At 38.8% G+C, this 72,089-nt stretch overlaps 1 protein-coding gene across 2 annotated transcripts; it reads right to left on the bottom strand.

Moving 5' to 3' along the window:
* Positions 1-12,558: 12,558 nt before the first annotated feature.
* Positions 12,559-55,162, bottom strand: LOC118835648 (cytohesin 1 interacting protein). Of its 2 annotated transcripts, XM_036742859.1 has the most exons (9): positions 55,108-55,162; positions 54,501-54,577; positions 43,810-43,859; positions 43,515-43,569; positions 39,533-39,635; positions 38,987-39,080; positions 35,007-35,076; positions 19,782-19,848; positions 12,559-14,709 (listed from the first exon to the last, which is right to left on the bottom strand). In XM_036742859.1, exons 2-9 carry the CDS (start codon positions 54,543-54,545, stop codon positions 14,234-14,236), a joined length of 960 nt encoding a protein of 319 aa, XP_036598754.1. In that variant the 5' UTR covers positions 54,546-54,577; positions 55,108-55,162; the 3' UTR covers positions 12,559-14,233. The 2 variants fall into 2 exon arrangements, with proteins under 2 accessions (XP_036598754.1, XP_036598753.1); XM_036742858.1 differs by lacking the exon at positions 55,108-55,162 and having other exon boundaries at positions 54,501-54,695.
* Positions 55,163-72,089: the final 16,927 nt, after the last annotated feature.

Below are 72,089 nucleotides of genomic sequence, written 5' to 3' on the forward strand. Positions count from 1 at the left end.
TTGTGGAAATTGCTGGGTGACATATTTTGCATGTGCTGGCCACTATTTTAGACATATTTTAAGCTCCATGTTCTCCTATCTGTTGTATTGACAGAGGATAAGAAATGGATTTAATTAGAACGGGGAACACCCAAAGGGCAACTAGGTGACACTGTGGGTAGAGCACTGGGCTTGGAATCAGAAAGACTCATGTGGTGGATATCGATAATTCAAGGCGTCCATTCCTTATTTCACATCAAGTCTCAAGCTCTTTTCCTGGTCATATATTTCTTTGATCATATCTTTCATATCCCTTCTCAAATGCAAGTTATCTCTGATAATGTGCTAACATCAACCTGTATTCATTGTGCTCTTTAGGTCTGCTGAAATTTTGATTCTTCTATGGCCATTAGTTCCATGATTGACAATCATAAAGTGTCTCCAAAAGAATGTTTTTTTAAATATGGTCTCCTTATCAAATACAGAATGTCTGAATAAATTATAGTATATGATATTATTCCACCATAAGAAATGATGAATATATTGGATTCAGAGAAACCAAGGAGGACTTGTATGAACCTATACAGAATGAAGTAAGTAATGAATGAAGTACATTATGCAATGACTACAAAAATGTAAAGCAAAATGCCTTTGAAAAACTCAAGAACACTTATCAGTGACATGATTAACCACAACTTGAAAAGACTGATGATGAAGCGTGCTTCCTACCTCCTGGCAGAGAGGTGATAGGACAGAGATGCAGAATAAGACATACATGTTTTTGCTTTTATTGTTTCCATTTGTTAAATTCTAAACTCATAAAACATCAACTAAGATGAACATTTCCATATACAAAGTATAATAGAAGGGACTGTGAAACTGCAACTCTCTACTATGCTCAGCATACTTTTCTTAAAGTACATAATAAACTCAAAATGTAACTTTTTAAGCTATCTTGCTTGTCTGTGATGATGGACTTTCTTCTATTCTTTCCTGTGCATTTTACAAACATGTTTCAATGAACCTCTTTACATTTGTTTGTTTTTCTTTCTTTCCCCTCTTTTAGTCAATCCTATCCCCAGCTCTCTTCTCTCTCCCTAATAATCCCTTCCCCCTTTTGAGAAAAAAGAAAAACAAAATCTTTGTAACAAATACTCATGGTCAAGCAAAACAGGCTTTACACATTGACTATATCCAAAAATAAATAAGGTATATTTTTCAAGTGTATTGGTTTGTTTGCTTGGCTATACTTATATGTTTTATGAGAGGGCTTCTATTTGTAGGTTGGGAAGATAGTAGGTAGTAATGGTGATGACATCATAGATCCAAAATTGGACTATAGATTAGTGGACTTGGAGTAACAGGTAAAGAATTTATACTGGCAGCCAGTATCCCAAAAGTAGAAAGTATATAGTGTACTGTATATGTTACTATATGCAACTGCATAAACTGCATGGGACTTGCGTCTGGTCTACTATGTGTAACTATGATGTAAGAATACATATTATGCACTTGGATGAATCCTATGTGCTTGCTCTACTATACGGAATTCTAATTTGTGTATTATTATTTCATATGCACGTATGCCTGGAATAATTATCTGGGACAATTACATGTGAAAATTAGAGAATGTTTTTGATGTGTACCTACAGGTAACTGTGCCTGTATACCTGGTGTGATTTGCAGAGACTAAAAAATTTTTAACTGAGGGGAAAGTGAATAGAGAACTTTTTTACCCTCTGCAAAAAAAAAAAGTTGCTCCATAAACTACAAGAACCTTTTTTTAAAAAGTTTTTTTTTTTTTAATGAAAACTGCAAAGTCAACTAAGAGGTACAGTGGAGAGTGTCAGGCCTGGAGTCAGAAAGACTCATCTTTTTGAGTTCAAATGTGACCTCAGACACTTACTAGGTGTATAACCCCGGACAAGTCACTTAACCTTGTTTGCCTCCGTTTCCTCATCTGTAAAATGAGCCAGAGAAGGAAATAGCAAACCACTCCAGTGTCTTTAACAAGAAAATCCCAGATGGGGTCACGAAGTCAGACACAAAAGAGCAACAAAATGAAAATAGCAACATGACATTACCAAGTGCTGCATAAAATGCTCTTTCCTTTTGCCCTTGGGGAGGGGGTTTAAAACTAAACTAACTCCACTAGTTCTATAATTCAACTGAATTATCAACTGAAATTTCTGTCATTTTTAGCAAGAATTGGTTCACTTCCCCGTGTAGAGATGTTGTTGGACAAACATGTCAACAGTTAAGAAGATACTTGTAAATGACCTCAAAACTATGTGATCTTATCTTTGTCAGTCCCTTTTTCCACTACCACTTTGTGGAAGTAAAAGGGGGCCACATGGAGCTGAGTCGGTATGTACTTTTGTCTGCTTTTATCACTGTTCAATCATTTCAGTCATGTTCTACTCTTCGTGACCCCATTCGGGGGTTTTCTTGGCAAAGATACTGCAGTGGTTTGCCATTTCCTTCTTCAGCTCATTTTACAGATGAGGAAAAACAGGCATAAGTAACTTGTCCAGGGTCGCTGGACAGATTTGAACTCATGAAAATGAGTCTTTCTGATTCCAAACTCAGTGCTCTATCCACTGTGCCACCTACCAGCCCCTTATCTGCCTTATCTTTTCCATAAACAAAAAATAATTAATAACTAACCAACCTCATTATTCCTCTTGGTGATGAACTATATTGGTCCCCAGACAATAGATAAGGAAAGCCATTCCAATTTGATGCAACCTTGCACAGCTTGGGAACTGATAACAAAATCTTCCACATCCTACAGTCACCTCTAAGCCTGTAACATCAACCACACTGGCATAGCCAGGATGGCTGCTGGTAAAGGTTCTTTTATGTGCTTTACTAAGGAAATGGAGCTGCTTAAGGGGTCAACAATCCTTCTTTTTTAATCACATAAAATACAAACACAGGAAATACAGAAAAGAGAAATAAAGACCAACAGAGAAGGCTTTACATCCACCACTGAATCGAGAGAGCCCTTACCTCTGAGGAGTCGGGGAGCTCTGAACATACAGCCACTCAGAGTCTCGACCAGGGAATCACAACATCTTTCTCATAAGCAAGCAAAAGCTCACCTCTCAGAATATATATTCTTTCAGCTAATAGGTTCAGTGCCTATTTAGAAATTAACAAAAGGTGTGTAAATCTTCTTACAAGCAAGCAAGCTTCCCTTAATGTGCTCTACATGAGGCCTATTGATGGGTGGGGAAGATCTTATTCCACATTGAACTTACAAAGCCACAATGAAACATGGAAGTAGGTCACTTATAAAATCACTATTTGGTATTTTTTTTAATTTAATGAGGAATTTTTTTTTAAAACCACCTTTTTATACATGTAGGCCCATTTATCCAAGATAACTTTGAAATGGACAGAAGAAAAATAGAAGCTTTTTCTTTTCTTTTGAATTCCTTACACTACTGTAAAAATCAGGGGGTCTGCATTATTTCCTCTATGAAATTCATGGCTTGACAGTCTATGAGCACATTCACTTTCTGTTCTCCTGATCTGCCATCACATCTTGCTTCTTGCTTCTCACATTTCCCCCACCACATCAAAGACCTGTTCAAATACTTTACTTTCTACCTGCCTGAGGCAAACTGTAGAATTTTTTTAATGTTCAGTGCTTACCAGCAACCCTCACAAAGTTATTTGTTTTGTTGCTGTCTAGCTACTCTGTGCATATTTTCCTGTACATGTTCAAAATATACATTTTCCATTAAGTGGATCACCCTTTGTTCTGGGATTCTGCCCATGACAAACCTTGCATCCATGTCTGACTACTTCCTGAAATTACTAAAGGATTGTCACCTGTATCATTCTTAATAATGTGAAAAAAAGATTGTTTTTTTTTTAATTTTCTAGGTCACAAGATGACGGTAAGTAACTTTTGACCCTTTTATTGTCAAAGATAATGAGATGGCCAAGAAGGTATTATCAAAGTATTTTCACTGTAAATGTGGAATGTATGGTTAACTTGTCATTGTTAGGATTTGTAAAAATCAGGAGGAAGCAACAAATGTGCTCACATGCTAAAATCCAACAATTCCCTAAACTCCCCACTGGTCTGAGAGACTTAGCAATATAGTCTAAATTCTGAAATTCTGCCTTGATTATTAAGGGCTAGTTCCCACAGCATCAGAGCCAAGTGAAAAGAAGCTGAGGCCTCAGAAAAAAAATCAAAACAAAATAAATATTTACTAGCAGCTAAAGGAGTGGATTGCTTTTGTGCTGAACTGCCACAAGTCAAGGCTCCAGGATTGGGCAACTTAGAAGACACCCACCAAATATGACTATGCAGACAGAGAAATAAAAAGAAGCAGGATGGTGAAGAGAAAAATTAGAAATGTGGGAACTGAGTAGAATAGTGGATAGAGTTCTGGACTGGGAAAGAGGAAGTCAAGTCAAATCAAAAAGCATTAATTTGAAAAGTCAAGGTCTGGACATGTCAACATCCCCTTCTGCCCCTCAATAAACTGTGCTACGTGCTAAAGCTGTAAAGAAAAGTACATCCTCTGCTCTCAAGGATCTCACAGTCCAATGGGGGGAGACAATGTGCAAATGATGTTTGCTGTGATTGTTGTTAAGTCATTTCAGTCATGTCTGATTCTTCATGACCCTATTTCTAGTTTTCTTGGCAAACATACTGGACTGGTTTGCCATTTCCTTCTCCAGCTCATTTTACAGATGAAGAAATTAAGCAAACAGGATTAAGTGATTTTCCCAGGGTCACACAGCTAGTAAGTGTCTGAGGCCGGGTTTGAACTCATGAAGATGAGTCTTCCTGACTCCAGGCCCAGCACTCTATCCACTACGCCACTTAGCAGCCCAAATGAGATCTAGAACTATAAATTATGTTAATTTCAGAAGGTAGGCACTGGAGAATCAAGAAAGACTTCTTGCAGAGGATAGAATTTTAGCTTCGATTTAAAAGAAGCCAGGAAATGGAGAGGAAAAAGGAGAGCATTCTAGGCATGTGAGACAGCCTGCAAAAATGCACGGAAATGAAGTGACTTATGCAAGGAAGAGCAAGGAGCCCAGTGTCCATGGATTGGACAGTACATGTTGAAAAGTAAGAAGTGAGAAGATTCGAAAAGTTAGAAAGTTGTGAAGACCTCAGAAGCTACAGATGATCAATAGGGGGTTATTGGAGTTGATTAAAAAGGGAGAGTGATATGGAAAGACCTGAGCTTTAGCAAGATCAATTTGACAGCTGAGTAGAATATGGATTGGAATGTGTAGTGATGATACAGGGTGACCAACCAGAAGGCTATCGCAATAGTCCAGATGTGAAATGATGATGGCCTTTACCAAGATGGTGGTAGTGTCCGAGAAGAAAACAGGTTTATACAGAGATGTTAACAACGTAGAACTAAAGGAAATTTTGAGTTCACTTCTTGCCTTGTATACTTATTAGGTCTGTGACCCTAGACAAGTCACTTAACTTTTCTGAGCCCCCCAGTTTTTTCTGTAAAATGGGCATGATACCACCTACCTATGAAGACCCCTGGGTCAGCTGTTCCTCTGACTCACACCCCACAGAATACCAAATCACCAGGTGTAGGCTAAAATGCCCCAGACCAAGAAACCACACCACACCTGCTTCCCTTGAATCATTTTCAGTCTTTCTCAGAGCAATTCTAAGATAAAACAAAGTATACAGCAGGGGCTCTCAAGCAAATCAGTGTGCCAGTTCAACTCCATGATCTTTACCATGGAGTTCCTACAACTCCCCAAACTGTTAGTATTGTTAATAAACTCTGTTATTCCTTTATAGCCTGCTCCCCTTTCCAAGAGCCTCTCTTTCCCTCATGTTCCCCCAGTTATGCAAACCTAAAATCCTGACACTGTAACAGCAAACTTTGTCTTTGACCAGTGATTCTCAAACTCATTGGTCTCAGGATCTCTTTAAACTCTTAAAAAATCAAATACTCCAAAGAGCTTTTGTTTATCTGAGCTATATCTATTAATATTTACCATATTAGAAATTAAAATTGATCATTTTGAAATATTCATCAGTTCATTAAAATAATAATAAACCTGTGATATGTTAAATCACAAAATAATAAACCCATTACATGCTAACAATTTATTAAACATAGTTATATTTTTTTAAAAAAATTAGTGAGAAGAGTGGCATTGTTTTACATCTTTTTGCAAATCTCTTTAATGCCTGGCTTAATAGAAGACAGCTGGATGCTTGTGTCTGCTTCTGCATTCAATCTGTTGCTGTGTTGTTTTGGTTAAAGAATCTGAAGAAAATCCTGCCTCCCACAGATACATAATTGGAAAAAGGAGAAGTATTTTCTTAGCCTTTTCAGATAATTGTGGATATTCTTCTTTGATACTACACCAAAACTCAATAAGGGGTAGTTTCTTTAAGTTTAACTGCAGTGGAATCTGAAACCATACCAGTGAAGTTTTCTTAATGTGTTACATTAAAATCTATTATTCTGTGCCGCACTTTGAGTGGATCCATGCATGATCTTACATTGGTCATTTAGAAAGTATAGGTTTACTGAGTTATGCAGATTTCCCAAAGATTGACACATTTCACTGTGTAACAGCAAAAGGTCCCATTCTTTAGTCACATTGCCAATCTCACCAGAAAAGTCATTCAGTATTGGGAAGTTATCAAGTTCATAGAACTTGGAAACAACTTTTCCAAAATTCTAATTTTTTGCCTAGGGCTCAAATGTTAATCATTGGCAACAAGTATCATTGGTTTTTCTCAAAGTGACAGACTCCCTAGATTCATTTTCTGAGAAAATGTCTGCCAAATACCCGAATCTGAATAATTATTGTTTGTCTGTCAGTCGTTCTCTCAAGTAAAAACGGTGCTGCATGGAAAATAGCAGCCAGTTCAGCTCACAAGTCAAACAATTGCACGGAGGAGACAACCGTCAACCTTCAGTCGGCAGCAGAAATGCTTCATGCTTGCTTCCCGTTTCATCACCAGAAAACCAAAGTCAAGCACTCAAGGGCCAAGATTTAATAAAATTAAAAATTTTTATCGCTTCATTAAGGAAATTCTTAAATGAAACAGACATCAATTGATTGATTCGCCTTGAATATGTAGCATCAAAGAATACAATGGCTCCGGGTACAGTTTGGTGCTGCTGACTTATTTCACATTGTTGCTTAGTCATTTTTCCATCATGTCCAACTCTTTAAGACCCTTTTTGGGTTTTCTTGGCAAAGATACTCAAGTGGTTTGCCATTTTCTTCTCCTGTTCATTTTACAGAATTAAAGTAAATAGGTGACTTGCCCAGGGTCACACAGCTAATTAAGTGTCTGAGTCTTTTGATTCGAGGATTTGATTGGAGGATTTGAACTCAGGAAGATGAATCTTCCTAACTCCAGGCCCAACACTGTGCCACCTAGTTGTCCCATGTTTCACACTGAGGTGGCAACAATTTTACTTACCATTGCTTTTGTACCATCAATGCAAATGCCAACCCAGTTGTTCCAGGATAAACCGTGAGATTAAAAAAAATTATTCAACACTAAATATTTCAGCATCACTCGTGTTGCCAAACATTGACATAAAAGATTTTCTTCACTCATTATTTAGTGCTAATACCAGATGAACATATGTAAAACAGCAAGTCTGGCCACATCTGTAGATTCATCCATTTGTAAGGCAAAGATATAATTCTGCAGATGAGACATTAACTCAGTGTTCATGTTTGCAGCTTAATCTTTCATTCATAGGTCCTGTGATTTCTACAAAACTTTGCTATTCTCATGAGAAAATGAGAGTGAAAAAGACAAGTAAAATCTTAGAATTATTATAAAGATAGTTTTCACCTCTCAGACCACCTGAAAGGGACTCCCAGGGTCCAGGGACTTAACTTTGGGAATCGCTGTCTCAGACTATAAGCTATTGTCCAGAACCAGCTGATATTCCAAATTCTTTAACTGAGATAAGAAACCTATAAGGGATAAAGAAGCTTATAATACCCACTTAGCAACTGTAATTCCCAGATGACCCCCTTCTCTGTTTTTATTAATAAATCCCCAATTGGCTCTGACATGATTTCTCTTCTTCAGTTTTGGCATGCAAACCTCCTTCCTCTCAATAAGCTCCCTATAAACTTTCCAAGTCCATTTTTGAAATGTAAACCTCACAAGCCTGTCACTGAAATATAAATCTCATAATTGCATTTGAGTAAGGTAAGACTGTGGGCCAGGTGTACCCTGGGTGAGTATTCCTTTTGGTCTTTCCCCTGAGGGGCTATGCCAGGGGTGGGGAACTTGCAGCCTTGAGGCCATAGGTGTAGCCCTTTGACTGAATCCAACTAAATCCAACTAAAATTTGAATTCAGGCAAAGGTCCACCCTTGAGGGCCTAAAGGGCTACCTGTGGTTCCCCACCCCTGTTTTAGCCCTAACTACAATCTGGAGTCAAAAAGCCAAACTCAGTCATTGTGTGGGCAAAGACAAAGCACTGCACCTCTCAGCTCTCTTGTTCATTTGGTAATAAAATGAAGTTTTAGGCAAGAAAATCTCTCAGGTCCCTTCTAGCCAAGGGTATGCTGGTAAATATTTAAAAATCAACTCTCCAAAATTTAAGCAGCATCATTAATATTTTCTCTATCACTTTCTTAAACCTAGACAATTAACAAAACAATAAAGTTCCAATTATTGGTGTTTACCAATTTCCAAACTATGAATGCTCACTGAAAATTTATCAGATCTGCTACAGCTGGCTGTCACACACCCTTGCTTCCAGCTCTAAATCCTATAATTCCATGATTAGATTATCTCTTAAGATAGAAGGCTTCAAACATTCATGAATGGATATGCTGAAACACAGATATCTTTTAGGTTCCTTGTATGTTTCAAAATAATGTTTATAGCATTTTCCATATTACTCACAAAATCCTATCTGTATTACCCTCATTAATTTTGTCAGGGTAGAGAACTAAGATGCTACCAGGAGTGGGGAGCCTGTAGCCTCAAGACCATGTGTGGCCTTCTAGATCCTCGGATACAGCCTTTTGACTGAGTCCAAGTTTTACAGAACAAATTTTTTATTAAGGGGATTTGTCCTGTGAAATTTAGATTACGTCAAAGGGCTGTACTTGAGGACCTACAGGGCCACATGTGGCCGCAGGTTCCCCACCCCATCTAAACCTTTGCTAGCATTAACGATAAAGTTCAGAAACAGCCTTCCCTCTATAATAACTACCTTTACTGTACATTATAAGGTTTAGAATTACATATGCATTTTTCCAACTATAGTTTAGCCAACTTCAAGTCAAAAAAGTCATATGCTTAACAATCCCACCCACATCCTGTTTTTTAATCAGTGGCAGTCTCTGTGATTCTGAAACTCAAGATCAATGTCACAGACTGTGGTCAGGAAATGACAACAGTGTCTTCAAAGCCAGTTAGATCTAGCCAAAATTAGCTTCTATATATTTGGGCCCATATTCAGAGCATTAAAGAAATCACCTCTTCTCTCCGTCTCTCCCTCTCTCTTCTCTGCTCCTCTCTCTCTCTCTCTGTCTCTCTCTCTCTCTCTCTCCCTCTCTCTCTCTTTTCCCCTTCTCTCTGCCTCTCTCAGTGAAAGAAGGCTTTTAATTAACAACATGAAGTGCTGTGCAGCAATTACTTGCAAGTAGAACCATCCACCTATATCTGGAGCAGAAAGCATTAACTTCAGCATGTAATTCTTCACCATAAAAGAGAAACAAGAATGAAGCTTGAGTGTTTCCACTCACTTGTATTAGGGCTCCTAAGTGGAAGGCAAGGCAAGGCAAGGCATTGGGTTACCACTGGGAAACTTTCATCAACGTCAGCTTCACATTCTGTTGTTGCTAGGCTCTGGAGTTACCTTGTAAGGACAATTGACTAGGCATTCTTGGGGTATTTAGTGCTTTTAGTGCACTTATGAGCAGCTCTAATCTTTGTTATATACGATCAAAGTGAGTTTAAGCTAGCAAATGGAAACAAGTACCCATATTAACCAATGTAGTCACAGTGCAGTTATATAATCTCTATGTTAACCCAATCAGTCCCTAATAAGCCATAATTAATGTATCCACATTTCATCTCTCCTAGACTCTAATTCCATATCACCAACCTCCTGCTGTAGATTTATTCCAGGATGTGTAGAGGTATCTTGAAATCAACCTATCCAATATGAAATTCCATATCTTTCCCCAAAATTTGACCCATCTTCCTAAATTCCCTGTTTCTATTAAGGGCATCACCACCCTTCCAGTCACCCGAGTTTGCTACCTTAGAGTAATCTTCATTTCTGTATTCTCCTTCATACGCCATATCCAATTAGTTGCCAAGTCTGGCCAATTTTGTCTTTACATTTCTCACATCTGTCCCTTTCTCTGCAGTCACATGGCCACCATCCTAGTTCATATCCTCATGATTTTCATCTGGACTTTTCCAATAGCATCCTAATTGGTCTCCTTGCTTCTAGTCTCATCTGTTGCCATTCTCTCCTCCAAATGATGCCAAACTTCTATGGCTAAAGCACAACTCTGATCTGGTCACTCCCCTGTTCAAGAAGGTTCAGTGACTAGATATTACTTGGGGGAACAGACTAGATGGCTCCCAAGGGCCCTTCTAGCTTTACATATATGATCCTGTAGGTGACCCATAAAATAATACAAAAAAAGATGTTAGGCATAAGTTGGCTATAGTATGTTATCCACAATGCTGTGCATTTGAGAAGTGAATAAAAGATGTTATCAAGGACATATTTCCTCCCCTCTGACATTACCTTGTGACTCTGCATATGTCTTGTTTTTACCTATTTATATGTTGTAACCTCTGCTTGATGGCAAACTTCTTGAGGGCAGGGCCTATTTTTGTCTTTCTTGTATCCCCAGAACTAAGCTTAGTACCTGGTAAAAACTTATTAAATGCTTGTTGACTATTGACTGGTAGAACATATTTTGGAACTAGAAAATGATCTAATGTGTCATTTGAGTTAGAAAAGCTAGATCATGAGCAATTTTTCCCTCACTTCCCCAAACCAACAAGTTTCTTGGTGGCCTGTGTATGCATCAAATACAATAGCACCCTTGCTTTCTATGTTCTTGCTGACTGATGTTACAGATTGGTCTTTCTCAGTCTATTAACTTTTCTCCAATTTTTCTCCTCCTTCAATATTAAAAGGATCTGTGGTTTCATTAGCATGTATCACAATCCTTTCTTACTATATGACCTTGGACAACTTATGTAGCCTAAACCTGACATTCCAACTCTTGACTGTAAGTTTGTACGTCAGGTGCAGGCTTTGCCTTTCTGCCCCAAATTATTTTGTATATATTTTCTACTGGCATAGCTGTATATGTTATTTTTTATCCCCAACCAAGTAGAATGTCATTTCATTGGGAACAGGGACTGTTCTGCTTTGTAGCATAGTGCCTTGAACATAGTAGACATCTAATAAATGTTTACTATATGAGTTGAGTGAATGCCACTCAACTCTGGGCCACAGTTTCCTTACCTGTAATATGAAAGGGTTGAACCTGATGGCCTCCAAGGTCACTTCCAGGTCTAAACCCACAATCCTCAGTCACTTGACCTATAAGATGTGGAAACTGGAAGACAATTCTTAGATTCCTTTATAGTTCTTAATCTATGACTCTGTGACCTCACAAATAGCCATAACTATTGTTTATGGGTAGAAAAATTCATCACCTAGTCGCCACCCTCATCATTAGCCTCTCTAACCTCAGCTACTCAGTGCTTCGATAAAAGGCCCACAGTCCATCAATCAGCCTATGCACAAAGCTTTCTTAAATTTGGTAGGATTTGCTTATCATCTCTTTTCATAGCCCTCTATAACCCAAGGTCACCTCTGTACCACAATGGGCTGGGAGTCATAATAGCCTAAAATGACTATAGACTACATGGAAACTTGCCTATGTCGTGATTTCCATTCTCTTAGACGTGTTCCAGTAATTTAGAAGTATACTCAACATCCTAAGTGATAAGAGAATTCTTTTACTACTCTAGGGTGCTCTGAAATAGAAATTTTCTGAATATTGACCCAGGGACCTCAAAGATGGAGTACATCATCAAAAGGAGAGTAAATTGAGACCTGAGAGATATTGGTTAATTCAAGTCCACAGTCCTCCTTTACCACATATTAGCCCATATTCTCATAATGTCTCCTACTTACAACTTTTGGTTTCCTGTCTTGTGCAAAGTGATGAAATGTGTTTTTCGCTATGCCTTTAATTGCTGATATTCTGTATTTTCTAGAGGATATGTAAGATATGGTATAGAACTGCTGATTACTTGGGGGCTGATTTTCAGACTTCTTGTAAGTTGTTCATGAGGCAACTATCAAGATGCATGAGTTTTTAAATTAAGTTTTCCTGAAATAAATAAGGCTTATTTATTTCTATTGGCTCTTAGAGAGGTACGATTAACTTGAAATACTGCATTCATTTGCACCAGCATTTAGTGTGATTGGTCTATCACAAGCCTGAAGAGAAATAATTACATCTAGACAAAAGCAACAGACTCACTTCAGACTTATTTGGCATCATCTCTCAAAATATTGATACTGAGCATAATTTATTGGTAAGAGTGCTATCAATTGCCCTCAAAATGAACATGTCAGAAAACTTGCTTGTGGATAGTCAGAATAACAGAAACAATCAGAACTTTCTTTGCACATAAATTTTTTCCCCAAATAGCAAATGACCAAAGATATTGTGTCTATACAGTCCCCCAAACCTGCATATTTTAAATCCTTCCTTAAATGGTAGCCTAATAGTACAGGGGAGTGTCATAGGAAAATTTAGTAGCAGCAAAGCAATATCAAATAATATTTATTGGAAGCCCAATTATACATTTATTTCACCTAAATTCTATATTACTATGAATTTGGAAAAGATTTTTAATTATAAATGCTATCATTTTTTTTTACTCTACCTGCCTGCTCTCCTTTTAGAAAAATTATAAATTTTCAATGTTTCTCCCAAATTATAAAACTTTTGGATTATCTTAGAAGTTTACTGATGTGTAGCAGTAGACCCATTCGGACTGTGCAGTCTCCTCTTTCCCTTATCCAAGAAATATTTAGTATTTGAAAAACTAAAGGATTATTACTGGTAGCTCAGATGATTTACTCCAGGGCGAAAATGACAATCACATTCATCTCAGGAGCTATGAAGCCTTAATGATTGTGCACCCTGATGGATAGTAAATACAGAAGTGTTCAAAAAGGCACAACTAGACTATGAGAGGTGACAAGAGAAAATATCTTGGGATCCAATTTCTTAGGCCTTTGGACAATGGGGAGAAAATCATCACAAAACCTATGTATGTTGTGATGGGATCCAATCCCTATTCCATCTTCAGGAAGGAGCACATTTGAACCAGCCTTGAGAGATGAGAATTTCTCATGTTTTTAAAGGTTTCATGGGAAGGAAAATTAATAATTACCCTCAACAACCCATTTCAAAGTCTCTATAACCCCCTTTGTCAGGAAATGCATCCTGATTCCCAAGCTAAATTCGGCCTGATACATCTTTAATGATCTTCTCTTATTCTGTCCCTCAGCGGCATCGATAATTACTGGTCCCTAACATCTAGTATAAATTTATACATTCAAATGTATATATTTTGAAATTCTTTGATTTTAAAGCATCTCCAGACTGCACTTTGGTCTCAGGCAAACCCACTAAGGAGCCTGTGGATGAAAAAAAATATTCCAAGCAGTCATATTACTTGAATATGTATTCATTTTTTTCTGATTTGAGTCTAAACGTCTCAAGCTTATTTTTCACACAATCTAGATAATAAATATTCCCTCCCTTGCATAGGCAACATCAGATGTGGCATATACTTTCTCATGCATTAATAAACCAAGTCCATCCCCAACAATTTAAGTGGGATAATCAAAGCCATTGAGTCCAACGCGTTCATTTTATACATCCTCATCTGTAAAAGGCCCAGAGATGTTAAGCGAGTTGCCCAAAGTCACCCAGGTGGTAAGGAGCAGATCTGGGACTTATGCCCCTTCTGAATTTAGTTAGTTCAAAAACGATTTGAAACAAGAGCAACAAAATGTAGATAAATCATTTAAATAAAGGCCACTTCTGCCCGTGAGGTGCCATGTCAGTTTCATAAGTCCTCTCCTCACTTCCACTGAACTGGGTGGGGCCGAAGTTCAGATCATGCAGCGTGTTTTCACCATTGCAGTGGGATGAGGTCATTTGAAAAGGCTCCTCCCTGGTCAAAATCGGCTCTCTTCCTCTTCCACTGCCCGATGCAGGCCAGGAATGAATTTCAAAAATTGTTTCCTAACACTCCCCTTTCTGCTCTTTCGTGGCAGAGTCCCAAACACATTGACGAAATTGGTGCCACCACCTTCCCAGTAGGGGGACATGGAACCGCTGCTGGCAGTGCTGATGTTCCTGTTCCTCCTGGTGGAAGATTTTCTCAGCGCCTGGTCGCTGTCCCTGAGGAAAAAACACTCATCCTCCATGCTCGTCTGTCGGCTCAGGGCTTCCTGGCATGAATCCTCAGACATGCAAGTCTGGTAGCCATCCTCACTCTCCATGGTCATGGAGCTCAACCAGCTCTTACAGCTGCTTTCACTGGAAAGGCGGTTATTGCGGTTCTGGTAAGAGGCAGCCAGTCCTGATGAGCTTTCAGCCGAAGAGTCTTCGGACTGCAGACTTTCCAGTCCTGAGTTGTCGACTGCACCGCCTAAGAATGAGAAAATAAGCCAGTCATCATATGCAATGGCTATGAAATCCCTCTGCATACAGACTTGTTAAAAACCCCAGCTTCCCTCAAGAACAACTTCGATTTCTGCAGTGAGCAACAGTCCTCTGAAGGAGGGAGCCTGAGGGTGATCTGCAGGTGAAACTGAGGCTTAGAGAGATGAAGAGATTTGTTTAAGGTCATGGCTAGTAAGCATCAGAGACAGATCATCTTATTCCATATCCAAGACTTTCCTTTGTATGGGGTTATTATACATATATCCAAGACTTTCCTTTGTATGGGGTTATTATACCCTAAAGACAATGACCCGTTCCTGAACCTGCTGTTATTTCTCAAAGGCAAGAAAGAAGAAAAATACAGAATTTCAACATTTTTATTATAATATCTCTTGGGTGAGTGGTCCTTAAAAAGTCTACACAAAAGAATGAAAATATTCCAATTAGACTACCTCATTCATTCATTCAAGTGCCTACGATGAGGACATAACCATCCAGGAACAATAGGTAAATGTTAATTAGCATTTCCTAACTTTAGAAAGTTTGAATTCTCCATTCTTGGAAAACCCATTAAGGACTATACAGAACACCATCTGCATTATAATTTCCTAATAATTCTGAGGCTTTGCTAAAAAAAAATTGTGGATGTAAACAGTGGTGACATAAATAACCTGAGCTTTCTTATTTCCACCTAATCTTTGTTTAAGGTAGTCCTTTCTGAAATGCAACCCCTCTCCCCAACACACACACACACACACACACACACACACACACACACACTCATGTCGTAGCACTTTGAATTCTTTTTAAGTACTAAGATTTCATTTTGTTTTATATTACTCTTTAAACAACTAGGAGCTTTCTGATCATGGTCATGATAAGCTGTCAAGTAGAGATAACACTTCCCCTAACAGGGTGGTTGTGCAGAAAGCACATTGTGAACATTACAGCACTACAAGCCAAATTATTATTACTCTTTTCGTAACGTGTCTTATCATCTCCTTAGACTGTCAGTTCTCTGAGGATAGGGCCTGTGTCTTCTTTTTCCTGAATTTTCCCTTATTACCTAATGCAGTAGTGCTACATATAATAGTCACTGAATAAAGGTTTGATGAATGAATTGATGAATGAATGAAAGAATCTGAAAGAGAAACACAGTTCTAGGGTCTCTCCCAGCAGGCAAATCATATAGACAGTCATAATTTTTTTAAACATAAAGAATCACAAAATTAACTGTATCTTTGCACATATATAATTTATGTTTCAATATTATCACTTAATATTCACTGAGCATACACAGCATACATGCCACTTGGTTAGGTACTTTGGGGTAAAGATATTTAACCAAGAAATTACAACCATTTTAATAGAATTCATTTCATAAAAGGTGTAGCCAAGACAACAATATAGAGTCAGTTCTTAATTGTGCCCATACATACTATGTACAAATTTTTACTACCAAGATAAATTTCAGTTCATACCCAACATGTTTTTGGGCCAAGTCTATCCATGGGAAAATGGAAACTAATCGTAATAACCACTTAAACAAAACATAATTGCTTAGGGAAATTTGCTGCATAAAAATAATTCAGTACATTCTGAAGCTAAATATGTACGTGTATATATATACATATATGCATGTACATATGTATGTGTGTACACATATGTATACACATATATAAGTGTACGTGTGTGTGTGTGTGTGTGTGTGTGTGTGTGTAAGTGAGGCAGCTGGATAGCTCAGTGGAAAGAGCTAGAGCATTGAGCCTGGAGGCAGAAAGACTTGAGTTCAAATCTGGCCTCAGACACTCACTAGCAGTGTGACCCTGGGCAAGTCACTTAACCTCTGTTTGCCTTAATACACTGGAGAAGGAAATGGCAAATCATGCCAGTATCTTAGCCAAGAATACTCCATGGACATTATAGTCCATTGGGTCATGAAGGGTCAGATGTGACTGAATGATTAAACAACAAATTTTAGATATACTCACCAACATATACGTTTATCTGTATAAAGGTTTGCTATGTGAATAGTTGAATGAATTTAAAAGAGAAACCTAGTTCTGGAACTCTACTAACAAGCAAATTGTGCACAAAAAAGATATATACAAAATAAACTGGGGATGATCAACAGAGGGAAGGCTCTTGGGAAAACTTTTTTAGAAGGTGGGATTTTAGCTGAGACTTGAAGGAAGTCAAGGAAGCCACAAGGCCAAGGAGAGGAGGGAGAGAATTCCAGGCAAGGGAAACAAGCAGTGCAGGAGATGGAATGTTGTGTGAAAGGACTATCAAGGAATGTGAAGGAAGCCAGCATCCCTGGATCATAGGGTAGAGGAAGGGAGTAAATGTGAGAAAACTAGAAAGGTCAGAAAGGATCAGGTTATGAAAGGCTTTAAAAGCCAAACAGGAGGTTTTATATTTGATTCTGGAGGCAAGCAGGAACCACTGTAGTGAGGGGCACGACGTGATCAGACCTGTGCTTTTAGGAAGATCACTTTGGTAAAGCTGAGTGGAAAATGGAATGGGTAGAAGCTTGAGGTAGGGAGACCAACCAAAAAGGCTACTGCAATAGTCCAGGTGTGAGTCAGACCCCAGGTCCAACAGTCACTAGCTGTGTAACCATGGGCAAATCACCTGAGGTCTCTGAGGCTCACTTTGTTTTTGAATAGTTTTTTTCATTTAACTAGCATTTATGTTCTCTCCAACCTCTTCCCCTTCCCAGGTACACAACATACAGAAGTAAATAAACCTAGTTGCCTAGTTTTCAATGAGCCTCACTTTCCTAGCTATATGATAGAAGTAATAATTCCTCTACTATTTCCCAGAATTATTGTGAGGAATATGCTTTATAAACATTAAAGATCTCTAAAATATGAGGGATCAGAATTACTCCGTTTTCTATACTTGTATATTTGACAAGCTACCTATACCTAGCCCATTCTTGGCAGGAAGACTTGGAGGTTCAGTGAGCTCAGTGAATCAGAAAGCACTCCAGTGGGCTTTGGTCCATATCAAAATCATATTTGATTTGTGATTAGCAGTATTTATCATTCTTTGCTCTCAACTGTGGTGTTAGGAAACAGACCAAATTCACTTATTCAGGATCTCTTCCCTCACCTCCATTCCATGGGCTTATCAAATCATCCTTCTCGATTCTTAGAAGGATCCCATTCACTCACTTTATGGGAACTCTAGACTAGACTTCCAAGTCAGGACGATAGATTAGCAGATCCTATAGATCCCCCAAGACCACAGAAGTTAATCAGGGCAGCTCAGTGGTCCAGAACTGGACAGATGTCCTTAGGTGCCAAGGTCATCGGTACAGAAGGGAGTTCTTGTGCTCACAGATAACCAGTGAGTCATTTATGCACTTCTGGGCAAAGAGAGGGTGGGAGGAGGGTAATGTTCATTTTTTGTCAGTTCATCTTTAATTCTTTAGCAAATGAGGAAATACTGAGGCTGCAAAATAATTCTCATATTCCAATCACCTTTAGCAATCTTCACACGTAAATAAAATATCTCATGGAATTTAAGAGATATTCAAAATAGAAAAACATTATATTATCAAAACTATTTTTAAACAGAACTTCAATCTAGGAAGCTAAAGCAGAAGGTAGTATTCATTTCATTAAAGGTTAACTTGTTCTAACTCTGGCAATAGGGTAGGGATCAGTTTCTAAGGATAGTCTAATGATTAGACTATCAATAGACCCTAGTCTATTGAGTTTGGCCTTTATCAAATGTTACTTGGGGAAGATACTACCTGAAATTCACACACTCCCACAGGGAGTGGTTTGAGTCAACCAGCTCCTTGGATGAGTTTTTTCCTCAAGCTACACCAGCCCCAAGAGACGTCAAATTCACAAGTTGTTCTTAAACTCAGTCTTTCCCACTCTGAAAGTACAAAATGGCAGGAAATGAAAGAGTTGTGTTCCAACATTGTTGGTTATCCTCTCCCTCTGTTTTTGTCTTGACTGCAACAGCAAGGTCTAATGAAGTAAGCAACTGACTTAGAGTAACCACAATCAGAATCAGAAACCTTAAGAGTTAGAAGGGTCCTAAGAGGCCATCTGGTCCAACACATTTGAATAAGAATCCTCTTGACAATATAACCAACCAACTGATCAGTCATTAGCTTGAAAACTCTCTGAAGACCTGGATTTACCTAGCTCTACTCCTTCTTACATAACGATAGGCAAGTAACTTATATATCTTGGCCTCTGTTTTCTTCTTTGTAAAATGGAAGTTAGAATTGGTCATCGGATTTAAAAATGGAAAGGACTTTCAAATGAGTGACTTGTCCCAAGGAAAGGGAATAAGTATTTGTATAGCACCAGGCAGTGTGCTAAGCCCTTTACAAATTATTACCTCACTTAATCCTCACAAAAAAAACTTTCAAGGAAGTTACTATTATTATCCATATTTCACAGTTGAGGAAAACTGAGGTAAACAGAGGTTAAGTGACTTGTCCTGGGTCACAGAGCTACTAAGCATCTACAGCTAGTCAGGTCTTCCTGACTCCAGGCTCAGCTCACTGTTCCCTGAGTCAACTAGCTTTGATAGAGCAAAAGTAGCAAATAACAAAACTATAATTTTAACCCAAGTTTTCTACTTCGAAATATGTTGCTCTTTCTAATGCAACATGGTATTTCTAATGTCCTTTCTAAATCTAGCTTTCTATGAATCTATGATTCTTCCATCGTTTCCCTGGATGGAAACCATGAAGAACAATCACTCTAGATAAAATATAAAAAAGGTAAATCCCTCAAGTCTAAGTGTCATGTATGACCTATAGAAACACTTTCCCCAAATTTTCCCAGGTGCACAACTGAACAAACAAAGAGTCAGGAATGGAAGACAATTTTCCAAGTTGCTATCCAGCTGCCTCTACTATAAAAATGTATGTGCATGTTAGGGAAGGGTAAATGATATCAGTGCTAATGTAAGCCTTCTTTAAATGACAGCGACCTCAAAACACCTTAGCATCCATTCCTGCTGAAAGCCTTGTGCAAATAATAAGATGAGAATGTGGTTTCTGAACAGGAAACCAGCATTTACCATGAAGCAGTTGCTGTTCCTGTAACTGCAAAGCTCGGAACTCCACCCATTTTTCCCTCAAGGTTTGCTACAAGAAAAGAGAAAAAAGAAGTTACTAGTCAGTGAAGAACTCTGAAGGATCACATGATAAAGAACTTAGACATTATAGGTCATATCATCAACATATTACAGATCAAGAAACTGGAGACCAGAGAGGTTAACTTGCCTAATGACTCGCCCAGGGTCAACTATGTATTAAGTGACAAAGCTGGGCCTTCAGTTAATCAACAAGCATTTAATAACAACTGCTATAAGACAAGTCTTGTGCTAGTCACTGAGGACACAAAGACTAATGTCAAACAGGTCCTGCCCTCAAGGAACTTCCATTCTAGAGAGGCTTGCCAACATACACATATGTAAGTATATAGCAAACTCTTACAAAACAGTTATAAGGTAATCTTTGGTGGAGGTGAGGGGAGAGCGGAGGACAAAGGCTTGAGTTTAATACTGATGGGAACCAGGCATTCCAAGTGGTGGAAGCAGATACATTATAGGCAAGGGAAACAACCAGTGCAAAGACAAAGGGAGTTTCTCACGTGGGAAACAACAGGAAGGATCAAGTATAAATTCCAGTACATGGGAGGAGTAATATGTAATAAGAAAGAAAATTAGGATGAGGCCAGGTCCTGAAGACCTTTAAATGTCATTGTGGGAATTTATTTGATCTGCAGAATTAGGGAGTAGGTGGGTAACATGATCACACCCAAACTTTAGAAAGATCACTTTGGTGACCTGAACCAAGATTCTCTCATTCTAAGGCCAATGCTTTTTCCATTGGAACATGACACTGCAGTAGTTTACTGAGAGGAAGTAGGATTTTGTAATTAGCTTCTCCCCCGCCCCATGACCTCTTTTTTTGTGTTGTATGCACATATGTGTAACTAATCTTTAAGTAAGTAACTTTCTTGCACTAAAACCACCCCATTTATGTGCAAAGATTCTTGTTAAAAAAAAAAGGAAGAGATAGGGCTTTCGGGTGTCATATTTTGCCCGATGAAAATATGTGCCAATGAGATAAAGGCCATGATGGTACCAAGAGGTCTTTTATGCAAAATATGAATAGGGGAAGGTATAGACTAAAAAGCAGAAAGCGAAAAGGGGGGACAAAAGATGAGTTCACAAGGAAGCTGTTAAAATTTGCCAAAAGCAACTAAGCTTATTTCTGAATTCTATAGTTTCTGCACACTGATCAACCTTAATTTCTCAGTATCAGATAACTCAACAATGACATTTTACCGCGGTACTTGTATCTGCCAATACACTATGTAGCTACTTAGCTCTTATTAATCAGAGCAATAAAAGGCCTGGCTTGGTTCATTTCTAGTTCTTTCTGGACTAAGACGGTGGTGGCTACGAGCCGGCCTCACTGCTTGAATCATAATCTTGCTGCCAGTCCAGCACCAGCTTTACTTTGAGGTCATGCTCGTGGTCCTAGGGCATGTGAGGCCCACGGGGAGATTTGGCACATGTTCCTCTGCCCCATTCCCACAGAGAGAGAGAGATAGAGAGTCCACCACCACCACAACCCTATACCCCTTCACTCCTGACACAGAGTAGAGCACAACAAATGGAAGAAGCAAGCTATGAAAGGGAAGAGGGGAAAGCTGTTGTTTGCTTTTTGGCCTTGAGCCTGTGATTTCATTGATATAAGGAACTTCTGGTGTGGAAACTGCCTCCATTAATGCAGACTGGCAATTAATTTATAACTTAAGAGTCTCTTATAATCTTAAAGGGTTGCCTGTGGTACCAAGAGTTTCAAGGATTTGCCCATGATCACACAGCTAGTGTGCGTCAGAGGAGGCAAAACTTGAAGCCAGATCTCTCTGAATCCACAGCTGGGGTCCACCATACACTATGCCATACTGCCTCTCACTATCACAACCAGATATAGCAGATCAGAGTTTGACAATTAGCTTAATGAGTTTTTTTTTAAATTTACAGTCACTAGGATTCAACAGTTTCTGTAGGTCAAGCAATAAAATACAAGTCATCACTTAAACTGAAAGAAAAAATAATAAAAGCATTTTTAAAAAGTTGCAGAGATTTTTCTAGTTAAATCCAGGTTTCTGGTTAATTTGTCTCTAAATTCTCCTTTTCTCTATAGACTCTGAACCTGCCTTACTATAATATCTGTATACAGGGGTCTGATTTAAACACCCATATCATCACAGAAATGAAAAGCATCTTTCTGACTCTGACTTGCATACACATAGTCCATTCCATCAACTCCCAGACTTCCTGTAAAATAATCCCATATGGACATATTCCTCCAGTTTTAAGGAAAGGGTCTTCAGCTCAGAAACACAGTTACATGATAATGATGACATTGTTAATAATAATCACGCCACCACATCCTTTGATAGCACTGATAAGTGCTTTTCAAAGAGCTTTCTATGTGCATGACCTTAACTGATCATCTCCCCCAATGATGTGAGATGGGCCAAAAAGATGCTTAGCCTCATTCTACAAGTAGCGAAACTGAAACTCAGAAAATTAAACAACTTGCCCAAGAACATAGAAGAGCTTTCTAGGTTTCTTAACCCTCTGTCCAGTGTACTCTATTTGTTCCCTAAAGTGGAGCAAAAGTGAACTCTACAAAGATAGATCAGATACTGCATGACCTTAGACAAGTCATTTAACTTCCTCGGGCCTTAGTTTCTTCATCTTCAAAATGAAGGAAGAGGCAGCCTGAGAAGTCACTCCCAGTTGTAGACCTATGATCCTATTAGCAGTACTTCTAAAAATGGCCCATTAGAAAAACAGATTTGAGGAAGGGTAGCTTTGAAAGCAACATGTTGAATTTATCTTTTCTCTTTAAGGCCAGCCATGTGATTTCACATACAAAGTTTTTTAAAGGTCCTTTATTGCACAGAGAGAGTCCTCAGGTTATAGAAAAGACAGTCACAAGCAGGCTACACAAAGTCAATGTCATCTCGTACTAGAACCTAATCTGACCCCATTTAAAGGAATGACCCAAGGAATAGTCTTTTCTGTCATTCTTTGGCAGATCTGTGACTTCACTTATGTGAGTATTGATCACAGCCACCCTGTGTATTTTCTAAGTACTTGTTATTTGCCAAATACTGTGCTAAGAGCTGGGAATGCAAATAGGAAAGCTGATGCAATCCTTACTCTCAAGGCACTGACTTTCTCCTGGGGGGTGGTATCATGTATATTTAAAAATATGGACAGAATATATATATATATATATGTATATATATATATATACACACACACACAGACTAAATACAAAAGGAATCCAATGTAGCTAGGGAAGGCAGAAGCCAGCGATTGAGGATGCCAGGAAAAGCTTCATACAGAAGGCAGTTCTTCAGTTCTATCTTCAAGGAAAAGAGTTTCTGTGAAGTGGAGGTGAGAATACTGCCAGTGCAAAGGGCTAGAGGTGGGAGGAGTTCTGTGTGTGAGAAACAAGAGGGCCCACTGGGCTATACTGTAGAATATAGAAAGGGAAGTGATGTATAAGGCTAGAAAGATATGTGGAAGGGCATACTATAATTCCAGATTGCTCTCCAAAATGCCCATCAGTTGGGGAATGGCTGCACAAATCATGGTATATGATTGTGATGGAATACTACTGTGCTATAAGAAATGAGGAACTCAATAATCTTAGAAAAACATAAAAAGACTTGCATGAAATAATGAAGAGCAAAATGAGCAGAACCAAGAAAATGTTGTATAGACTAACAGCAATATTGTTTTAAGAACAACTTTGAGTGGATAAGTCATTCTGACTCTTATAAATACCCAAATTAATCATAAAGAACATATAAAGAAAGGCACTATCTGCATCCAGAGAAAGAACTATTAAATAAAAGTACAGATACAATAATTTTATATGTATATGTCTGCATATCTATACATATGTGTATATATTTGTGTGTATATACATATACCTATTTGGATCTAATGGTAGCTATCTCTAGGACAGGAGGGGGAAGAATAAAAAAGAAAGAAAAGAAAAAAAAAGAATTTACACAATAACTTTATTATATATTTAAAAAAGGAATAGCAAGTTGTATTTAACATTTGCAGTTTCATGTGCAATCATCTTTTTTATTATACTATATTATGGAAATGATCCCATAAATTAAAAAAAAGAAATATATGCTAAGGTCGTAGAGGGATTTAAAGCCAAAGAGAAGTGTTATATTTTATTCTAGAGGTGACGGGGAACCACTGAAGCATACTGAGAAGAGGGGGTGACACTGACAAATCTGTGCTCTTGGCAACTTTCCCTTAGGTTTTTTAACCTTTCATGGGTATCGTTGCTGTACCTGAATCTATCTATCTGTTATCCCTTGTTCTCCTCACATAACTGGATTACCTATTTCATCAATAAAATCCCTTAAACAGCTTTTTTGCAAATAAGACATCATTGGAGGTCCGTGATAACTTACTTGCAAAGGCCATGCACCTCTCCCTTGCCCTTTGGGTCACTTGCAACTTTCACTCTTCACACTGTTGCTATATAACACTGCCGAGAGATTATTTGCACCTAAAGAATGTTATTTTCCCCATAGAAGCTACTTGGAGTCATTAAATGCTCTGCACTGTTTCAGTTTCTTGCTTGGTGCCCTGACCTGTGGACCTGGTATTTTCTCCAGTCTCTACCAACCCAAAAAAAGAAACTCTCAAAAGAGGACTTGTACACCAGAAGTTGAATGACTGAAGTCGTCTCCATAGACCTAGAAGCCTAAAAAGGTAACAGCCTTATCAGTTATCAGCTGAGCACACTAGACCTTCATCATGCTCATATATCACCCTCTCGCTTCCCCCCCCCCCCCGGCTCCACGCTCTGGTAGGGCACAGGTCCAGATCCACCAGCTTGTGCTCTGGGACCCACTGCCACTGCTGCAATCTCAGGCAGCACACCCTGGCCCTGCTCACACCCCACCATTCTATGGCAAAACCCAGTAGACCTAAACTCTGCCCAGCTAACTGAAGAAGATGAAGAGATTGTACTCTGCTTACGGCAGTCACACTCAGCCAGAGAACTAAGTAAAAGAAAGAACTTGGACAGGGCACCAGTACTCAAAACTACACCAGCCCTGAAGGAAAGGGAACTGCAATGCAGCTAGACCCTGTCCTGTCCCCCTATAATTCCCAGACATGGAAAAATGCTGAGTTTTGAGGTCATAAAGTGAAGGATAGAAAATAATAAGGAAATGAAACAAAAACTACCAAAGGTCTCAAGAGGAAGAAAACTCAGTTACAAATCTAGAAATCAAGCAGATAAATCAACAGGGAAGATACACAGATACTAAACAAACATCTCAGGGCAAAGGAAACTAAGTTAACACCTAATGAAACATAGAACCCTATAAATGTCCAGGACAGTTTGGACCTGCAACAGGAGATGTTCTCAAATAATCTAAGAGAGAATTAAGAATCTTGAGAGAAATTAAAAGGAAACAAATGGCAACATGTATGGTCTGTACAGCAGAAATTATTAACAGAATGGAGAAACACAAATCTATGATGGTATGTCTCTCATAAGGATAGAAAGAGAGAACAACTAATTGGGAACACAAATATACGGAAAATAAAAGACAATTAAGAGGAAGAGAAGCAAAATGTAATAATTTTTTAAAGCATGTGATCTCTATATAAGCAAAATATATTAACCTCAAAGAAATATTTTTAGGGACAACTCAAAAATCTCAGGCCTCCCAGAAGAACATCAAAAGTAAAAAAAAAACCTGAACATAATGCAAGAATAATGCAAGAAAATTGCCCAGAATTCGTAGATACAGGAAAAAAAGCATCAATCAAAAGAATACACAGATCCATCCACAAATGCTCTAAGAAATTTCCCAAATGGAAACTAGTCACTCTACTCCTTTTATTCAATTCTGGTATGAATTCAATCAATCAGTAAACATTTATTAAGCACCTACTATATGCCAGGCATTGTGAGGCAAAAATCAGTTGTTGCCCATAAGGAGCATATAATCTAATGGGAAGACAACAAGCAAATATGTACACAGTAAGCTATATACAGGATAAACAGAAAATAATTAACATAGGGAAAGCATTAGAACTAACAGGGGTTGGGGAAGGCTTTCTATAGAAGATAGGATTTTACTTGGGACTTGAAAGAAGTCAGGGAGGTTAGTAGTAGAATCAGAAGCAGGAAGGGGTTCCAGGCATGAGGGATGCTAGAGAGAATTCTTATAGCCAGGAGATAATGTTTTACTCTCCTGGCCAATATCACTGGATCCAAGAATATGTATCAAATATATGAATTAATGTACTAATTTAAATAACGTGTTATTGTCTAGACAATGCTGTTAAGCCTGGGCAACTAAACTGTACAATGGGCAGTAAGACCTGAGTTCAAATTTAGCCTCAGACACTTATTAGCTGTGTAGCACTAGGGAAATCACTTAACTTCTCTCTGCCTCAGTTTCCTCAAATATAAAATGAATTATCATATGACCACTTACGTAACAAGGTTGTTATGAATATCAAATGAGATAATCATAAAGTGCCTTGCATGTAATAGGCACTTAATAAATGCTTGTTCCTTTCCTCTCCCCCTAAGTCAATCTTTTCTGAGTAATCGTAGCTCTTATTCAATTCAATTAAGCAAATAGTTATTAACTATGTACAAAGTGCTCAAACATACTGCTTTAGAATGCCTTGCAATAAAAAGAGAAATGACTCCTTAAGGTCCTGAATATGTAGGATATAAAACATATACTTAAAGTAGAAAACACTGAATATTTTCAGGAGGGACAGAGAATTAGTACACCTTAGAGATCCTTGGGGATCCAATGTTCTGAACTTCAAAAATCCAGAGGAGCCCAACACTGGAAGGAAGAAGTCACTGCAAGAATAAAAGTGACTGGGAAAGACCAAGTGGGGCTGATTATCTCACCCAAAGCAATGCAGGAGGTGGAGACAGGCCCTAAAACAAAGGGCTGGAGAGGTAAGTTAATGAAAGAAGATACAGAGCACTAGAAAAAAACTAGCTCCAGAGATACCCAAAAATCTAACCAAGAAAGAGTAATTCAACAACAAATGCAAGCAGTGGCTTAGGATAGAATATATTGTCCATGTGAACATGAGAGGAGAGACGTAGCAAGATTTTTTTAATGAAATAAAAGCTAGGGAAGAAAGAACAGAAAGAAGAATAACTTAGAAAAGTAGGAAATTTTAAACAAATAATGGAATGCCTGAAAATCAGACTGGCCAAACAAATTAATGACTCCATGAGATGGCAGAAATTATTAGGGAAAAACCCAAAAGAATGAAAAATAATAAATGTGAGATAGCTAATATAAAAATAAAAAGACCTGGAAAACAGGTAAAGGAGAGACAATTTAAGAATCATTGTAATCCCTTAAAACCATGCCACTATGTTTCAAAAATCATAAATAAAAGCCGCTTAGATCTATCAGAACCAAGGGCAAAATAAAATGGAAAGAATCCACTGATGATCTCCCAAAAGAAACCCCCAAAAGGAAAGTCCTAGGAATGTTATAGCCAAAATCCAGAGCCTCCATATCAAAAGAAAAAATACCACAATTATCCTGAAAGGAGTTCAAGTATCAAGTAACCAGATTCACAATCACATAAGACCTGTCATCCACCAAAATATATAAGAGAAGATTGTGGAATATAGCATTTCAAAAGATAGGAGCTTACAAACAAGAAAAACTTAGCCTACAAAACTGAATATAATTCTACTGGGGAAAAAGTGGACATTGAATGTAGGGGTTCTTAACTGGTTTTGTGTCAATGACCCCATTGGCAGCCTGGTGAAGTCTATGGATCTCTTCAGAGAATAATATCTTAAATGCATAAAATAAAACACTTAGGATTATAAAGAAAATCAGTTATATTAAAATAGTTATCAAAATGTATATTTCTTAAAGTTCTCAGCCCCCAGTTGAAAAATCCATTTTAATGGAATACAGATATTTCAAACATTCCTGATGAAAAGGCCAGAGTTAAATAGGAACTTTGAAAAGTAAATACAAGAATCAAGAGAAATCTATACAGGTAAATATATTTAAGCAACTGAAAGGGGCTATATAATGACGTAGTACAAACATTCTAACAGGAGAAGTAAAATATGTTCCTTCATAACTCTAATGTCTTTAAAAAGCATGAAGGCATTAAATAAGATGAATAAATAAATAAAATAAAACAGAAAACCTGGAGATGGATTAAATAAAACAGGGAATGTGGAGATGGATTAGTTCTATTCTGAGGGTTTTAAAAGAAGAAAGAGAAAGAAGTGTAAAGGAAAGAAGACACTAGTGCAGTAAGAGGGATGCCCACCCGCAAAAGGACCATTGAAAACATTTTTTATTCATAGAAGAGAAAAAGGTTCAGAAGGAAGCACAATTAACACACTTAGAAGTAATTTACAAAATACACATGTACATGTAGTACAAAACAGAAAGCCACAGTTTTATATCCAATCCTCTAATATGTTCTGTAATGTAGACTGAAATACCCATGGGGGTGGGGGTAGTATTTAAAAAATAAAATAGGAAAGTTGAAGCCAGATTGTGTGGGGGGTTGGGAGGAAGATGTAAATGCTTAAAAGTCATTTTATCCTGAAAACAAAAAGCAGCCTATGAATATTTTTGACTAGAGATGGCGACTCAGTCAGACCAGTATCACAAATATTAATTTGGAACCTGTGTAAAAGAATTAGAAAAGGGAAACACAGAAATTCATGAGCTACCGAAATGGTCCAGGCAGAAATGATGAGGACCTGAATTAGGGTGTTAAAAAGGAGACAAGGGAAAAGATGTGAGAGATTTTGTTGAAGTTGACATAACACGGAAGATTATTAGATATGATGTGGATGCTGAATGAATTTGCAGGCTAAAAGAGAGGAATCAATAATATCTTTAAGATTTTTAGTCTGGGTGATTGAAGGGATAACAACACCCTTGACCACCAGAAATAGAGAGGCTTAGAGGAGGTATGAATGTTAGAGTAAATATAGTGAGTTCCATTTTTGGCCATGTTGTGTTTGAGATGCTGATTGGAAATCAAGGAGGAGCTATACAGCAGGAAACTAGCAATGCAAGACCATATATAGGAAAGAGATTAGGGGCAAATCTGTAGGGGCAAATTCTGTATACAGAAGAATAATTGAGCTCATCCAGAAGGTATAATAGAATTCTGGAGTTCTAGACAATCAGCACAATATTTTCCACAAAAATTATGAGGCCACGGAAGGCCTCATAATTTGTAAAAATTCCCTTTTCCATTATGACTTTGTGTAGGACATCCTCCATGTTTAGTGACGAATACCTTTGATAAGCACACATCTCAGTCTTTTATGCTTCATTTGACATTAATAATCAGAGGGTCACTGAACAGCTTTAACTCTGTTAACTCATTCATCAAGGGATCTTGAGTGATTTTTATAGAGGCATAAGAGAATCCTTATTGGAAGCAAGCCTTTAAAGCTTAATTTTATTCTACTAAGTCAAAAATTTTGATAATCAAAAAATCAAATTTTGCATTATCTCTACATTGCAGTCAATTGTATAATATTAAAGATATGGTCTGCTGCAGATAATCATTTATGAAAACCTGCCTATTCCCTTCTCATATTTTCATCAAGGATATCCTTGATATGTGTGTATCTCATAAATATTTTATAAAGATGAGAATATAGTTATTGATGTTCTCTCAACAACCTTTTCTGGGTAAATGGATTCCATGATTTTTTCCCATTCTTTTGGTATCTTTTCTTCCCCGAGGTATCTTGTAAAATGAGCCCCCAATACTCTCAACACTGTGTTTGCTCCCATAGTGATTTCTTCAGCATACACTTTCTCTAGCCCAGTCACTCTTCCTGACTTTTTCTTTTTAAGTGACATTTCAAATTCCTCTTCAGGCATATAGGGAAATGAAGTTTTAATGTCCCAATCCATTGATTTCTCTATCACTAATACATAAATAGATCATTAATGAAACATTGAAAAATTCATTCCACTTTCTATCTTCCTACCATTTTCATCCAGGAAAACTCAGGATATGGTCCACTTGAGTCTCATGCCAAGCTTTCTGCTGATTTGTATTCATTCTACCAGATCTAATTCTGAAAAGATGACAGTCTATTCTACTTTTAAAGGTCTCTAGCAGAGAGCATTCAGCTTGCCCCCTCAGTAACTTTTTCTAGTGTGGAGTAATCTTAATTGCCGGATAATTAATCCCAATACCTAACCATTGTAAAATTTCAAGGACTACCTGAGAGAAAATTATATACAGCCCAGCAATTATACAGAACATTTTCATTCTGGTTTTCAAATGGAAATTTTTTCCACCTTTGTTTAGATATTCTTTAGAGATGTTTGAAGACTTAAGCAATATGTTATTCTCCAGAACTGGAACAAAGGTGGGGTGATTAGGAGTTTTTGCCCTAGACTTTTAATGACTCTCCACTTGGTAAATGGAACAAGTGTTTTCTGGCTAAGGCAGTCTGGCGGCTCTTTTGGCTTATTTGTTATGGCCCCAGTTTTTCATCAGTTAAGCATTTGCAGAAAATGGTAGTCATTACTGTTGGCTTTTTCTATTTTCTTTTTTTAAGCACTGAAGGATGTTTTAAATAGATTAAGATGAAGATCTTGCTATTGCTCCCAGTGCCTTCTCAACTTTATCTCTCCTTCTAATTTATCATAGGTTTTGATCTTTGCTCTAACTCATTGATGGTTTTACTGCACAAAGATTTGAATGACTCCCACGTCAGTAACCAGTCATTTCCTATGTGATAAGATTGCTTTGTTCAGAACCTTCAGTCTATATTCTGGAAGAGGATATAAAGGCATGAGACTTTTGGGGATTTTTCTGGCAACTGGCCTCTTTTGTTTCTTATAACTGAGCCATATTCTCTAACATGTTTTGTACCACCACTCCCCTCCTTGCAATAAAGATGCTAAATGTCAAAACATACGTTGACTTAGTCTGAAGGATCTCATCGAATGAATCTATGTCCTCATGCTATGTAACAAAATGTTGCTTAAGCTGAGATTATAATAGCTACAAACTGTACAAACCCTTTGATTCGGTGCTATAGCTACTAGATGTATACCTCAAAGAGGTCAAAGACAGAAGGGAAAGCCTTACATGTACAAAAATATTTACAGCATCATTTTGTATAGTAGCAAAAACCTGGAAAAGACCATCAAGTGGGGAAGGGCTGAGAGAAATATTATATATCTAAGTAATGGAACATTAGCTTGAAAAATGATGAAGATGACAGATTGAGAGAAATCTCAAAAGATTTGTATGACCTACTGCAAAGTGAAATGAGCAGAACTAGGAGAATAATTTTCACATTCACACCTATAATGCAAAGGAAAGAACTTTGAAAGACTTAGGAAACCTGGCCAAGGCAGTAATCAGTCACAACTTCACAAGAAGAATAAATATACCTTTCTTCCATCTAGTGGCAGAGTGGTTATAGACCAGAATTGTAGAATGAGACATACATATTCATTTCATATTATCTCATAATAAGTAAATCATTGATTTGTTTTGTGTCACCATACTTATTTTTTGCAAAGGAGGAATTCTTGGGGGAAAGGGGAGTTGGTGGATAGCAAAAGAAAATTTAGAAAGGAAATAAAAGAAAGGTGCATCAACAAATTTTAAAAATACACAGAAGAGAACAGAAGGAAGTTCAGAGGGGCGACATGAAAATAGTACAGATTTATTACTACTGTGTTAAATTAATATGCACCTTTTAAAATGTACATAAAAGTTTACAGTTTCATATACAAAAAAAATCCAGAACAACGGTAACTTACATTTTTGTAACACTATATGCATTACAAAAACTTGTCCTCACAACCCATGAAGTATTATACCCCCTAGTTTAGAGATGAAGACCCTGAGGCTTAGACAAGTGGTTTACTCCAGGTCATATTACAAGAGTCAAATGCCAACCGGGGTCTCCCAACTCCAAGTGCTGTGTTTTTTCTATTACACTTGCTACCTCTTTGACCTAAAAACTAAGTTAGAACCATTCTTATTTCAAAACCAGTCCAGCAGTATATTTGAACAGCCTCTTCACACTGGGGTTGCCTCTGCCCTGTAGCCTTCTCTTCTGATGGGTGAGTTGTTTTCCTGAACCACCTTTCCATGAAGCCCACTAGCCAGCTCCACTGCCAGCTCCATTCCTCACTCTTTGGACTTCTCTACCTCCTTGACGGCAATATCCTTCCCCTCCACCTGTGCCACTTATTGGCTCGCTCTTATACGTAGTCTTCCTCCACTAGAATATGTAAGCACATTGAGTCTAGAGACTCTCTTTTTTTAAAAAAAAAAAAAAACTTTCATTTGCATCACTAGCATATAGCATGGGGCCCAGTACATGGTAAGTGATTAATAAATCTTTATCTATATAGAACCCTGATTTTATTCCCTCCACTATAGTAAGTACTATGGAAGATACAAAAAAGTAGGAAGGGCTAGACCCCATCCTCAAAGGTCTTACAATGAAGTTGGGGAAACAAAGCAAAGAAATGTGGAACAACTAGAGAATGATATTGGTGTGAAAGGCTTCTGTGAATAATCATGTGCTAGACTGTGGGTTTTAGTTTGTGAATGTGAATTTAGGAAGGCTCCATGATAGATGAAAGGGACCCCACAGGTGATCTAATCCAAGGCCTTCATTTTTCAGATGAAATAAAGAAGATCCAGAGAAATTAAGGAACCTGCCCAAGGTCACACTGGTACTAAGAAGGATGGGTAAGATTGACACTTTGGTCCTAGGAGGCAAAATCCAGGACTCCTTCCACTGTGCCCTGCTATTTCTCAAAGGATTGGAGTTGGGCATAAAACTGGAATTGAAAAGAGATAGAAAATACAGGGGCATAGGAGTGGGGAGGTTGTATTCTAATGAGCCCAGCCTTAGCAGGAAGTGGCATGAGTCTTGAGTCCCCAGCATCCTCAGAGTTCTAGACCTATGTGAGAACATTTGGCATATTCAGTTATCTCCTTGGGAGACTTGGGAGAAATACAGTAAACCTGGTCCAAGTTCAAATGTACCATTATTCAATCCCAAGGGCCCTAAGCAAGTTAGGCCTTCTAAGGTACATTATCTCTGGGCAGAGAGGATATTTGGATCTAGGGAAGCACAAGACCAGATTTAGGCCTACCCCAATGTAGACTGACATCTCCCAGCTAAACTGGAAACATCTTAATTTTGAATCCACTCAATTCAACTGAATGGTTATTTGAGCATCTATTATGAGGTTTGACATTGGGCACTTAAGACGAAGCCTGAGAGCAGCCTCACTTGCATGCCACATGTGACCATAGGTTCCCAAAGTAGGTGATGCCCTCCCCGGGGGTTCCTGGAATGATCCAAAGGGGAGGCAGTGGCCTTGGGCGCAATTAGGGGGCAATGAATAAAAAAAGGGGGAGGTGGAAGCATAAGGAAAGAAGAAAAGAGAAGAAAATTTTGAAAAACTGTTGAAACGTTTCATCTGTTGTGTAACAAAATTAAAGTCATGATGATTATATTATTTTCCAAATAAATGCACAAAATGTAAGTTATAACTCATCAGCGGTCAAGTCCACTGACAGGTCTTAACAAGCAAGTTGTGGCAGGCTAGCATGTCATCGAGAAGTCCAGCATGCATCGGCAGGAATATGTACGTGTAAAGGCTTGTTTACAATATGATACTATATGGTTACATGATGCAATATTGCATCGTCAGAATTTCGATGCAAGAAAAAGACCACAAATTTACAATTGATTATTAAATTTAAGATGTGTCATTTTTAAAAAATATTTTTTGAAACGATGCATGATACAAATTAAAAAAAAAAGTCAAAGGGTTAGAGGAAGTAGATTTCCAGGGAGTCACTGAATAATTTTTTTTTTGAAAAGGGGGCAGCAGGTCAAATAAGTTTGGGGATTTCTGGATGTGAGCCATTTCTAGCCCCAGAGGACACACAAGTTGTCAGTGCACTTTTAGACCTTACTACATTTGTCTTATCAACAGTGTCACCTGAAGAAACTGGTATACATTCAATGAGTCCTTTGATCTACCTAAGTCTCAAGATATGTCCTCAGGTTTGCCTAATAAAGAACTGGTACCTTGCTCAAAGAGACAGAAGCAGAAGCAGAGAGACAGAAGGGAGACAAAAAAAGAATAAAGTCAGAAATACAGAGACAGAGATTGCAGGAGTGAAAGTAAGTGAGAGACAGAGGCAGAGACAGAAAGAAAAGAGATATACTCAGAGACAGAGATTTAGAGAGACAGAGAGAAAGACAAAGAGACAAAGACATAGAGAAATAAATACCTTCATTTCTACAATATAAAACTGAAAACAACTATTAGGTGGTAAAAGATGCAACCTCTGCTTGGAAAGGTCAGACCTCATTTGGGGGCAGGGGGAATAGGGAGGAGGAAGGCCCATTTGTGTGGAAGGGTGAATTTAGGATCCTACTATTAAGTCATGTGGAATGTGAGACTCTGACTTGGCATACAAATGAGTGCTAGCCTGTGCTTCTGGATTTGGTAGTGCCTCATAAATCCAGGAGATTTGTATGTTAACCCCCTCAAACTCCAGTCCCGAGGGATTTTTATGGTGCGTCCTGTTCCAATGTGTCCTAGAGCAATATTAACATTCTTACTCTTCAACATGATTATAGACTTGCCGAGGCCACTAGTACAAGGGCAACAACAGAACCATGAAAGAATAGTTTCAGGGGACGGAATGTATGAATAGTAAAAGGACGTAAAAAGGGCATCCAGATCAGTCATTCAAGAACAGCCATGCAGTCTCTGTCTTTAGCAAAGCACCATCATTTTGCAAAAATCTGCCCTTAACACTGGAGCTCAAAGCCTATTTCTGCTCCTTTGAAATAAAAAACGAATCCCAATGCACACAGTCAGACACACTAATTCAGAGTTTGTCAAGCTGTGTGCCTTCCAGTTGACTTTCTTCCCATTCTACACAGGCATCTAAGGAGGAAGTGGTGGTGATTTAGCACTGGTGTGCAGAATTTGATATTCATGCAGATGGAATTCTGTCACTCTTGACCATTCAGCCCGTTAGACTCTCATCATCACATTTCATCTTCAAGGGCTATCTCAGTTCCTCAAATAGATCCTCATTGCACATCTCATTCATTCAAGGATGAATAATGTGCCACGTGGCATTACGTTAAATTACCTTCAGGACCTGCAGCTTGGCTTCAAGCTCTGCCCTTCTAAGAATCATCGTTCCATTAACTGTCTCCAGCCTGTGTTAAGAAAAGAAGGGGGTAGGGGAATGTTTCACATAAGAAACATGTGACACAGAGTATTATGTTGCATATAATGTCTTTATACTAAGTATGATAGTGAATAACAAAGTCATAACAAGCAATTTTTCTACCGGGAAAGGCACAAAATGTGACTAGTCACTAGGGAAAACAATGTCTGTACTATCAATAGCTTCCTAAGATAACTAATTATACTTACAAACCACTAACTAGCTAACAGTTATACTAACTAGTTAACTAGTTAACAAATAGTTGAGAAGCTCAACTATTTCTATACAACTAAAGGATCTCAAACGTTGTCCATGGACCCTAATTTTGGTGGAAAGCCCCAATCACGTCATCTTAGTTCTGGTTCTGGAGAAAAATAGAACACTCAAGTTCTCAGATCTCTCTAAAAATTTCAGATGAAACCAGAAAAAAACTTCCCCTTCAGAGGGAAACAGAAACAAAATGTTCTGTATAATTAATAAATTATATATCATTTTCTCTTGTCTAATCTAAGATGAACATCTTAGCAACAATGTTTGTTCTGTACTACAAGAAGTTACTGAGAGGGCAAGATGAATATCGTTTGTGAATATCATAGTCTCTGCCAGACATATTTAAAGGCAGAATAGATAATCATTTGTTCAAAATTAGATCTGGTGTGTTCTAGTCCATAGATAGCTAGATGGTTCAGTGGACAAAGTGCTGGGCCTGGAATTCAAATCTAGCCCCAGACACTTACTTACTAGCTGGGTGACCCTGTTTGCCTCCATTCATCATTTGTAAAATGAGCTGGAGAAGGAAATGGCAAACCAATCCAGCATCTTTGCCAAGAAAACCCAAAATGGGGTCACAAAGAGTCAGACACAACTGGAAAAAAATGACTGAAAAACAACAGAAGTTAGGAGATAGGAGATGAACTAGGTGCTTTCCATAGTTTTCTGCCATCCTCTAAGAACCTATAACTGTTTTAAAAAGTAAATTTCTGAACTCTTTGGGACTGAACAGTTGTAGTATGGATAATAAACTTTAAGGAAATAATGCAGCATAGTAATGCAGCCTTGGAGTCAGGAAGACCCAACCAAGTTCAAGGCCTGTCTCCAATGCATCTGACTGTGGGACCATGGGAAAGTCACTTAATCTCTTAGTGATATGGGCAATTTGCTAAGGTGGGAGTTCTTAACCTGAAGGCCTATAAAGAGATTTCAGGAAATCCACGAAATTGGATGGGAAAATATTACATCTTTATTTTCACTAATCCCTAACTGAAATCTAGCATTTCCTTCAGGTATTTGAAAACATGATTCTGATAATGGGTCCATAGGCTGACAAAAAAAAGTTAAGAACCCTAGCTCTAAGATTGTAAAATACAGAAGAGCTGACAATCTGCGTGAGTTAGGGGAGTACATAGAAGTTCCATACACCAAAGGAGAAAAAAACCCAGCAACTATGAGGTACACCTTTCATCACAGTAGATGATCCCTAGGATTTTAAAAACTTTAATTGGTCATTAAACAGCTTCAGTGAACTACCTTTCCTCTTGTCCCAAGATGCTAGAAAGTGGAAGCCATCTTCCTTCCTAGGGCATCTGGTTTTACAAAGGGCTCAACTTACAGGCCTCCATTTGAGCAAATGGGCCATCAGTTTCAATCAATTATCATAACTGTATTTTGGAAGTTCACATGATTTAACGGATACACAATCTAGGGAATGAACTGTTCCTTGAGCATAATCAAGGCACTTCTGAGGAGGCTCATACTTTTGCAGAGCATAAGGACATCACAGGGTGTTCAATGGTTCTCACTTTTTTAAAATAGAAAGGCCATCTGTCCATGCCCTCCCATGGCTTACAACCCAGTCCATTATTTAATCGACCCCCCTCACCCTGACCCCCTACTGCCACTACCAAGGGAGGCAACAGACATTAGGAAAACCATGAAGGGATGTGTTCTTTGCATCCAAGAATAGAATATCAGACCTTCCTATCTCTACACCACTCAACCCATGAACCCAGAATTGTGTGATCTCATTTAAGAACCACAGCCCAAGCCAGGAAGTAGCCAGGTTCTTAGTCTTACAATGACAGTGATTCTAACAATGTGTTATCATAAGAATTTGTTTGTTGCAGTTTTGTTGTCTTTTCGCTCACCTGTTTTGACATACACATAAACACACAACTTAAATTATCATGCTAAATGTTTCCTATAAAAAAGCCAGTTATCAGTCTACAGACAGACATAAGCTTTGGCAGCCTAAAGGGTCATAGGATTTAAGGCTATTAGAGAGCTCAGAGAACATCTAGACCAATCTCTCCAATTTCCAAATGAGGAAAATGTGGCACAGAGAGGTGGGCAGTTGCCCAAGCTCAAAGACCTAATAAGTTGAAGATCTGAGATTCAACCCCAGGCCCTCTGACTTCAAAATCATTGTCCTTTCTATTACATAGTGCTCCATATGCGTGAAAGAAAATAACATTTTCTCCCCTCCAGATAAGAGAAAATATATTGCTTATCCTCAACAGAAGTTGAAGGGTATAATCAAGACTCATTCAAGTTTTATTGGCCTAAGTTTCAACAAAGAAGGAATACATTTCAATAGAAGAATCTGGATATCACATTAGAAGGTGGTTGGATAAAAAGCAATGCCTCCTTTCTCTTACAAATACAATATACGCCCTTGAAAAGAATTAATTTGCTTATGACATAGGAGAGGAAAATTAGACTTCTGACCCTCGAGAGAGAGTCTGGTTCAATGGAAAGAGCACAGGCTTAGGAATCAAGAGGCATGGATTCCAGTACTAGCTCTGCCACTAACACACCTTGGGAAAGTTTTTCAACTTTACTTTTATAGTATTGGATCTGGAAAGGATCATAGAGTGAAAACGGTCTTGTTTTTCTTTCATTCTCAAAGAAAGGAGTTGGAAAGGCAGGAGTAAAAAAGGAGAAAAGGCAGATTTTCCTGATTGAAAAAAAATAAAATTTAGTTTTAATTTTTTTTTCTGTAAAAAGTGAGACTGTTGCCTAGAACATTGAGAGGCTGAGTGACTTGACAAGGATCTCAGAGTCTGTATGTGTCAGAAGAAAGACTTCAACAACAGTTTTTGTCTTGGGGCCAGTTTTGTATCTACCATGGAACATTGTTTTTCATAATGTAGAACAGGTGCCTGGATTTTTCATATGAGCTACATGTTCTATTGTTTTAAGCAACAGAGCAAGAGTTATTAATTTGTGGTTCATGATTTTTTAATATTTTGATAACTATATTTAAATATAATCTATTCCTTTGTAATCCTGTGTATTTTATTCTATGCATTTAAAAACATGATTCCCAGAAGGGTTCCACAGTCTTCACCAGACTACCATAGGGCTCCAGGACCCACAAAAAGGTTGAGAATCACTATAATAAAGTACATCATCTGTACAAATTAACCCACCAAAATGCAAGAAGTTCCTCTGAGCCCCCAAAAAACTTGTGTCACGTCCACTATGTTTGGAGTCTTTTAAAATGAAAATGAAATCTTTTGGGGCAGCTAGGTGGTGCAGTGAGTAGAGCATTTGACCTGGAGTCAGGAGGACCTGAGTTCAAATATGACCTCAGATACTTGACCCGCTTACTAGCTGTGTGACCTTGGCCAAGTCACTTAACCCCAATTGCCCTGCCTTCCCCCCTCCAAAAAAAAAAAAAGAAAATGAAATCTTTAACAGTGAAAACCTACATATTTGAACTCAAGATATACCGATACCATGATGTTCATAATTTCATCTGACTGGAAAAACTGGGGGACTATTAAAAAATTTGTTTATAGCTGATGGAAAACCTGGACCTGCTGCATTCCCCCTTATGCTCTTTGAGCAAAAATAATACTAGACAACAGACATTTCTATATTAGGTGCTGAATAGTTACCTTAACCTGTTTCCTGCAGATTTTATCAATTCAACCACTTGCTTGTGAGTAAAACCTTCCATGTTAACTCCATTGATATTGGCAAGGACATCACCTGGAAGATGCAGAGAAGAAGAATAGAGAAATGAGTGTTATGCAAAAAAACATGCCCTCCTGGGCCTGTACTTCAGACCTAAGCAAAAACCCCTTCTCAATAAGGAAATGAAAGGGATGAAAATTCATCTCAATTCAACAGGCCTTTGGGATGGGTGTAGAAGATGGGCACATATGAGCAATCTTTGCTGTCAGGAAATTGTTACTTCTAGCTAACCATTTAAAGTAGCTCTTCCAGAAAATGTAAAGGCATCATGGGATACAGAACAGAGGGCAGAGCTTGGTGTCAAGAAAACCTGAGTTCAAATTCTGCCTCTGACATGTACTAGATAGTGTTCTGGTGAAGGAAGCCCCTTATTCCCACACCTTCACTAGCCAAATCACATGAACTTGGCACACTATTCATATACTACCTGATAAAAGGCAGGATAAAAGGGGTTACATGTTAGTTACCAGTCTGCAGTCCAGAGCGGTAAGCTGGACTTCCCTCCTGTACTTTACAGATATAGGTGTACATCTCGGCCAAATAGGCATTTTGGTTCTGCAGTTGGTAAGTCTGTAAGTATGAAAACAAGATTCAGGATTACTATATGAAACTTTCAAATTCATCTGTTAAAAGCAAAACTTCCCCTTTTAGTTTGCATGCATGACACATGATCATTTTCCCCAAAAAATTGCACCCAAGGGCAGTGAGCAATTTGTACAATCTTTTGTCACTACGGATCACCACGTACTGTTTTACCAGGGAACTGGGCCCCAATCTCATTAAATTTCAAAACTTTAGAATAGAAGGATGAGTTAAGAGTAGCTCAAGAGATTAGCTATTCCAACTTTAGAGAACACTCAAACTATCATCATTGAACATTTTTTAATTAATAATTTTTTCCTTATTTCCTAAAGGAACAAGAGTCCTGGTAAAAGGTAAGGAAAGAAATCCCCTTCGTGTTCATTTCCAGCTGGATATTTTCTTACCTTAGAATAAGAAGATGTAGGTACAGAGAGAAATATGCAAAGATTAATTATTTTAAATTAGAGTTCCACAAATAATGACAATCTGTCCCACATTTATATAGAAGCACAGTAATTGACTCAATTATCTTCATTTTTGAAAGCTTTGTTATGCCTGCCCTGAATACCTACAGACTCATTAGTCAGGGAACTAATTTAGAAAAAGTTATGCTTCTCCTATTATATCAATTTGGCAAAAATATTATTTTAATTTGATGCAGAAACACAGAATATATGTTGGATCAACACATTGTCCCAGCATCCTAAGCTTAACGAGTTTTCCCCCCACTCTCTGGCTTTGTGAGTTCTAGCTTTGTATTGAACCAAAATAAATATTTTTGTTCTAGCTATTTGTTTATTCCTAAACATAAGTTATATATATCACAATATTTCCTTTCTAGGAGGAACAACTGTGATCCACATCAGATTCTCTAAAACTTCACTTTTTATTTATAATTTTCTTTTTTGTTATACAACATAAAAATAATCAACCAAGGACTGAATCTGGTAACAGAAGACATGGCTTCTCACATAGTTCTGCTAGAACTTTGTACCTCAGTGACCCTGGAAAAGTCTCTTTGCATTTTGTCTGTAAAATTCCAAGGCAGTTGAACTCAATGATCTCTAAGATTGTCTCTATCTCTTAGTGTGATGATCTGATTAAAGTTTGACAACTTGATATGTATACAATGGACAATCACTGTGGAAAGGACTTATACACAAGAGAGAGGATGCTATTTCCTCCAAGTAGACTATGTAGTTATTTGCCCTGATTCTGCAGATGCTGTTACAAGTCAGATGATATTTCATATCCTCAAAAAGCAATGGAACCTACAGTATCTTTGTGGCAAAACAGGGAGTTTCTAGATTGCATTAATTTAAAGCAAAAGTGACATGAAGGCAGCCAATTTGCCTTCTTCCACTACTTGGCTTAATTTTTCTTCCCTAGCCTTATTCATTACATTTAGACTGAGGTCATTTGTAGTTTTTTACACATGAAAATGGTGTTCTTCCTTATTTTTAGACCAACTTTCCAATGTCGGTGACAAGGACTAGGCACTTTATTTCTCAAGGAAATACCTATAATGAAAATTGAAGTATCATAGATCTGGGCTAGAAGGAAACTCGTAAGTCACCTAATACAGATAAGGAAACTGAGGCTCATAGAGGCTGAGTGATTTGCTAAAATTTGCTAAAATAGCAATAAAAGGATTCTAGTCCAAGTCCTCTGGCTCCCACATTAATGCTCTTTCTAGCATCCTACACTGTCTCAGGTAACCTAAGCACTACGTGCAAAAATCTCCTCATCCGGAAACTAGATAAATCTGTGATTAAGTAAAGTGCACCTCAATGAAATTCAACAGCTTACCAAAAAAAAGTCTAATTTGCCAACCACCGAATTCATCAGTGAAACATTCAACAGCATTAAGTCTCATTGGAGACAATTCATTTTTCTCACAAATGTGGTCGTTCAGCAAACAAGCAATGGATAGGAAATCAATTATCACTAGATATTTCCTTTATCACCTATAAAATCAAATAAATTCCCTGCATCCTAGTCATTTAGGTTTGTACCCATAGTCTGTATCTATTCAGTGCAGTCAACAAATGTCTACTTTGAGCCCACTGTGTGCTGGAGGACACATGTACAGGGCACTGGTGATTCAAAAACAATATGGTTCCTGTCCTAAAGCTGACATTCTATTGGAGGAATACAGGATGTACACCATTAAGTCCTTACTAAGTAATACAATGCAATTTCAAAGAGGAAAGAAAGCCTATGGGAGTGAGGGAATAAGGTAAAAAGGTAACCTCTTGGAGCTAGCACCTTAATCAAAGAAGGACCACAAACATTTCAATGATTTAAATCTAAGTAGTTTTCATTATAGTCAGTGTTGTCTTTGGTATTTTCTACCTTTTATAATTGACTAAAAGTCATCATAATGGAAGTAATTAAAACAATGTCACCTAACATTGAGTTGCCTACTAACATATTGGTACAATGGCTCTGGAGGAAACAGATCCAGATTCAAATCCTACCTATTACCTTTGTGACTGTGGGTGAGTCACTTAGCTTCCCTGCATCTCAGTTTCTTCAATTGAGAAATAAGGGTGTTGAACAACAGAACCTCTGAAGTCCCTACCGGCTCTTAGCTGATGATCCTATAATCCCTAGCCAGAGGTAGGAGCCAAATGTACAGGACAGAGTCACACATTTGGAACCAGAGGACTTGAGTCCAAACATGATCCTGCTATGAACTCCCTGTGTGGTTCTGAGCCAATCACTTAACCGAGGCTGTTCTGAGGCTCAAATAAGATAACTTTGCAAACTTTAAAGCGCCATATAAATACCAGGTGTTATTATTATTTTCGTTATTCTCATTATTCGCCCAGTGGCCTTCAGTTGATGGTGGCTTCACTCCCTAAGTTTTCTACTGCACTGCTGCTATGCTCAAGCAATGTTTAAAAAGCAAAACAGGAATGTGCTGGTAAATGTTGAACAAATGGGCTGGGAAGGTAACAGGGGAGAAGTAGGTGCAACACTTTTAAATTTAATCTTCATTAACACTTTCCTAAGACTAGACCAGGGGTATAAACCACCCACCCAAGACTCTATACTGCTGTGGACCTTGAGGCCTCTGGTTCGCCATCCTGGTATAGACAACCAAGAAAAAAATAAACCAAGCCTTGATCTGTAGCAAGTGCTTTTTTTCTGAGGTGTAAATCCTCACAATGAAGTTAAGCATAGGTTCTCATGAGCCAGTTAGAGCTGGTTCCAGCACAGATCTGTACTCATGCCTTCTAAGCCTCGGTTTCTTCATTTGTAAAATGAACATGACTTCTAACATTACTTCTAGCTCTAAATCTATGATCTAATTCTCCAGCTGTCATCAAAGGAACCTGAATGGCCTCTGCCTTCCTTAATCAGAAGCCATTTGCGTTCCTTTGATAATAAAGGAATGTGTTCAGCCATTTTTCAGTCTCATCAAACTCTTCTTGACCCCATTTAGGGTTTTCTTGACCAAGATATTGGAGTGATTTGCATTTTTTTTTCTGCAGCTCATTTTATAGATGAGAAACTGAGGCGAACAAGGCTAAGTGACTTGCCCAGTGTCACACAGCTAATAAGCGTCTGACACTAGATTTGAACTCATGAAGATGAGTGCCCAGTACTCTATATTGTGCACAACCAGGATTAAGGTAAAGAGCAGCTCTCAAATTGTCTCAGTCTTCAATTGCAGCCTCTCTCTGCCTTGGTCTTCCCTTTGCTACCCACCCAAGGCCTAATCCAATGCCACTGTCATATCCAAGACTGATTCCCTCATTCTCCAGTTCTCATCTCAACAATGATTTGAAAGGGGCTAACCATGACACCACCTGACACATTTTCTTACTGACATGTCTGTAAAGATTTTAAACTGCCTACCTGAATTTCAAATCCAAATGTTCCATTATCCTGCTTTTCCACAGTAACCAGTCTTCTGTAATGAAAACATTGCATATGGAGATCAAAACATCATATTTGGCACAACATTTTGATTAAGGAAAACTGCTATGATTAAGAATAAGCTCACACTGATCCCAATTATGATGTGCATGCATTATATGTGTGTACATGCACATGTATGCATTTACATGTTTTAAACAATCTGGAGAGCTAAGTTCCTAAATACAGTTTGTTGACAAAAAGCAAATGAACATTTTTTTTTCTTATTTTTTACCTCTGTGGCCAGGAGAAGTCACCCAAAGAACTTGATCTGGTCAAAGCACTCTGAAAACAGGAAAAAGAAAGTAAAAAAGTCAATTTTTAAAGCCTATAAAAACATTCCTTAGTCTGTAAAACATTTGAGACCATCAAAGAGCTATATAACTTTTCCTTTGACCCAACCTCTATGAAGTCATTCATATAAAGGCTTAAAGTTTATCCAGTTCTCTAGAATAGACAAGAAGGACCTTATTTTGTAAAGAGGAAACAGGCAGAATGGTCAGGTATTTATCCCATAGCACAATATTAAGGTTGCCATAATACCTGTGTTCTTTGGAATGATAATTAATGTGACAAAATTCTTAGGGCTCCAAAAAGAACTACATGTCCGATCTATTTTTTTTTAAATAGCCTGTGAAAGGTGATCCCTAACAATTTATAGTCAACAGTCATGCTCAAAAAACAAACACAGCCACAGGTCATGCAAAATCAGAATGTCAAATATCTTCATCTCACTAGCAGTCTTGTACACACACAGCCTGTGTGCTTAATAAGGACTTATTTGGGATGAGGCTGAAGTGGAGGAAGATGGTAAGGGTGACTACCAGGGGGATGATGAGGATGAAAAAAAAAAAAAACCTTGTGCCTACCACAAGAGACAGTATGTTACTATAGGTATGTAAAATACAAAGGGGAGGAGATGAAATAAGCATTTATGTAGCACCTACTATGTGCTTAGTACATAATGCATGGTTGGTACTATTATAGTCCCCGTTCTACAGTTGAGGAAACTGAGGCAAGGAGTTAAGCAACTTGCTCAGGGTCACATAGCTAGTCAGTACTTGAGGGTGGATTTGAACTCAGGTCTTTCTGACTCCAGGCCAGGCACTCTATCTGCTCCGCCACAAGCCTGTTCTAACATAATACATGTACATTATATGTTATATTACATTACATTGTCATTTATATATATATATATGCATATATATGTATGTATATCTACACACACACACACACACACACACACATATGTAGCTAGGTGATGCAACTGATAAATTGCCAGGCCTAGAGCCGGGAAGATTTATCTTCCTGAGTTCGACTCTACCCTCAGATATTTACTAGCTTTGTGATCCTGGCTTGCCTCAGTTTCCTCATATGTAAAATGAGCTGGAGAAGGTAATAGCAAACCACTTCAGTATCTTTGCCAAGAAAACCCCAGATGGGGTTCTGAAGAGTAGGGCATGCCATGACTGAAACAATTGAACAACAACATGGTATATATGTGAGTACACAAAAGATTTGTGATTTCATTTGTGTGAGAAACTCCAGGTAGGGGAACTCCCTCTACCAACACAGATCATGCCCCACCCCTTATTAGGAGAGATAAACCTAAACAGGGAGGGGTTTCTTAAGGCCTACAGAGATTAAAAATCCCACCCAGGGCCACACAGCCAGTAAAACGTCAGTCTCAGATTTAACACAGGCCTTCCTAACTCCAAGCCTAGCCCTCTATTCACTACTCAGAGATGTCAAACTCACAGTCTACTGAGAGCATGTACCCACCTGCCGTGTATCCTGCCTGTGTGCTGCCCAAACCAGATTAAAACGTACTTGGGAAATGTTTAACAAAATTTAAAAAACGCAGTGCAACATTGCCGATATTAATTTGTGGTTTTTTTAAGTCAACATGCCATCTGTTTTTATTTGAATTTGCCAGCACTGCTACCTCTGTGTTATTTACGTTGATACTATGTGCCTGTATACACAAAAGATTTATGATTTGCCACTTCGTGGAAACTATAGGTGTGGGGACCTGTGGGTGTGGGAACTCCTGCCATTTATGTACCTCACCACCCACTTATCACTTAGTAGGTAGGCCTAAGCTGGAGCCTCTCAGGGCACTTAGAGGTCATGCCCTATCCTGGGCTAGAGTTGAACAAAGGTCTTCCTGCCTCCAGGCCTACCTTATTCAGAAAGAGAAAAGTTAACCCTTATGAATAGATTAAGTGCAAGTAGGTAACTAGGCAGTCAAGTGATGGTGAAGGTGTCACACTTGGAGTCAGGAAGACTTGAGCTCAAACCCTGCTTTAGACACATTAGCTGCGTGTCTCTGGGCAAGGCATTTAACTTTTCTCAGCGCAGTTTCTTTATCCATAAAATCGCAAGAATAATAGGGCTTGATGGCAGGGTTGTTGTAGGATGGAGTGAGTTAGTGTGTCGCAAACCTTAAAAAGCCAAATACATGGTAGCTATTGATTCACATGCAGCCTAGGTGTTGGACTCCGGGCCTCCACTCTCTCTTTTCTTCACTTTGAAGCAGTTTTAATTAAATAGATCTCACAATTAGAATGCATGCCCACCCTGACGAAATCAGAGATCCATGAAAATATGAGTATTTAATTGAATGCAGTCTTGGTTAAGCACCAGGGGAAGACTCATATCCCTGTAGCACAGACAAACACTTCTACTATTAGAACACAGGTGAACTCAGTCCCCGGATAGGCAGATCCTGCTTGCAATTTCAGGACAGGATAACTAGGTCCCTATCTCCTGGAGATCTGTTTTGCAACTGACAATGAGGAAAAGGAGTCCAACACTGAAATTAATGCTACCTACTAAAACACAAGCTATATAATAATTTTCACTACAAAAAGCCAACTGAGTGCATGAAACATCTAAAAGTCAACGGGTAGGTCATCTACAGGGAATTAAATAGGGTTCAGAAAACTCAGACAGAAGAGAAGGAAAAGGAAGGAGAGGAAGTCAGGAGATTATTGGCATAATAATGAAATCATTCCCTGAGAGACTGCACAAATGGACTATACATGACATGTGTGACCCCAAACGACAGTGCCAATAACCTTCTCACTTGGGCAGTCTGTTCTTTGGAAGGAACAGCCTGTCACCAAAGCTGGAAGCAATATTCCTAGGAAGTTGGAATACCCAGTACCAAATGCTTTCATTCCAGTAAAGCTTCCTGTCTGGCCTAATATCCAGAATTTGGCACCCAGTCAATCAAGTTAATTCAACGGAAAGTCGGTATCTTATTCCGCCCAGATCTGACATTTGAGAATTTCATTTTTCTCTCTCACCAATCTTAAGCCCAAGCTTGTTTCAAATACTGAAGGGTGAAATGAGCAAGTCTAAATTTGTAGGAGCTTTCTAGACTGTGAACCTTGATGCCTGGTGTACGCAGTCAGCCTTGGTGCAAGACACTAATGCAGTTTATCTCTCAGAGTGGGCTTCCTCTCGTAGGTCAAAGCCAGAATATGAATGATGGAATATTGGAGAGAGGAAGCCATAGCAATGCTAGTCCAGATGCCATAGATGGAAAATGACTTATCTTTTATATAAACAAGTCAACGTCAGCCTTCTATCCATTGGCATTGCTGGAGGAGTTTCTGCCAGGGTTGTACTCTACATGGACGAAATCACAGGCCCGGATCACATTCAATCAATCAACATTAAACAGGTCACCAGACTGAGTGGAAAAACATCACAATCAGCGCTACCTCTTGCTCTTTACATAGAAGCACTTAATAAAAGCTAAGTAACATTTGTGGGAAGAATGAACAAAGTAGCATCTTGATACACACTTGATATTCCTAAGTATCCTCAAGCGCCCCACCATGTCGCCACTCCCTTCTCAGTGCTAAGAAGGTAAGTCACTTCTGGGCCTCCCAAATTATTTTGCTTCTCTGAATTCTCAATAAACAAACATTAATCTTACCCAAATAGCATGACAGGATCATATTCAAACAGTTTAAAATATGGGAGAAGGATGGTGTTAGGGATAGAAGATGGAACTTATATTAAACATCTGGCTCCACAGCAGAGACATAATTAGGGACTGAAAATTCCCCAAAAAGAATTTTCTTCCTTTTCTCATAAACATGGGGGCAGCATTTTCCATAATTTATACCAATGTAATAATGGTTCCCAAGGAAGAAGAGAAGAAATAGAGAAAATGTTTTAGATTGTAACCAGCCACATTCAAAATTAATAAGCTCATAGATTTAGTTCTGGAAGAAACTTTTGGGATCATCAAATTCAACAAATGAGGAAGAGGAGGCCTAGGGAAGTTAAGTGACTTGCCCAAGGTCACACAGTTCAAGTGGCAGAGCTGCAATTCAACCCCTTCTCCTCTGACTCCAAATCCCACACCTCCCAGTCCACCATGTTGCCTCTCCAATGTCTGATTACATTATTCAGACACTGTCCCTTAAGTTGCGGGCGATGAACTCCACTGTGAATTAGTGAGAGCAACATGGCTGGAGTTGTTCAAGCAGAGGTTTATCAACAACTTTCAGAGAGGCTGAAGAAGAAATTCCTGCATTAACCAATGCACTTGGCCAGATCACTGCTCAGGTCCAATGCAACTCCAAGATTCTAAGAATTGGTATGTCCCCTTTGCAGAATTGGCACCTTCGCCCAATGAGAAGAGAATCAAAGAGGTGAAGGGAACTTCCAGAAGTCGTCTCATCCATCCTCTGCATTCAGCGAAAATCGTTCTGGCTGAATGCAGCACGAAAATTCTAATTCTAGGAAATAAGTAACTATTTAGTTCTTACCCATATCCAGGAAGGGAGATTTCACAATCTTTCAAAATAACCCTTCCAATGCTAACTAACCCTTTTCCTTAGAGGCTACTGACTAGTTAAGAATAAAACATTTGCCCAAGAACAAGACTAGGTGAGGAGTTGACAATGCTAAATACCAACAAGTATCCTTTGATGGATTGATCTGGGTTAAAAGAGATGCAAAGGAAAATCAACCTATGTCAAAGTCTAAATTAGTTCCTACTCAGATTAGCAATGAGAACGTTTTAACCACTTAACATTTAAATCAAAGTGTTCGCAGCTTGACACCATCAACATTTCTGACATGTGGCATGCCCTGACATGAAACCCACCTTTTTTTTTTCTTTAATCTGTCAGATTTTAACAGTGTATGGTTGGCACTGCTCCATAGATTCACGTGAGTTCTCCTATTAAATAAGCTGCTAAAATGGAATAAGGAGCACCTGAGCAACTACCAGAAGACTGAGACTTTGGGCTTTTCCTGAGTGTTAGCAGCATGATTTGGGGCTCCATCCTGTGATGTCTTACATTCTCTAGACTGTCCACCCATCTATAACCATCTTTCAGTGTTGTTGCGATGGAACCAAAAATCATGAATGAGAACCTGGTGTGTGAAGCACAGCATATGCTGGCAACAGCTGTCTTTTATTACACATTATCTAATATGAGAAATCCAGGCTTAGCAATTTGGCAGGGCTGCAAGGCACACATTCAACTGTGCATGAAGCCTGGTCAGACCTTAACCCCTTAGTAGTTCCTAAGATAAGGACTCCACCATCAATTTTATTCATGATTACCTTCTTATCACCTGGTGACTTTCTTTCTTTTCTTTTGACAAAGCATTTATTAAGCACCTATCATATACCAGGCACTCTGCTAACCTCATGCTTGCAGAGTTTGGTAATGATACAGCTCACTGTGGCCTTCTTTCCTGAGTCCAAATACCTTAGCTACATACAAGCTCACAAAAGGTGCCTGGCACATAGCAAGCACTTAATAAAGGCTTGTTAACAGCCAGACTGACAAAAAGTGTGTGGAATCTATCTCACGCCGAACATGTCTAAAAAAAAAGGTACCTGGCACCAAAAAGGAGGTTAGGACTGTTTCCAGCATCTGCTTCTGCTGCCCAGTAACAAGATATTGTTGCTTCCTGTAGCTAACTCTGCACATTCATTTCAAGAAAGTGTTTAGGGCCATTATTCACAGGTGTGTATTTAGTTCCAAAATGAAAAATTGAAGTTATATCCTCTATTTTCTTTGCCACCCTTCCTCACCCTCAACACACACACACACACACACACACACACGCACGCACACACACACGCACACACACGCACCCCTCTTTCCCCTTGTTCACCCTCACTAGCATTCACACATTCATGATTTTTTCTTTCAATGTACTTTAAAACCTGGAGCAAGAGATAAACTTGAGACCTAGCCAAAGGCAAGAATACCCCACAAAAATAGTACAGCAGAACTGATTTTTTTTTCTAATTGGCAACCAAGAGGAGAACTTGGGCAAAGTAGTTTCATAAGAATGTCTAATCTCATCTCAACTAATTCAGTTTCAGCAAAATTAGGTGCCTAAGCTCAGGCTTGCCATGGCAATAAATGGAAAGGGCTAATTGCCTTTTTTGGAGAGGAACTGACTTGGGGTTTCTCCTCAAGCAAGTCATAAAAAAAGAACAAAAGATGTTCATGTGAATAGATGGTATGAGCAGCTAGGTGGGGCAGTGGACAGAGTGCCAGGCCTGAAGTCAGGAAGACCCGAAATCAAATCCAGCCTCAGACGCTCACTAGTTGTATGACCCTGGTCAGGTTGTTTAATCCTGTTTACCTCAGTTTCCTCATCTGTCGAATAAGCTGGAGAAGGAAATGGCAAACCACTCTAGTATCTTTGCCAAGAAAACCCCATCAGAGAACAGAGAGTCAGATGTTACAGGAAATGACTCAACAATGAAGAACAGATGCTATAGGTAATGTGTGTTGCTGCCTTAGAATATCCCATAAGATGTTGAGCACAGTGCTTAGTATGCAGGAGACAGTCAATGAATAGAAAACAGTGACCACATCCCTACACTCAAGTTCTCAGTACTTTCTTAGGAAGTCACCTTTGTCATGATTACCCGTACAAAGAAATTATAACCAAAAGTGATGAAAGTGTCTATGATTCTTTAGTCACAGAATATCCTGGAAGCAAAATAAGAGAGAGTATGCACAGCATGAAATATCGTGAGGCCCAGCTTATATTCCTGGTACTAGTGACTCACAGGATCATTAAATTCAGACCTGGGAAGCACCTTCGAGGTTGTCTGGTCCAACCTCATCTCATCTTACTGATAAGGAAACCAAAGGCCCAAGAGGGGGATAACTAGGCTAGATCACAGAGTCAGTGGGGATAGCGAAGAGGCATGTTGTTCATCCTTCATTCTCAAACAGGAGCAATGATATCAGGAGGGCGATGTCTTAACTTGCAAGTGAATTGGATTTAAGTGAGGCAGAGCTGTGCAAAGCCATCGGCCTCACTCTCTCCTGCAAAGTCATCAGAGTCCAGTGGTGAGACACAGGTCAGGACAACTGGTGATGACCCAGGATGCAATGGAAGATCTTGCCCTTTTTAAGCTAAGGTCTTTCCCAGGTCTCAGTTTGTCTGAGGCAACCTCCATTCAGTGATTAAGGCTAGGTAAGAATTGAGGCCTGGTTTGCCTCCACAAAAGAATCAGTCTAGGAGGAGAAGACCCTCAGAGTTTCCAGGGAGGAGGGATAGGGTGAGATTCAAACCCAGTTCCTCTATTGCCAAATCCAGTGTTTTAACATGGGTATTCAGTGAAGACTGATTCAAGACCACAAAGCATTACATTAGGATTTATGCACACCATGACCCCCTTGGAACTATCACATTTCTGGACTACCCCTTTCCTTCCATCTCCTAAAAACATCTTCCAAAGAAAGGACTGAAGTGCTTTCCAAAACTATTTGGGAGTAGGAGTAAAATACCAACTGCACCATGGTGTCTGTCTGACACCTCCTACAACCACAGGTATCCTTGTATACACACATATACACACACACACATACACACATATGAAATCTATTTTTAAAGAATTCTAAAGACAAACATCCAAAGGATTCTGAAGATTTATCTTTAAAAAAACTGTGGGCTGGCCAGCTACAGTTTTACAGAAACGGAAGCCAATACTAACAAGAAGTATGAATTGCTGATGTCAGACACAAAAATGTTGAAAATAACAAAGTGGGCAGAGAAACACCTGTCTTTTTGGTAGCCAACCAGGGATCCTGCTGCCTGCAAATCAAACCTCCTGCCAAACTAGGGATCGGCCTCTCGAAATAATCTAGAGAAACATGAATATTAGTATATTTTTTCGTGGGGGCTTTTTGGTCAGATGAATCTGTTGAGAGGTTCTGAAATGTTTACAGATATTAAATCTACATGCCCCATGTCTTTCAAGGATGGAGAAGTACCATAGAAACAGGGTTGTTCTTAACACTTCCCACCACAACCCAAAAAATATTTCTCCCAGCAAGACAGATTGGGGGTGTGAGCTTAACCGTTGAGAGGCCTTACATTTTAGAGGGGGATGAGAGAAAAGTAAGAGAGGGACTGCAGGAAGGAGTGAGGATGGATGTGTGCATACGAGTGTCCATATTGGTGTGAGATCGTGAATCCATGTGTGCATATTTTGTGCACAAAAATAAAAATGGTGTCATGGAAATCAGGAAGACATAGGTTCTAGTCCTCACTCTGATACATGCTGGCTTTATGACCCTGGGCAAGTCGTTTAACCTCTCATTCTCTCAGGCAACTTCCTAAGATTATACAGTGCCAAGAAAATCCTGATGGACATTGTTAGAGGAAGTCCCCACCCTATATTGATGAAACAAATGGCCCAATTTTTTAAGTCATATTAATAAGAACTAGCTAAAGAAAAAAGAGGGTAGAATAGGCAAGTTTGATGGAGGGAAGAAAAACGAAAGAAGAATAAATGTGGGAGAGTTCCTACCCCTAATATCAAAGTCACAAGAAAGAACAAGGTCTGCTTCCCAAGTATAAAATGATGCTCTAACCAGTTGCCCTATATTACATATTATAAGTATCACTATAGCACGCAACTCTAATAGCAGAACTACAGCCATGGTAAGGCAATCAGAACCTCACCCTAGGGCAGAGGTTTCAAACATAGTGCCCCGGTGTCTGTAACTAGATTAAAATGTAATTGGGAAATATTTAAACAAAATTAATAAAAATACAATAGAACCTAATGTTAATATGTGATTTCCTAAACCAATATGTGGCTAGTAGGGATCTATACGTATAGCGTAATGGCCCTTCTGTACTTGAGTTCAACACCATAGCCCTAAGGTACCAAAAATTAGAGAGCACTGACCTTCTTTCAGCAACACAGAAGCACATCAACTTAATACATAGTTAGCAAGAATAAGTCATTAAAATATGAACTATCAGTCTTCTCTCCAGCAGTAGCCTTTATGTATGCCTGGGTTTCAGTCTATAGGGGCCAGAATCAGAAGATCTCTCTCCCTCTTCTCCTACCCACCCTAAGCCCTATACACAGGTGAGAATACCAAGGTCTCTCCCTCTACAGGGCCTTTATCCCAGGGTCTCTGATTAACCCTCTACCCTAAAATATCTCAAAGGGTTTATTTGAGAGTAGATTTCATGGTACTCAACCTGGGTGACAAAATTGTTAGTTACAACTCTTCTCTATAGCTAATTCTTCTGAAACCTGCATTAATTAAAACATGGGTTATCATTCTGCTTCATTCCACAGTACCTCTTTTGTCAAATACACATGTTGGGTGTTGATTCCAACAATTGTCGTCACATCATATAAACTGATGGTAAAAAAACCTTTTCTGAATTGAGAAAAAAATGTCTCTCAAAACTATAGCAAATGATATCTTCTTCCTAAAGAATTCTGAGCAAACAATGGATCAGACAGAGTAGCCTACCAAGTTTAAATCTATCATCTACTTTGATCTTCATTAAAACTTTATAAAAAAAAAATAACAACAGAATGTTTAAGAGGAATACACAATTGCTAATATACAATTAAGTAATGATAATTTGTACTGTGAAATATTTCTGAATATTTTCAACTTTAAAAGGTCCCATCCTGAATCAGGTATAACTTAGCTTCTTTTGGATTTAAGTGGGATTTTACTTTACCAATTTATTAACTAAAGATTTATTAAGTGTCTATTAAAAGTCGAATACTTTCTGGGTGAGATACAAAGCTGAGATAAACCTCTAGGTCTCACCTCATGGAGTTTCCAGTCTAACAGGATGGTATAATATATACACAAAAAAGATAATACTTGGTAAGTACACAAAAGAGGTATAAACAAAGTCCTCCATGAGGTTAGGGTATGGGGTGAGGGAATAGGGAGGAAGAGATTTGTCACTAATGGCTGGTAATAATGGAACCAGAAAAGGAATTATGATTAATTTGTTTTTTAATCTATTTCACAAATAACTTTTTTAACAGTATGAATGATGCAGAATAAATTGACAAAGTCCCAAAGGGGTTTAGCTGAATATTTTTAGAATCATCCTCTCACTCTAAAGGAAATATTTTACCCAGAATCCAGCATGAAAGTGTAAGAACTGTATGTATTAGCTGTAAAAGTTAGCAAACTCTTCAGAAACCAGACCCTAATATGATTAAGATCTTAAAGTGCTTCTTAGCATGGCTACAGATGGGGTAGAGGGGGAGGAAGAGGGGGACGGGAACACACATACACATACACACACACACACACACCCCAGTAATAACTCACACAGGCTGTCGGGGGTGGGGGGTTGGGGAGAAAGAGCTACATGCTCCAATAAGCTTAAGGCCCTCAGTTCTTCCTAATCACTTCTCCAAGGAAGGACAGAAGTGTCTTTGTCACACTTGGCTTTATGTTTTACTAGCATCCCAATGTACCCAAATTTCCATTCGCACCCAGTACCCCTGCCTCTCACTCCCACTCTTTCCAAGTTCTACCTGAACATCTAAGCTCATCCTTTAGGAGCGCAGATGCTGAGTGAGAAACCCACTGCCTGGTGATGCTCAAAGCTCCCCAAAGTACAAAATGGTCATTGTACCTGCTTTCGTCCCCGGGGCAAAGTGGCCACTGTTTCCGCCAGCATTTGAAGCCTCTTATTATCCACTTGTGGGCTACCTGTGGGCGCAGAGTACAAGCTATAAGCTGGGCCTGTGCCGTTGTCCACCAAATTGTTGTTCTGCTGGATAGGCCTTTGGAAAGACATTGTGCATAAAGGTCACTCCAGCTCACACATTGCTTAGCCTGGCCAGCCAGGGAGAACTAAAAGCATAACCTTCTTGACAAGCAATCAAAAGTAGCAAAGCGGAAAGCGTCCCATGTGACTTCTGTGGTTGGAGGTGCTTGTTACACAAATCCCTTTTTTCAGATCACTCACGTTACTTTTTTTTAAGCCCATGGGAGAACTGAGAGGTAGTTTTTGCAATTAAAGAAAATCAGCTTATTTTTTTTACTCTTGGCAACGGCCAGAACTCTTATGCTTTCATGTGCTGTGACAGTTTGTGTTCAAAATACCATCTGCTTTTTTTTTAAGTGGGGGTGGGGGGGGAACCTTTCCCAAGTTTAATTTGCTAAATGCTGTCACATTTTTTTCTCTACCCATTCCCCAGACCACTCCACACACCAAGTACACACACATATACACGTACCTCAAATTAGCAAAAGTCAAAATGTGTGGCCATGAAGCTCCTGAGACTATCAGTGAGAATTGCAGGTACTGGTCATAATGCTCTCTCTCCCGCTCTCTCTCTCTCTCTCTCTCTCTCTCTCTCTCTCTGTCTCTCTGTCTGTCTCTCTCTCTCTCTCTCTCTCTCTCTCTCTCTCTCTCTCTCTCTCTCTCTCTCTCTTTCTGTCTGTCTCTGTCTCTGTCTCTGTCTCTGTCTTCCCTGTAACGTACTTCCCTCATAGTACACTCTAGTTCACCAATGCTCATCAAAGACTCATTGTACCTTCCACTTAGATTGCAACCATTCATCAGTCTTTTTGTTATGCTTCTCCTTCATCTGAACAGAAATATTTATCTTAATACAGGGTGGTGAACTAGAAAGGCCCAATTTGGTAATCAACTCCCATCAGCAACTTTTCTATTCCCCAGAGTCAGCAGGTGTCCAGGCTCCAGGGCCTTGGCAGCAGACAAATAAGACGGCAAGAGTGTATGAGCAATTGGTCTAGGGATAGACAGAATGACAGAAGAACCAATCCAGCAAAGAGAGCTTGACTATGAAGTTTTTTTTTAATTCTTAGAGGATGTAGAGTTGAGTAATTTGGTTGAGTGGCAGAGGGAAATAAAGGAGTCTTCAATCAATGGCTAGATAATCACTTGTTGGGGATGTAATATGAAATTAGGTAAGTGTGTAAAGTGCTTTCCCAACCAAAAGGGAGACATAAATGTGAGTTATTATCATTACAGGGACTTCCTGACAAGTATGGTTTGAAATACATGATCTCTAAAGTTTCCTCCAACACTGAGACCCCATGATTGAATTCTGTGATTATATGAAACAAAAATCAAATATGGAGGAGGACTCTGGTTTAGCACAAAAACCACTGGACCAGGAGTCAAGAGAGAACTGTATTCTCATACCATTTGTCACTAACTATGGCACATTGGGTAAGTGATATAAACTCTCTGAGTCTCAGTTTTCTCATCTGTAATAGGGGCAGGTCTGAGCTAGAAAATGACTATAGCTCCTTCCAAACCTAAAATTCAACAAGTTTGTGTATATGTATTAATGTATGTATATGTATATATAAATATAAAATTATGCACTAGACCAAATACAAGTCACAAGGTCACCTTGAAGGCTGGTCATAGAATTCAAATAGCATCACACTTCTTTGAACTGATACTGAATCCAAATACATTTAATTCAAGAGCAATTCAATCTTAACAGAGCTTGCCAAATAAAAATAGTAAAATCTTGAGTTGGCCTTTTTTCAAAAAAAAAAAAATGTGTGCCAACCCAGGTACAAAAGAACACTTTTTACAATATAGTTCCCTTATTCCTTGTGTAGGAGGTGCCCTTCAGGTGCCCCTATCCCAACCTTTTAGGAGCCTGCTCAAGTTTCCATACTTAGCATGAGTAGCAGCATCACCAAGAATTGTGACTGGATTATACTATGAGTTCCCAAACTATAACAAATACTTAGATTCAAGACCTGATAACGCCATTTATAGTTGATGACATGAAGCCTAGCATTTGGACTGGAAAGGACCACCTCCAGGAAGCCCTCTAGTTCAAACTCCTCATTTTACAGATGAGAAACTGAGCCCTGAGGATGTTAAGTGACTTGCCCAAAGGTGAGTAGTATGGGTAGGCATCAGAGACTCGATATGAACGTAGGTCCTCTGAATCCAGAGGCCATCTGATCCAATTTCAGAAGAGGAAACTGAGGGTGAACAAAGTTAACCCACTTGCCCCCAGTCACAAAGGTAGTACATAGTAGGGCCAGAATTTAAATCCACCTCAGAGTTCTCTGACACCTAGTCCAACAAGCTTTCCTCTGTAACACAATACTTTATGGGTGTTAGTCCTATGCACAACACTAGCCTTGTAAATAAAGTCTCATTGTTACAAATCTTTCCTTCAAAATTTTGACCCAAAAAGATATAAAGTCCTGAATATTTCCAGTCAGGAAAAGAAATACTATTCCATTATGCCCCCAAAAAACCTAACTGTAGAAACTGTTTTGAGCTAAATCGTGTCCAAAATGACAGCAATCTTGCATCCATGATATGACTACACCACAAAGGGCTGACTTCAGTTGTCAGAATAGATACTCACCTAAATGCAGAGCTGGGACAAAGCACTTGTGGACCTTAGGCAAGCTTTGAAAATTGTGCCACTGGCTTATGTTACTACCCACCTGTAGCTTTATGCTCTTTCTGTAATGCAGTCAACTGGGGTTTTCACAAAATAAATAACTGCATAGCCTGGAGAGTAGAATGTTCCTGTATTAAAGATATGCAAGTTTACTTTTTTTGTTTGTTTGTTACATATACACTTACTTATCAGCCAGGTGGCCCAGTGGATAGAGAACCAGGCCTGGAGTCAGATAGACCTGAGCTCAAATATGGCCTCAGATGTTTACTAGCTGTGTGACCCTGGGCAAGTCACTTGACCCCATTTGCCTCAGTTTCTTCATCTCTAGATGAGGAAGGAGATGGCAAACTAATCCAATATATTTGCCAAGAAAACCCCAAATGGGGTCACAAAGAATTGGACGTGAGTGCAATGACTGAACACATACCTATCAGAATATTGAAAAGTGTCCCTTGATTCACCCTTTCTCCTTTCACCTCCACTTCTCCTCCACCCCTCCCAACACGATGTTCTCAGTGAGTCTGCCTACATTGACTCCCCTGCCTACACTACATGGTATTATTTGAAGAACACTGGGGAAAGAACTTTTGGCCTCCACCAGAACTAGCAAGGTGTCTGAAATTCCACCAATGGGAACTAAGCTACTGCTTATGAAAATGTTAAGACTCTTGGAAGGAGTAACACTTTAAGTCATGATCTGCTTTTTGAAAACTGGAGCCCAGGAGGAATGAAAACCCCACCAGAAATCTTTGGTAGAGAACACTAAAGTGGGTAAGTTCAGAGCATCCGCAACTTACTCGAAAATGAAGACCCAGGAAGGGTGTATCACCTATGTAATTAGGAATGGAAGGTGACCCTGGTGGTTAAAATGGAGCAAAAAAAAAAACATGAAAAAGAAGAAGTGGCAGTAGGGCAGGGCCCTAAAGGCAAACTTAACTGACATCACTGTTTGCAAAGGACCATCTCTAAGATTACTTAAGGAACCATACAAAAGGAAATGACTTCAAGAAGAGTGACTTCTTGTGCAAAGTCTGATACCCAAGATTACCAACTTCCTGGTGGTATCCTAAACCACTGGACTAACTATAGTATGACATATAGAATAGCTAGTGAGGAGGAGATTGGCAAAGAATCCTTAGAATCAACATGTAAAAGTTTAGGACTGCACTGAAAAAAATTCTTTTCTTTTCCTAGAAGAAAAACTCATTAGATAAGAGTGAAAAGCCAAGAACATTAACAGTTCATCTATGTTTCAATGCAGACTTCTTGTGTGGTTAACTGTATTTGTTTAATTAAGGGTTTGGAGGGTCATCTGCACATAAAAATATTTAATAAGCCTGGTTGCCTGAGGTGAAATTAAAGGCTTACAAAATTGAAACATACAGTATTTGCAAAATGCAGATCTGTTCCATTAAATAGGTGTCTTTCATCAAGGCAGACTGTTCTTAAATAGTTAGCTTGAGAAAGACAAGTATAAACAGAAACCTAATTCAGAAATTTGATACATTGAGATAATTATTGTTACCATTAGCTAGATACCGCTCTCATCGGTCTTAAGCTAAGACACGTACATTTAAAATAGGAAAGTGAATTCAATTTCAGCTTATATACACAATATATAAGAATCAGAGCCAATAGTAAAATCAGTCTTTTCTGTTCTGTTGTTGGTACAAGTGTAAGATAACACTACATTAGATTCTTAAGCATCTTCATTTGCCAAAGTCAAAAAAGTATGGGTAGTCAATATTGTCGGGGAAAAAAGGATGGCAATAAACCAACAGTAGGAGACTAAATTGCATATTCTCAGATCTCTTTTTAAATTTATAATGAGCAGAAAATCTTTATCTGTCCACTACATGAACTTCTAGTTGAATGACATAATTATTAACCATTTCCTTTATTCTATTTACTTTTGTGCCTACAGTTTTTGGAAAGAATTTTCTGTGTGTATGTATGTGGGTGTGTGAGAGCAAAAGAGGAGAGAGATATCTATAAAAGTGTTCATGTGTAGAGTGAGTAGGAGTATTTTTGACTTTGGAGTCTATCAGTAAGGGTGTTAACCTCAGAGGTACAATGAGCTAGTTTACTTACCTCGGGATGTCTGTATGTAAAGGCTCTTGAAGTATAGTGAAGAGTTTCATATTGTAAATGATACATATCCAATTACCTTACAGCTTGGTGGAGAAGAGTAATGACCATAGTATTATAGAATCTCAGAAATGGAAGGAATCTAGCCCAGAATTCATACTTGAACAGAAATCTCCTCTACAATATCACTCAAGAAATGGTCATCTAACATCTCCTTGAAAATCATCAGTGACAGAAAACACCCTACCTCTCCGAAAAGTCCATTCCACTTTGGGGCAATTCCAAATGTTTAGAAATTATTTCTTGAGTTCAACCTAAATCTGCCTCTAAGTAGCTACTGCTAATTGTTCCTAGTTTTGACTTCTGGATTAAGACAGAATAAAGCTAATTTCTCTTTCATATGACAGTCCTTCAAATATTTGAAGACAAATAACACGCGCGCGCGTGCGCGTGCGCACACGCACACACACACACACACAAACACAATTTTCATCTCCAGCCTAAATTATTTAAGCAAGTAATTAAACAACAAGCATTTCTTAAGCTCCTAGTATGGTCTAGGTATTGATCCAGCCACTAGGAATACAAAGAAGGGAATGGAAGTGTTGACACATACATACATAATTATATACAAAATACATATAAAAGAACAACAAGATAAAGGACTAAACATTTTCTTTGATCCTCACAAACTCTCAAATCTTTCCAAAATAGGCATTATGCAAAAATAAGTAAAGCCATTTCAGTTGACTCCATTGGAATCTAGACTCAAAGAATGCTAACAAAGTAACAACATGATGAACTAATAGCAAAAAAAGGCTCATCTCACACCTGCCATCAGGCTCTGACAGGATACCCAGAAGTAGATACACAGGGTTGCAATAGAACTCAACTCTACCATATTCTTCTTCCCTGCAGAAAGCCAAAAAACAAAAGCTTATTCTAGCTGGAGCCACAGTGAGGCCATGCTCTATGTTGCAATACTACTCAGCCAGAGAACTGAGGAACGGAGAAAATTGGAGCAAGACACATTTGTAGCTGTGTGGCTCTTCACTAAGCCTGAGAAAAAGTACCAAGCATCCAGATAGGACTAGTTCTGTTCCCACAGAAATCACTTAGAAAAGAGAATCAGGCTAGCAAAATGTGAATTTCTTAGCATGGGAGAAGGGGGAGACAGCTTTGAGGTCTAACCCCCAGCAAAACTACCATCAAAAGGGAAGGAGTCAGAAATTTAATGCTATGGAATTACTTGGGAGAAGGAGAGTAGGGTATGAAATTATGAAAGATCTCAGAAGAAAGAAAATTCAAATGAAGACCTTGAACATAAGCAGATAAATGAGGAAGGAAGATATTAATAACAGACAGGAATATAGCTTCAAGATCAGCTAAGAGAATCTAGACACTCGTGAATAAATACTGCAAGACAAAGGAAAGTCTGCCTGATGAGGCAGAGGCCCTGTGGATTCTCAAGATCACATCAAACCACAGAAAGATGTTCATAAATAGTTTAAAAGACAAATAGGAATTGTGAAAGCATAATGTATGCTCTATACAGCAGAAATAATTGGTAGAATAGAAAAATTTGAATCCATGAGAGAAGAGAGAGAACTGTTGATTGGTAATGGAAGTACATAGAGGCAAAAGACAATCTGGAAGAAGAAAAGCTAAAAGCAATGACATTAAAAGAAAACATGTTCTTTATGCAAGCAAAATATATTGATCTCAAAGACAAAATACATAGAGACAATTTAAGGATTATAAACCTCCCAGAAGAACATCACAAGTCAAAAAGACCTAAACAATATAATGCAAGAAAACTTCTCAGAACTTCTGAACACAGAAAATAAAATGCCAATTGATTATCCAAAAAAATTGTCAAAAAAGGCACAGAACCCTATGTTGCAAACCCCAAGTCACATAGCAGTTAAATTTAATAATTCCAATGACAAACAACAAATTCAGCAAGCATAGAGGAGAAAGACCTTCAAATAAAAAGGAAAGGAATTTCAAATAACACAAGACTGCTCTGCACCGTCCAAAAATTGCAGGAGAGCACAGGATGTGTTCTGAAGAGATGTAATCCTAAGGTGACCTACCCTGAAAACCAGAAGCTAAAAATTAATTTTAAAAGCTGGACATTAATTTTTTAAAGCAGCATTCTAAGTGTAGCTAGGTGGTGCCGTGAGTAGAGCACCAGCCCTGGATTCAGGAGGACCTGAGTTCAAATCTGGCCTCAGACACTTGACACGCTTACTAGCTGCGTGACCTTGGGTAAGTCATTTACCCACAATTGTCCTACCTTCCCCCTTCCAAAAAAAAAATAAAATAAAAGCAGCATTCTAAAAATTCCTGGAAAGAAAACTAGAACTGAATAAACAATTTGCTTTTCAAATGTGCCAGAAGACAGAAATACAAGAAAGATTAAAACAAAATACAGCAACCTAGAACAACCACCACAAAATAACAAGAGAGAGACCATTAAGAGATTTTTTTCTAAAAGTGTACAAAGAGACGAAGTTGAAAGCAGAAGTCAAATAGAAGTGTGTGGGATACAAGATTGTCTGTGAAAGCTTTCCATGAATAAATCAAGCAAGGTAATACTCAGATAGCACAAATTTAGTTAGGATGTAGACCTCACTAGGCCTAAGTTTCGTTTTCCTGTAAATCATATGATTTCGGGGAAATCAGGTGGTCTCCCCCTCTCGTCCTCCCCTAGCCTACTCGCATGCCGTCATCTTAACATTGAGATTTCCCTATAAGGTAATTCTGTAGTTTCTGCGCTAGTATTGGATAAACTTATTCTGGGATAGATTGTGAGGCCACCTGTCCCAGCAAATAGGGACAGGGGTCCAGCCTCTAGGGGTGGAATTTCTTAGAATTGTTTGTACAAGGTTATATATCCCCTTGCTTGCCTTCTCCCCCTTGCCTCTCTGCACTACCATCCCACCCTGGTAGTGGGAGATGCCCAATTCTCGCGAGACTTGATCAAATAAAGCTTCTGTTTTGTTTCTACCTTGAGAAAACCGAAACACCTCTGTTTTTGTTTATATTGAGCCTGTGGTTTGTCCCACACAGAAGTGATGGTGGAGAAACAGGGCTGAAACAGCCTTGATCAAATGTCCTCACATTTCACCCACAGGGAAATCAAAGTTTTTCTGAGAACTAAATTACGGAACTGGAGGATCCATGAAGGGGGAGGGGAAAGAAGATAGAGGCAAATATGTGATGTACCTAAATCAAATCCAAGGTTAACAATGAAAGGAAAATAGCTCCTGTTGTATTTCAAGAAAAGATTCTATGGGAGACTTGGGAGAAGGGGCAAAAGGAGAGATTAAAACAAGAGGGGGAAGAAGGGGAAATCTCGTTTCATTGGCGGGAGAGGCTACCACTGATGAACTCTCCCATAGTTATAGAAAGGCACCAGAAGCTAACCCACAGGCTTGCAGCAGAACTCAACTCCCTCCCCCACCCTGTCCCCCAGTTTTCTCACCTTTCTATGTGTTTAGAAGCCATCTACACCCTTCCAGATGTATACATTGTTTCCTCTTCAACCCTGATGAGAATAAGGTTCCAACATTACCAGCCCTCCACTCCTAGCTGCTGCTTCTGTACTAGTTCTTCCTTTCATGCTCCATTTTTATAATTGCTCTCTTTTGCGTTTTCCTACACAATTTTGATTTTTAAAAACACCCTTTTATACACAACTGAGTCCTAACTTTTCTTTCAAACTACCTTAGTAATGATGACAGTTTTAAGAATACTAATAACATTTTCATATATATGATAAAGAGTTTGACCTTAATGAGTGCCTTATAATTATTCTTTAATGTTTTCCTTGTATTTCTTCTGGATCTTTTATATTGAACTTTCCTTTGAGTTCTGGTCTTTTTGTTAAAAATACCTGAAAGTCTTTCAGTTCATCAAATATCCATCTTTTTTTTTTCATTCAGGATTATGCTCAACTTTGCCGGTAAGTTATTCTTGGACTCAACCCCAGCTCTTTTGCTCTTTGAAATATAATGTTCCAAGACCTATGTAGAAGCTGCTAGGTCTTATGAAATCCTGACTGTATTTCTGCAGGATTTCAATTGCCTTTTTCTTGTTGTACTATTTTCTCCTTAAGCTGGGAGTTTTGAAACTTGGCTATGACATTTCTGTAAGTTTTGCTCCTGGATCTCTTTCAGGTGGTAGATAGTATTTTTTTTCTATTTCTAACTTTACCTTCTTGTTCTAGAACCTCAGGGCAATTTTCCTTAATAATTTCTTGTAATATTGTATCCAGATTCTTTTTTTGATCATAACTTTCAGGTAGTTGGACAATTCTTGTATTGTCTCTCCTCCATCTGTTCTCCAGATCAATTGTGTTTAATGAGATGTTTCTGGTTCTCTTCTAATTTTCCTGGTTTTATTATTTCTTGATGTCTTATAGTATCATTCAATTCCTCTTTCCCAGCTCTAGTTTTCAAGGAGTTATTTTCTTCCTTAAGATTTTGCATCTCTTTTTCCAATCCCTCTACTTTCTATTCATGGTATATTGTGAAGAGATTTGGAGCTTAGACAAAACACATATAGGTGGTTAGGAAAGGAGAGAGTATAGCAATTAGGGAGATCAGGAAAGACTTCACATAAGTGGTACTTGAGCTGAGTCTAGAAGGAAACAAGGAATTCTATGACATAGAAATTAGTATGTAGTATATTTAAGGCAAAACACTACGATAAATGTTAAGGATATAAAGATAAAAATAACATAATCCCTGTCTTAAAGTAGCTCTCACTACTTCCCTAAATGCTCAGTAACTACTGCATGTCTTTAATAATATAGTCTATCCCTATCGAGTTCATTAGTCACTTTCTTCCTCTTTTTGAAAAATGGGGCACTTGTGCCCAGCTCCGGCCCTCTGGCCCCTCCTCTATGTACCACAATAGGTCAGAGATCACAAACCATGACCTATTCTGCCTGGTGGTATAAACAGATAGGGAGACTCCTATCTCTCCCCACTGGGAAAAACAAAAGCCAAGAGAGTCTGGCTCCACAAACCCTACCCCACCCCTCCACCCCCATTTCTCTCTCCCTGTGCTGGGCAACTAGGTAGTTCAGTGGAGATAATACTAGGCTGGCCTCATACACCTACCAGATGTTTAACCCTGGGCAGGTCATTTAACCTCTGTCTTGCTTTACTCGCCTGTAAAATAGGGATAATAGTAGTATCTATCTTGCAGGATCGCTATGAAGAGCAAATGAGAGAATATTTGTAAAGCATTTGGCACAGTAAAATTCTTGTTCCCATATGTAGAGAGGAGAGGGGGAGGGGAGGAAGGGAGAGAGACAGACAGACAGACGGAGACAGACAGACACTGAGGCAGACAGAGACAGAGAGACAGACAGAGACAAAGAGACAAAGGGACAGAGAGACAGACAGAGACAGAAACCAAGACAGAGAAACGAGAGCCAAAGCCCATATTGCTCTGGACCTATTTGTTTTGGATTAGAAACAAACAAAAAACAAACTTCACTGTGTTCTAAAAGATGAGACCGCTGAGGGCAACAAAATACAACTAGTCTGAGCCAGGCAAATTGGGCTGCACAAGCTTCAATTCTAAAGGAAATGTATATGGTGTACAAGCTGATTCTTCACAGAAGCTTATACCTGCCTAAAAATGATTGGTTGTCAAACTTTGTATCAGAGGATCTTCTCTACTTGGGGAAAAATAATTTAGGAGAAACAGCTGCTCTTTTCCAAGAGTTATCTTCCCAGTGAAATATTTGAGCATCTGCCCCACAAAGCACAAGTTGGAAGATCAAGGTATAGTCTTCTTAAATGAGAAAACGCTAATTGTATTTTGGGATCCTGACTCACAGTCTAAAAGCACATGTGCTAGACCAGATTTTGCCTGTTCTAGATACAGAAAATATAGGAACTGGTATAGGACTTACAGACTTTCTCTTATAGACATATAGGACTTTCTCATTTACAGCTGAGAAAGCTGAGTCCTAGAGACTAGAGAGGACTTAGCCAAAATCACACAGGTAACCAGGGGCAAATCTGGGAGAAGACCTCAGGCTGCATCTCCTATTCTTGTTCTTTTGCCACTACAAAATCACACTTCATATGATGGGGGTCGGAGGGAGAGGGAGATGGGAAGAGGGAAGAAGCTCGAGAGATCCTTGAAAATATTCATAATGATATTAGCTAGCATGGGGGCATCTCCAGTCATCCTGATCTATATCTTGCCACTGGACCCAGATGGCTCCGGAAGAGAAAGTGAGGCTGGTGACTCTGCACAGCCCTCCCTCACTCAAATCCAATTCACTTCCAAGCCCTGGTATCACCTTCCTGATGTCATGGTCCTCTTCAAGAACGAAAGACAAACAACAGCATCTGGCATGTATGTTGTACTTTAAGAATTATAAAGAGCTTTACAAATATTATCTCATTTGACCCTCTCACCAGCCCTGGGAGGTAAATGCTATTAATATTATTTAATAATTGAGGAAACCAAGGAAGACAAGAATTAAGTGGTCGAGTGACTTGCCCAAGGTCACACAGCTGATAAGTGTCTGAGGTAGGATTTGAACTGAGTTCTTCCTGACTGAGATGTCATGTGTACTCCTGGCATTGCCAAAGGATATGGGACTAGAAGAAGAGGAACATATGTCTCTGACTGAAAATGAGGATAGATCAGCATTACCCCACAATATCTCTTGTTCAAAGAAGTCATATATTGTTATTCATTTGCTTTTATGAGTGATATTGGCTATTTGGACAGAGACAGGGAAGCCACCAGCCCATTCTTCCATTATGCTACTAGAAGCTACAATATGCTTCCACAAACATTGCTGGTCACAATTCAGATAACAAGAGATTTTTGCTTTTTAACATTATCTTACATAGTCAACGAATTCTAATGATAGTTTCTACTAATAGCCACTTATTAGATCAGAGGTAGGGAACCTGCGGCCTGGAGGCACATGTGGCCTCCTAGGTCTCAGACACAGCCCTTTGACTGGAACCTGAGGCCTTAAGGCCTTACTAACAGTCTTAGTAACCTGGAAATACTGGGGATCCTCACTCTTTAATAATATAGTCTATCCATATCAAGTTCATTAGTCACATTGGCTCTACATACACATAGGCCAATGGTCATATACTATGTGTCACATACTATTATGTTGACAAAATTTGATAAATAGAAAATATAGCATAAATGGGCATAAAGGTATTCCTCTCTCACAGTGATTTATCATACTAAGGCTCTGTGATGGGTAACAGAAAACAAAGAAAACACAACCATCCCTGCACTTAGGGAGTTTTCACATGCCCATTAATCAAGTATATACATGATGATTTGAGATGGAGACAAGTACCAACAGTTGGAAGGATCCAGAAGAACCTTCAGGGATGTGCAAGTGCATTTAAGCATGGGGGGATGGCCTAAGCACATATATTGAGGCAAAAGATGGACTCCAGAGGTACAGAAATCTTCACTGTCCTCTTCAACTGGAATGTAGAATATGAGATAAGAAATAATGTGAAATGAGACTAGCTGTGGTTTGTCCTTAGTTCTCAAAGAAGGCAATGGCATCAGGAAGATGAAGATGTAGTTTGCAATTGAATTGTATTTAAGTGAGGCAGGGCTGTGCAAAGTCACCAGCCTCACTTGCTCCTCCAGAGCCATCTGGGTCCAGTGGCCAGAGAGAGAGATCAGAATGCTTGGAGATGGCCCAGGATTCAGTGGGAGACCTTTGCCTTTTTAAGTTAAGGCAGAGGTGAGGAACCTTCCAGGGCCCTGATTCCACACCCCTGAGCTAAGGTCTTTCCAAGCTCTCACTCTGAGTGAGGCAACACCCATTCAATGAATAGTCCTGTTTAAGAAATGAGTCAAGGGTTCATTATAACCTGCAATGACTTATATGAACTATTGCTGAGTGAGGGGAACAGAAGAAGGAGATCATTATACACGATAACAGACATACGATGTCTGTAATATAAGGACTAACTTTGATAGACTCGACTCCTCTCATCAATGCGAGGTTCAAAGACAGCTCCAAAAGACTCATGACGGAAAAAGCTATGCCCACCCAGAGAAAGAATTATGGAGTCTGAATGCAGATTGAGGCAAACTTTTTTGCTCTCTTTTTTTTTTCCTTCTTTTTTGGTTTCGTTTCTCTTTTCTCATGATTCATTTCTTTGGTTATAATTCTTCTTTACAACTGAACTACTATCTAAATAAGATCAGTGTGAAGGTATATGTAGAACCTACATTGGATTACATGCTGTCTTGTGGGGGAAGGGGGAGGAGAGGGAGGGAGAGAAAATTTGGAACTCAAAAACTTGTGGAACTGAGTATTGTAAACTAAAAATAAAAAATAAATTTATAATAAAAAAAAGAAGTGAGTCAAGCCATGACTTCTTTAATTAAATAAATAAATAAATAAATGAAACTGGGAGAGGGAGACTCTAGGTTTCTGGCCAAAAGAGAAACAATGTCTATTTACATTCACTCTGAGTCAAAAGGGCCTAAACAACAACCAGTAAGTGGTTCTTGGGCAGTTAGTGTTGTCCAATCAATGAGAGCCAGAGTGATTTGGGTCTAAGGCATGGTCTTTGAGAAAGAAATCTAGCCGATAAACCCCAAGATAACTAGGTAGGATTCAGTCATCAAAATTTACCTTCCTTTGGGCAGAACATCCTCAGGTAAGGGCATGACAAAGCTGGAAAGGTAGGTTGGAGGTAGATTATTCAGGTCCTTAAATGCCAAGCTGAAGAGTTTCTAATTTATCAAGAAGAAGCATCTTTTAAGTGCTTACAATGTATTGGGCACTGGGCTTGAGGGTATAAAGAAAGGCAACCTTCCCTCCCTGCCCCGCCCCCCCACACACACACTCAGGGATCTCACGTTCTAAAAGTGGAGATAACGTTTAAATAACTATGTACATATAGGATAGAGAGTAAATGGAAGGCACTAGCAGGGGGGGGGGGGGGCAGGCTGGGAAAGGCCTCCTGGAGAAGTGGGATTTGAGCTCAGTCCCTAGAAATTTTTGAGCAAGTGAGTGCTCTGGTCATACCTGTGTATCTTAAGATTTTATTTTGTCATTATGTGGAAGATACATTCAGGAGGGAGACTGGGTGGGGGGAAGGTAGTTCAATTAGGAAGTTAATACAATTATAAAGGTGAGAGGCAGTCATTTAAGTGCACAGGAGGGGAAGGTCACAGACTTTGGGGAAGGATGCCAGAGGTGCAGTGGTGTTAAAATCAGCAAGCCTAGACTTGCCAGCTGATTATATAAAAGGGTTGAAGGAGAGGAAATAATCCAAGGATACTTTGAAATTAAAAACTGGGGTGACTTGGGGGGACAGTCAAATCCTCAGAAGAAATGAGGAAGTTTAGAAAAAGAGTGATTATAGCAGCAAAGTGAATGAGTTTGATTTGGGATAGGTTGAGAGTGAAGAGTTGACAAGCTGTCCAAGGGAAGGTGTCCAGCAGTCAATTGTTGGGTTTTTTTTTGGCCTGTTCCCAAAATTTATTTATTATTATTTTTATTAGCTAATTAATTTATTTTTAGTTTTCAACATTCACTTCCGTAGGTTTTAAATTTTCTTCCCCTCCTTCCCCCCTCCCATCTCAAGTCAGCATGCAATCTGATATAGGCTCTACATATATTCCTATTAAACGTATTTTCACATTAGTCATGTTGTATAGAAGAATTATAATGAATGGGAGAAACCATGGGAAAGAAAAAAACAAAACAAAACAAAACAAAAAAAGAAAATAGTCTGCTTCACTCTGCATTCAAACTCCATAGTTCTTTCTCTGGATGTGGATGGCATTTTCCATCATGAGTCCTTTGGCATTGTTTTAGGTCCTTGCATTGCTGAGAAAGGCTAAGTCCATTAAAATCAGTCATCGCACACTGTGGCTGTTACTGTGTACAATGTTCTCCTGGTTCTGCTCACTTCACTCATCATCAATTCGTCTAAGTCTTTCCAGGTTGTTCTGAAGTCTGCCTGTTCATCATTTCTTAAAGCATAGTATTCCATTACATTCATATATCACAACTGGTTTAGCCATTCCCCATCTGATGTGCATCCCCTCGATTTTCCAGTTCTTGGCCACCACAAAGAGAGCTGCTATGAATATTTTTGTACATGTGGGTCCTTTTCCCATTTTTATGCTCTCTTTGGGATACAGCCCTAGAAGCAGTATCTCTGAATCAAAGGATATGCACATTTTATAGCCCTTTGGGCATAGTTCCAAATTGCTCTGTAGAATGGTTGGATCAGCTCATAGCTCCACCAACAATAAACTTTCCCAAATCTCCAACATTTAGCATTTTCCTGTTTTGTCATGTTAGCCAATCTGATAGATGTGATGTGATGCCTCAGAGTTGTTTTGATTTGCATCTCTCAATCAAGAGTAATTTAGAGCATTTTTTCATATGACTATAGATCGCTTTAATTTCTTCCTCCGAAAACTACCTGTTCATATCCTTTGACCATTTATGAATTGGTGAATGACTTGTATTCTTATAAATTTGACTCAGTTCTCTATATATGTTAGAAATGAGGCCTCTATTAGAGACATTAGTTGTAAAAATTCTTTCCTGTTTTCTCCTTCCTTCCTAATTCTTTCCAGTTTTCTGCTTCCCTCCTAATCTTGGTTGCATTGGCTTTGTTTGTGCAAAAACTTTTCAATTTAATATAATCAAAATTATCCATTTTGCATTTCATAATGTTCTCTATCACCTGTTTGATCATAAATTCCTCCATTCTCCATAAATCTGACAGATAACAGAACTTGAGTTTTAATGAGAGATTCAGCCTAGGTATTAGGGCAGCTAGGTGGCACAGTGATTAGAGTGTTGGGCATTGAGTCAGGAAGACTCACCTTTGTGAGTTCAAATCTGGCCTCAGATAATTACTAGCTGTGTTGCCCTGGGCAAGTGACTTAACTCCGTTTACCTCAGTTTTCTCATCTGTAAAATGAGGTGGAGAAGGAAATGGCAAACCGCTCCAGTATCTCTGCCAAGAAAACCCCAAATGGGGTCACAAACTGAAATGCAGACATGACTAAAAAATTGCTAAACACATCAGTGTAGGTACTGGATACTTGGGAGTAAGATAATCAGGAATAATGATCATTAAGCCATGGAAGCAGGTGAGATAACTAAGGAAGAGACTGTGGAGATAGATGAGTTTTTGTGAGATTTGAAAGGGAAGACCTAAAAAGGGAAGGACGGAGGTTGGCTACTGATACAGAGAGATGATGAGAAAATTGAAAGTGGTCAATTATTAACTGAATGGGATACCAGTAGTTTTATAGCTTGCTTGCCATCTAGCACAGTGTAGTGTACATAGTATTTACTTAACAAATATTTGTTGAATTAATGAGCACAAGAGTTGGAGTTAAAATACCTCACTTAAATCTTGTCTATGCTACTTGCCCTCTCTGTAAACCTGGAAAAATACTTTCTCTTTCTGTGCCTCATTTTCCTAAATCTCTAAGATGAAGAGGTGAATGATAAATCATTAGAGAAGATCCTCCATATTACAGTGTAAGCCCAGCACTTATGCGTCAAGCTCCCTGCCCCCTTTTCCAAACCTTTGGACTCTCCCGCTTGGAGACTGACAGGCCTGAACAAAGAACAGGAAACTCTTAAGACAAAGGATAGGAAATAACTCTTCTCCCGCTGGAGAAACTTTAACCTGGCCAGTTCTTAGGAATGAGGTGGGGGGAGGGTGGCTCCCCTCTCTGGCGGGAAAAACTTTCTTTGTTCAGGGCCCTATAAAAGTCACCACATGGGACGGGCACATTGGAACCTCACCCACGAAAAGGACGCTTTGCCTGGGACTACGTTCAGAAAGATAAACCAAGGTAGCTATAAAAAGGGATTCTCCAGCTTAGGAAAAGCCTTGGGAGCAGGTGCTGAATGTGAAGTGTATGTTGTATGTTATGTGTGTCTTTTGTCGTTGTCACTGTGTTTGTAGAAAAGAGAAGGATTCCCCAGCTTGGAGAAACCTTGGGCAGTGCTGTTCCTCTGAACAGGTGTTGCCTCTGTCTGTGTCTCTGTCTTTATCACTGCATTAACTGTGTGGTAGGATTTGTTAAATAATGTGGTTGTGGGGTTAATAGAGTATTTCTCCTGTCTTTCAATAAAAACTTTGTTCTGTTGGGAGTGTGCCTTATTGCCAGCGCGAATCTGAATCCAAACCTAACCTAGCTTAATAGAACAAGAGGTTGGACCAAATGGCTTCTAGCCCTTCCAACTCTAAATCCTAGGAGTTCGTGATCTCTAGGTTATATCATAACTTAACAAACTGAACAATCATAAAAACTCAAAGTAAACAGTTCCTGTTCTAACATAACAGTTCAATTTTTACTCAGCCTTATCATTACCTAAAACACCTGACCACATGTAAGCAATTTGTGTGTATTACACTAGAAAGGTGGAAAAAACCTTTTACAATATTACTTCCTAGAAGGCAAGCATTCTGTTTATACTCTTAAAGTTGGTACAACTTACAAGAAATGTAAATAAGCTGGTGCTGTGTTTGTCCTTCGTTTTTGAAGAGAACCAGGACATCAGGGAGATGATGACATGACTTTCAATTGACTTTAATTTGAGTGAGGGAGAACTGTGCAAGGTCACCAGCCTCACTTTCTCCTCCAGAGCCATCTGGGTCCAGTGGCCAGATTTTTATCAGGATAAGTGGAGATGG

This window comes from Trichosurus vulpecula, chromosome 2 (genome assembly GCF_011100635.1).
Source record: "Trichosurus vulpecula isolate mTriVul1 chromosome 2, mTriVul1.pri, whole genome shotgun sequence".
Taxonomy (NCBI): domain Eukaryota; kingdom Metazoa; phylum Chordata; class Mammalia; order Diprotodontia; family Phalangeridae; genus Trichosurus; species Trichosurus vulpecula.

Excerpts from the sequence above, each read along its gene's own strand:
- LOC118835648 (XM_036742858.1), bottom strand. The coding sequence starts at position 54,665 with ATGTCTTTCCAAAGGCCTATCCAGCAGAACAACAATTTGGTGGACAAC. Across the intron at positions 39,636-43,514 it reads CATTTGGATTTGAAATTCAG|ACTTACCAACTGCAGAACCA; the intron begins GTAGGCAGTTTA and ends TCATACTTACAG. Across the intron at positions 14,710-19,781 it reads GGAACAGCAACTGCTTCATG|GCGGTGCAGTCGACAACTCA; the intron begins GTAAATGCTGGT and ends TCTCATTCTTAG.